This window comes from Triturus cristatus, chromosome 7, assembly GCF_964204655.1.
Source record: "Triturus cristatus chromosome 7, aTriCri1.1, whole genome shotgun sequence".
Classification (NCBI taxonomy): domain Eukaryota; kingdom Metazoa; phylum Chordata; class Amphibia; order Caudata; family Salamandridae; genus Triturus; species Triturus cristatus.
The window spans coordinates 283,504,368-283,576,456 of record NC_140590.1 but is presented as its reverse complement, the minus strand read 5'-3'; the positions used below and the strand labels follow the sequence as shown (position 1 = coordinate 283,576,456).

The 72,089-nt window shown below is 45.4% G+C and overlaps 1 protein-coding gene across 1 annotated transcript; it reads right to left on the bottom strand.

The window, feature by feature from the left end:
- Positions 1-14,269: 14,269 nt before the first annotated feature.
- SAXO3 (stabilizer of axonemal microtubules 3) lies at positions 14,270-69,922 on the bottom strand. The gene is made up of 5 exons (XM_085616277.1): positions 68,635-69,922; positions 53,797-53,997; positions 46,575-46,736; positions 29,666-29,793; positions 14,270-14,849 (listed from the first exon to the last, which is right to left on the bottom strand). Exons 1-5 carry the CDS (start codon positions 68,734-68,736, stop codon positions 14,441-14,443), a joined length of 1,002 nt encoding a protein of 333 aa, XP_085472403.1. The 5' UTR covers positions 68,737-69,922; the 3' UTR covers positions 14,270-14,440.
- Between the last annotated feature and the right edge of the window lie 2,167 nt (positions 69,923-72,089).

Below are 72,089 nucleotides of genomic sequence, written 5' to 3'. Positions count from 1 at the left end.
CACTCCTCATTATAAAATGAAAACCTTTTGTATCCTGGTCTCCTACTTGGGCTGTTCAGTGGCCAAGAGTATACTAGCATGGAGAATCTGCTCCCCAAGGTGCGGCCTGTGACTAAAATTTGCTCTCTGTTACTCTGACTGCTTAGCGGCCGGCCCCGGGGGTTGTAGGCCCATACTTGTCTTTGGTTGAAATGTCAATAAAGGTTTTTAAAAAAAAAAAAAAAAAAAAAAAGAAAGTTTTAAGGCTGCAGAATGCAGTTAGTCAGTTTCCTGCTGACTGCCTTTGTGGATGGGACGTTTCTGATGCTACTCTTCACTTAATAAACTATGCTGTTACTACATGTGTCTGCGGGGTGTTGTACTTTTTCAACTTGGCGACAATCGAAGGAAGGAAGCCATAGAACCCAGTCTTGTTGTACTATTTTGAGAGGAACTGCGTTGGCCTTTGGATGCCGGTGTAGTGCAGAAACATCTCAACGCTTCTGATTCAAGTTTTAGGGTACATTTTTGTTTGGGGTACTTAGCGTTGTGACCTCAGTTTGGAGTGAACGTTTTGCGTCACTTCATTTCGCGCCTGCGGCCTTGCACGAGCGCTGGCCACATACCTTTTAATTCCCTCGAGCTTTGTCTTGTGATGCCCTGGGGTGGAATACTGTGACATGGACATCTTTGTCACTCCCGGGGCCAGACTGGCTACCAGGATTTCCTTAATAAACAATGCAAAACAAATGTTTTAAAAAGTATGCTTTAAAGCTATTTGTTTTGCATTTTTCATTTAGAAGCGCCGGCAGCTCCCCAGCAACAAAATCAGCCCAGCAGCAGTGAACCTGGATCCCAGTCTGCCACCCCAGCAAAAAAACGCCCGGTAGCCAGTCTGGCCCTGGTCACTCCCTGCTGCAGCCGCTGACACCTCTTAATGCTGTGACGTGTACATCATTGTCAGCAGCTTCTTCCTCACTTGCTGCATGTCAGCGGCTGGGCTGTGGAACGCAGGACGACGCAGATCGACATTGACTCAGCGTTTTGCTGGCGTGCCGTATTTTGTTGGCATAGCAACCTACGTCACTCGGTGTTGCTGGTACGCTGCGCGGAGTAGCTAAAGGAACCACTATAATATTTGGAGTATAAAGGCTCTTGGCTACTATTGGCTACTGGGGAAAAAAAACATTGTAGCTGAAAGTTTTGGATTTTGGAGGACAGTGATGAGAGGAGCTGCAGCGCACGTCAAACTGGTTTTCTTGTTAGGTTAAAGCCTACAACGTTGGAAGACAATCACCTTTGTGAATTATAGAGATTTTTGAAGAAGACTATTTTGCTCACGTTCTGCTCTTAGAGTTGTGATTAATTTTTTATTTCAGGTGGAGTTCGGGTGTGAATCGCTCACCAGTGTTGGAGGTGGGGCTGTGGGTGTGCTGTTTTATAATTGTATAGCATAATTGATCTGCATGTGTTTAATTACAGAAATAATTTTGGTAGTGTCCAGTAAGTTCTATCATGCAAAACGTTATGCCACCGCCTTTTTTCATATCCCCTCCCCCTGGTGAGCCCACTATCATCTGGTCAAAGTAGAAGAAAGTTTTCTTACACTATGCTCACATTTGTGAAACCTCTCTCACTGCAGGAAGAACAACTTTGTTACTGTCGCATTGTTTGGGGTCTGAGGGCCAGGAGGCGTTTGAGCATTTGCCAAACCTAGGGGATGATGAATCTGATGGATTGAACAAATTTGAGATATGTTTAAGAAAACTAGAAGCGCTTTACCTGCTGAAGGTGAGCACAATTTTAGAATGTTATCACTTCGGCAGGAGGAAGCAAAAATCTCAAGAATCTGTACAGGCTTACATAACCGACCTGCATAAGCTGGCGGCAACCTGCTAGTTAGGGGGCAGTTTGAAGGAGTGCCTGCATGTAAAATTCATGTTGGGGTTCAATATCGAGAGGGTCAAGGATGAGTTGTGGTTTAAAGATGACCCGGAATTAGATGAAGTATTGGTGGTTGCCAGGTGAGTAGAACACTCTATTGCTTGTATAGAGGTAATAAAGCACAACAATACCTCTGGATCTACAGGGAATGTACTGTCTGTCACTAAGAAAATGACCAGACCTGCTGAGAGATTATCTGATGTGAAGAAACATTCAGATGGTAATAAGTCAACTAGTTCAAACCCCAGAAAGCCATTTAAGGGAAGGTGCTTCAGCTGTGACAATATTGGCCATTTGTCTAACTATAAATCGTGTCTAGCCATTTAAGTTTAGTGTTGCATCTGTGGGAAGCAGGGCCACCTTGCCAAGTGTTGTAATTCCCGGAAAGCTACCAAATGTGTGGAAGAAGTGAGGTATGAAGATGGGAGTGATGAGTAAGAGGATTTGTTACATTGTTGGGAAATCGTACTTCAGGTGGGACAGCGTAAAGGCAAAGGTCCCACCGACGAGGTTCTCGTAAATGGTCCGTGTGTAAGAATGTTGTTCAACACTGGTGCAAAAATCTCTTTAATTCCGAAGGAGTTTTATTTAAACAAAAGTGAAGGGTAGCATAAAACTTTTCAGACCTGACATAAGACCCTTAGCTTATGGGGGTCAGCCTATTAAGTTGCTGGGCCATTTTTGGGGTGACATAGATTATAAGCCATTTAGCAACTGGGAAGATTTATGTTTCATGCAGGGGGGACAGCATCATCAGTTGGATTCACCAGAAGGTTGTTAATGTGATCCTAGATTCTAATAGTGAGCCTTGTATCGTGTTGAAAGACATTTCGCCATACAGAGAGGTGGTGTCAATTGCTGAGTCTAATGCAGGCATCAATGTCTTGGGTGAGGCTGAACATGGTCTGGTGCAGAGGTTGCAGTGTGAGCTCAAGGAGGTTTTCAGTGATAAGTTGAGGTGCCTTACCAATTACATCACAAAACCCTCCTTAAGGAAGAGACGGAGCCTGTAGCTGGTAAGATGAGAGGTGTTCTTTTGGTGTTGAGAGAGTCCATCCTCTCTGAACTTAATAGGCTAAAGAGTAAAGGTATAGTTGTGAAGAATGAGGTGAATGAATGGCTTGCGCCGGTTGTGCTTGCAAGTAAACTGTCTGGTGAAGGTAGACTCTGTATGGATCTGAGAGGGCTCAACAGAAATGTGGTTACCAATAGCTACCCACTCCAAAATATCGCAGGGATGCTGGCTATTTTGGAGGGCGCAGCAGCGTTTTCAAGGTTAGATCTCAGAGCTGCTTACCATGAGATAAACCTTGATGGTGATTCATCCAAGTTGACCTAATTTATAACTTCGTTTGAAATATTCACATTTTTAAGGTTGCCTTTCTGGGTAAATTCTAAGGCCTCTGTATTTCAGAGGGCCATGGAGGATGTTTCAGCTTGAATTTCTGGCGTGAAGATTTATCAGGATGATGTCTTTGTCTATGGCTAATCTCAGGAGGAACATGATTCATCGTGTAAGACAGGTTTTAGCGAGGTTTAGAGAAAGGGGGCTTACCTTAAGAGAAAATAAATGTACATTTTGTCTCTCTGAGATTGATTGTTTGGGTTACAAGTTGACAAGCGATGGGGGTCAAACTCAAAGAACAATTGGTTAATACTATTGTCAGTCTTCCGGTTCCAAAAAATAGAGAAGATTTGGTCACCTTCTATGGAGTGGTCGAGTATTGCAACAAATTTGTGCCACATTTGTCTGCTCGCACCCATGCTATGAGGGCTATCTTGAAGAAAGGGGTGAGATTTTCTTGGACTCCTCAATATGATTCGGAGTTCCATGATATTAAAAAGGCTCTGTGCTGTGCTCCGTCTTTACAAAGCTTTGATACTAAGAGTTGTTCTATTCTTGTTACAGATGCTAGTGCAAACGGATTGGGGCCAGTTCTTAAGCAGGTGAAAGAGGGCAAAGAGGTGACTGTGTTGTTTCTTTCAAGGGCACTGGTTGGTCCAGAATATCAGTACTGGGTGTTCAAGAAAGAGGCCCTGTGGATGTATTGGGCCATGAAAAAATTGAAGAAGTTTCTGTGGGGAGTACCTTTGTTGTTAGGTCTGACCACAAGCCCCTAAAGGATGTATTTGCTAAAAATAATCTGGATGCAGTGTCTTCTAGGATTTGTAGATGGGTGGCTGTCTTGCAAGACTTTGATCTCAAAGTTGAAAACATTCTGGGGACAGTAAATAAGGTAACTGATTGCTTCTCAAGATTTGTGTCAGCTCCGTTAGAAACAGACGTGGAATTGGAGGCTGATCAGTGGGATTTGGAAAGTTTTAGTGTGTGTGAGATTAATGATGGGGTTGGTAATGAAGCTGAATGGAAGGCCATGTTCGCAACGGATGTGGTGGTGCAGGAGGTCATCAAATGTGTCTGTTGGCTGGCATGGGAAGCAAGTGATGGCTGAAGAAGTAAGGAAGTTCTGGAATGTAAGAGAAGAACTATCAGTCAAGGACCGCCTTCTCTGGAGGTGAAGCAGGTTGGTACCATCCACTGTGTTTAGAGGAAAACTGATTCGCTTTGAGCATCAAGGTCATCAGGGTGTCACCAAAACAAATGAGTGGATTAGAGTGTAGGAAGCTGGCTCTGTATATACTATACCAAAATGTGGTATAGTGTGCACAGAGTGCAGTGGAACCCCAAAGGTAGGCAGAGGTAAAAGTAGATAGCACCTTACTCTCTATTTGTGGTAGTGTGGGCGAGCAGTAAGGCTTTATCAGAGGGTAGTGTTAAGCATTTGTTGTTAACACTTAGGCAGAAAATGATGTCACACAGTCAAAGACTGAACTCAGACCAATTTGTTTGTATCAAGAATATTATTTAGTTATTTTATTTCTAAGAACCAAGCCAAGACAGGTGTAGGTAAGTGGAATAATACTTTGGAAAATTGTATGCAATAATTTACAGTTGGATGCAGGTTCAAATGCAGTTGGTTGAATTACAGGTAAGTCAACAGTTCGAAATTACTTTTCAGTTACTTTACAGATTACTATATATGTTACTTTTTAGATTACTTTTCAAATGACTTTTGCCAATCTGTGTGATACGCCTAGATATCATACTGAGACATCGCTTAGACAAAAGGTAAGTAATTCACTTTTAGTACATATGCAGTTTTTCAATGTTCCATACAAACCAACTACACACTTAAATCAATTTTCAAGGAAAAACAGTCAATGTATCCTATGGAGAAAAATGAAGTTAACGGTTTGCAGGTAAGTACTTATTTGTGGGAGTTGATATTCTGGGGATACAACCAGGGTTTCCCCGGGGTCGATGATGCACTTTCAAAGCACCCTCAGCGGCACTAGGGCGGCCGGGTGCAGAGTGCTGAGACCCAATGTTATCCAATGGGGGATAGTGGGCCTCCAATTGGTGGCTGCTCAAGAACAGGCCACAAGGTTGTGGGAGCAAAGCTCCTGGTGTTAGGCTCAGGGAAAAGGGCCATCCAAATTAGCACCCAAAGTACACCTACAGAGGAACAGGGATGGCTGGCTGCAGGATGCTGTTTTGGCACCGGGTGCCCTATTGTTTTCAATGGGCATTTTCCAGTTGCAACAAAGACTGCAGGCTCGGGGACGAAGATCTTCTGGAGGTGACCACCAGTTGGAGAAGTAGGTTGGGATGCCTGGGGATGCTGGGACACCGTCGGTTGGGCCACCCAAGGCCTTGGGACGTCGGGTGCAGGGGTGTCTTTAGGCGTCGGGTTTTCTTACCAGCTACGGTCGCAGTTGTGGGGGTCCTCCAGAAAGAGACTGCAGGCGTCGTTTGGAGAGTCGAGGCAGGTCAGAGATCACCGGGGAGACCTCCTCATGGTGTTGGGCCACTCTAACTCAGGCTGAAGGTGTCGAGTGCAGAGTGGTGCAGAGTCACGGTTTTGGCTGGGGCCAGAGTCTGTTGGTGAGCAAATCTGGTACTCACAGGAGACAAAGTCTTTGGTTTGGAAGGCAGGGCTGGTCCTTCGGTTCTTGAGGCTGCTGGTTACAGGACACACCGGGATTTTGCTGGAGCAGGTTTGAGGTGGGGACAGCCCGGTAGGGCTGGGGCCAAGTCAGTGGGTGTCCTCCTCTTCTCCGTTTCAGCACGGCTTCTTCGGTCCTTCTTCTTCTCTTCTTCTGGTCGGTTCTTGTTTGAGGAGGCAAGGTTCAGGGTTGCCCCTAAATACTAGATTTAGGGTGTTACAGGTAAGTAAAGGTCAGGACCAATAGGTCCCTTCCTTGTGGTGGGTACACCCCCTATTATGCCACCCTCCAGTGGGAGGAGGACATATGCCTCTCTCTGGTTGGCTGGGTCCCCCCCCATCTGCAAGATGGCGGGGACTGAGAGTTGTGCTTCACCTTGCCTCTCACACCTGGGGTTGGCAAAGGTGGGCACACCTCACTTGATTTTCCAGCCAATTCTCCCACCCAGATTGGTGGTCAGAACTGGTGGGGGCCAGTTGCTGGAAGCAGCAAATGGGTGGGGTAGCTCACAAAGGCAGCAAGCATTTGAAGCTTCCCCTTTGTGGACCCTGCCCATCCTGAGGGAGGAGGCTATGCACCTCGTCCCAGGATGTGCATTGTTTCAGACCCCTGAGAGCAGCAGGCTCTTGACCCAGGGGTCCAGAAACATGTCTGGTGGTGGCAGCTAGCAAGCAGCCACTCAGCCAGGGACACTAGTGTTAGGTCAATTTTTAGGGGGCATCTCTAAGATGCCCTCAGAGTGCACTTTTCATTAAATCCCACACTGGCATCAATGTGGGTTTAATGTGCTGAGAAGTTTGCTACCAAGCTTCCCAGTTTTCAGTAAAGTCATTATGGGGCTGTGGAGATCGTAATGGCAAACTCCCAGCTCCATATCCTCTTAATGGCATTATAGCACTTACAATGTCTAAGAATTGGCTTAGACACTGTAGGAGTACAGGGCTCATGCACCTGTACCCTCACCACTGGTATAGTGCACCCAGCTATAGGGGTGTCTGACCTATGCCAGGGCAGTGGGTTATAGGCATGGCACACAGGGATGTGTGCCATGTCGACTCTTCACTTTGTTCTGCACCACAACACGCAGCCTACAATGGCAGTTGCGTGTGTAAAGGTACAGGGCCTCTAAGGGTGGCACAATTAGTGCTGCAGCCCTTAGAGGCCTTCCCTGGCCACAGTGCCCTTGCTACCTATGGTACCATTTGCAAGGGACTGACCTGTGACCAAAGAGTGCCAATTGGGTTTTGTCTTAATGCAGTTTTAGGGTCAGAACATAGGCCCTGGGTACCGTTTTGGCAGGAACCCAGGGCACACTCAGTCAACGTACATCAGCAGCGTGGCAAAAAGTGGGGGCAACCATGCAAAAATAGGCCACTTTCTTACATAGAGTATATTTTTGGCGGCCTGGATTGGATTTACAAGTGGACCATGTGGAGAGAGACGGCATAGAATGTGGTGCCAGTGATAAGACCTGTAAGACATGGGTGCAACCCATGGTCATAAGAGAGTTTCCTGGAAGGATTTGGCAGGAAGTTGCCTTGGATATTCTGAGGCATATCACTGGCAAGTCTGGTCAGTACTATGTTCTGGTATTGTAGTCACGTTAGCCAGAAATTTGTATCACTCAACATATTAAAACTTGTAAAATTATTGAATTTCTTAACAAGATATTTGGTAGGGAAGGTATACCAGAATGCCTTTTAACTGATAATGGGATGCAACTGGTATCAAAAGAGACGGAGGAGTTCTTGATGTTAAGAGGAAACAAGCACAAATGTTGTTCCCTCTACCATTCCGAAACAAACAATATGGTAGAGAGGTTCAACAGAGTCCTTAAAGAAGCTATCCAAATTGCTAGGAAATCATGGAAAGGGTGCAGTTGTAAAGGTTCACAGCTCATTCCACTATAAACAGAATGCCGTTTGAGGTGTGTAGGAAGCTCGCACTGTATGTACTATACCAAAGTGAGGAATACTGTGCACAGAGTCCAGTGAAACCCCAAAGGTAGGCAGAGGTGAAAGTAGATAGCACCTTACTCTCTATTTGTGGTAGTGTGGTCGAGCAGTAAGGCTTTATCACAAGGTAGTGTTAAGCATTTGTTGTACCCACTCAATCAGCAAATGATATCACACACTCAAAGACTGAACTTCAGACCAAGTGGTTTTGTATAAAAATATTGTTTTAGTTATTTTTTTTTCTAGAACCAAAGAAGCCTGGCACAGGTAAGCAATAAGAACTTTACAGTAGTAATGTAGTTTATAAACAGTTTCAATTGCAATTGTATATGCACTTTGATTTGATCACAGTAGAGCTACTAGTAATGCAATGCTTTTTAAATACTGTACATATACTTTGTATTGGCTTTTTAGTAGAATGTTAAGTAGATTACTTTACAGATTACTTTTCTTACACAGTGCAGTATACCTGGATACTGCACTGGGACATTTCCTGTAAACAGGTAAGTAAAAGCGTTTTTGTTATTTAGTTATAGTTTTAAAGGGTTTCATAGATTTTCCAACTCCACACTTAGAAACTTTTCACAGAAAAACAGTCAATATTATCCTATGGAGGAAAATAGGGTTATCGGTTCAAAGGTAAGTATTCGGTTGAGGGCGTTGGTATTCTGGGGTTAGAGTCAGGGGTCACCCAGGGTCAAGGATGCACTCTTGTTATACCCTCAGCAGCACTAGGGCAGCCGGGTGCAGAGTGCTGAGGCCCAATGTTATCCAATGGGGGATAGGGGGCCTCCGGTTGGTGGCTGCTTACGAGCAGGCCACTGGGTTGTGGGAGCAAGGATCCTGGACTTAAGCTCCGGGCAAATGAGGATTCAAGTCCGCACAAAAGGTGCACCCTCAGCCACAATGGGGTGGCGGGTGCAGAGTGCTGTTTTGGCATCGGGCATCCTGTAGCTTTCAATAGGGTTTCTCCGGTTTGCAAACACACTGCAGGCTCAGGGACAAAGGTCTTCTGGGTGCAACTTGGAGAGGTAGGTTGGGATGCTGGGGGTTGGTTAGGCACTGTCAGTTGGACCATCCAAGGCCGTGGGGCATCGGGTGCAGATGTGCCTTTTAGGGTTGCATCTTCTTAACAGCTCCTCGTCGCAGTTGGGGGGACCTTCCAGATTCAGGCTGCAGGCGTCGGCTGGAAGCTTGAGGCAGGTCAGGGGTCACTGGATCTCAGGTCAGGATCGCTGGGGAGACCTCCTCTTGATGTTGGGCCACTCGAACTCGGGCCGTGGGCATCGGGTGCAGAGTGGTGCAGACTCGCGGATCATGCCAGAGCTGGATTCTGGTGGTGAACAAATCCGATGTTCACGGGAGACAGACTTTTCTTTTGAAGGCAGGGCAGGTCCTCGGGGTTCTTGAGGCTGCTGGCTGTAGGGCACATCCTGGTTTAGCTTCTGTAGGTTCGAGGTGGGGATAAGCCGGTAGGGCTGTGGCCACGTTAGTGGCGCCCTCCTCTTGTTAGCTTCAGCATGGCTGTTCGGTCCTTCTTCTTCTGGTTTCTTGTCTGAGGAAGCAAGGTTCAGGGGTGCCTCTAAATACTACATTTGTGGGCATTACAGGTAGGTAAAAGGTTGGGACCAATGGGTCCCTTCCCTTGGGTGGGTACACCCCCTATTATGCCACCCTTCTGTGGGAGGGGGGCATATGCCTCACCCTGGTTGGCTGGGTCCCCCCATCTGCAAGATAGCGGGGACTTAGAGTTGTGCTTCACCGCGCCTCTCCCTCCTGAGAGGTGGAGTTGCCAGAGGTGGGCACATCTCTCTTCCTCACTTGTTTTTCCCGCCCAAAGGCGGCAAGCCTTTGAAGCTTCCCCTTCATGGACCCTGCCCATCCTGGGGGAGGAGGTTTAGCACCTCGTCCCAGGATGTGCATAATTTCAGGTCCCCGAGAGCAGCAGGCTCTCGACCCAGGGGTCCAGAAACATGTCTGGTGGTGGCAGCATTTTTCATTAAATCTCACACCGACATCAGCGTGGGTTTATTGTTCTGGGAAGTTTGATACCAAACTTCTCAGTTTTCAGTGTAGCACCATATACTCTTAATGGCAGCACTGCACTTACAATGTCTAAGAATGGACTTAGAAACTGTAGGGGTACAGGGCTCATGCACCTGTACCCTCACCACTGGTATAGCGCACCCAGCTAGAGGGGTGACTGATCTATGCCAGGGCAGTGGGTTGTAGGCATGGCACACAGGGAGGTGTGCCATGTCGACTCTTCACTTTGTTCTGCTCCAAGACACTCAGCCTGCTTAGAGGTACATGACCTCTAAGCAGCCGCGGTTCGTGCCGGTAACAGAGGTGGGGCGGTGGGGCCGCGTGGGGGGTATTTCGAGGGACGATGCAGACTAAAAATTAATTATTTATTTAATTTTCCCTCTGCATCCTCCCTTGAAATACCCCCCACGCGGCCCCACTGCCCCACCGCTGTTACCTGCACGAACCGCGGCTGCCTCTAAGGGTGGCACAATAAGTGCTGCAGCCCTTAGGGGCCTTCCCTGGTCACAGTGCCCTGAGTACCTGTGGTACCATTTACCCGGGGTTGACCTGTGGCCAGAGATGCCAATTAGGTTTTGGTTTCAATGCAGTTTTAGGGAAAGAACATAGGCCTTGGGCACCTGATTAGTAGGAGCCCAGGGAACACTCAGTCAAAGCACATCAGCAGTTTATCAAAATGTGGGGGCAACCATGCAGAAAGAGGGCACTTTCTCACAAGGTGTTCAGAGAAAGAAGGCCCAATACAATACATTGATGTATCCCGTATAGATGAATTGTAAAATGGTGGGTCTTCTCTCTTAGGTAGGGAGGAGGATGGAGGTAGAGAGAGAGAAGATCAGGAAGAGGAAGAGTGTAATTTTGATATTAGACATGCCACTGCCACAACCAAAGTGGTGGTTGGTGACACTGTAAGAGTTAAGCATCCCGCGGCTGGGGGGGGGAGGGGGGGGGGGGGTGGGTCATCCAGATTTTCTCCTCCATCTAAGGTCATCAAAGTGTTCTTTAATACAGTCAAAGTGAGTGGTTATCACATATGGGGTTTAAGCAATGTAACTGTTGTTCCCTTTGATTAAGCTTGTCATGAAAACCGTATGTCTGGGGGAAGTCATGATAGATGGCAGTTCGCTTCCTCAGGATTCTGTGAGGAGGCGAAGCACAAGTGTTGTGGTTCGTCCAAAGCATTTGGAAGACTGAGTAAATGCTGGTCTCTCTTTTCTTATGGGTTTCTAAGGATATGGTCACCTTATTTTGACTGGTATCACATGTTATATAATTTATATATGTGTCTTTGCTCGAAAATGTAAAGTTATGTTTTATTGCATTTTGTTGGGTTATATTGGGTGGAAGGTGTGTGGTATCCTGGGTTAGTACATGTGGGTTGTGGAATGTAGAATACAGGCGTAGAATGTTGTAAGGCTGTACAATGCGGTTAGTCAGTTGCTTGCTGACTGCCTTTGTGGATGGGATGTTTCTGATGCTACTCTTCACTTAATAAACTATGCTGTTACTACATGTGACTGTGGGGTGTTGTACTTTTCCAAAGTTTGTGAGTTCTCAGATTTAAGACTTTATAGGTGAGGCAGGCAGTTCAGATGGAGCAACGTGATGAAATTGCTATTTTGGATATATGGTCAGGTTTCAAATTTTTGTCAATCACGCTGTTTAGTGTAGTAATATTTCCAGGGGCGTCAAGCGATTTCTTGGGAGCCCTGTAAATTGGGCATAGACATGTTATAGACAATAAATGACTACAGTTGTGTAAGACGTTTCAAGATCATGAATAAGCAGCAGGTGTTTAAGGTGTCTTATTTTCAGTAAATAAAATCTCTTTAATGTAGTAATTGCTTGGATGTTCCATCCAGGAGGAAGACAAGAGATTTAACCGAGGTGACAGTTTTAAGAGTCATCCCAGCATCCCGTATAGATTCACTCAGCGTTGCATCATTCGATTGCTAGAGTTTTGAACAAGAAATTAGGCAATCACATTTCAGATGTATTTATTTCATCTATTTTTGTATGCTATCCATGCATGATCTAAAGTGCTGATAGGCTCTGGTCAGTCAACCCTTAGATATACCTGGGGTTCTTCCATCTATAGATTCAGGGATACTCCGAGATCAGTGAGCAAGTCTCCGAGGGTTTCTACATAGAGACATAATGGGATGGGGGGCAAAGTGGAGCACTGCGGGATGCCAGAGGACATATGGATTGAGTCCAATAGAGACTTCCCAAACTTACTAGTGGTTTGCAATTAATAGGGCACAAATTAAACATTTCAGAACTTTGTCATCTATGCCTATTCTGGTGTAGAGGGCGTTTAGAAGTACTTAATGATCAATGGTGTCAAAGGTTGCAGTAATATAAGGAGCCAAGAAGGTAATATAAAATAGGATTTCATAAATCACCAGTAGGGTAGTTGAAAATGAATTGATGGGTGGTGTGGAGTTCTCTGTTGTATATGTGGTTCAAGTTTAAATACCATGCATGTTTTAATGTCTGGAGCCAAAAAAGGAAGGCCAGTTATAAGAAATAGATGTCAGTGTGGATGAGATACAAATGCTGCTTCTTTAGTTTGACATGGCCATCTTTAGGCCATAGGATATTTAATGGGCCAGCAGTGTGTATTGAAAGCTTGGTGTCAGAGACTACGGATGTGTTCCTCTTCAGAGATGGGGTTCGAATTAGTCCATGGGGTTAACTCTTTTGATGTTGTTATAGGTAAGGATTCTGAGGGGGAAGAAGTGGTAAGGTCATCTTTAATTGACTTTAGAATAGGAATAAGGAGGTAAATATGTTACATCTTGTGGCACTTAAACCGTGAGTGGGATTCTGGGTGCAAGATTGCTAGTGTAATGATTTATTACATCAAGAAGTGTTTTAAACTGTTTTAAACAAATTTATCTGTAAGTTCAGAAAGAAATATTTGAAGTAAGGATGATGTTTTTGAAAGTTTCCATTTTGATTTTTGAAGACAGGATAACATGGAGAATAGTGATTTTCTCCACTTTCTCTCCCTTTCCCTAAGGTTGCGTCATTGTTATGAAACAAATTAGTGGAGATGTTTAATAAAGTATTCCAAGAAAGTAACAAAGAGGGGGGACTTAACTGAAGTGATCAAACATGAACTAAAGACATGTAGGATAACGTCAAAGGAAAGTCACCCTTCATCTTCTTTAGAACGAGGATTCACATTCTAGATTGGAACCTAGTTCACAGAGACGCGCAAATTGAAGAGCCTGTCTAGTGGGAAAGTTACCGGGGATGTTTTATGTTGTTGTAAAACAAAACATGGTGTCTAAAGAATGCGTAGGAGTAGATAAGAGATTGGATCTAGAATGACGAACAAGTAGAAATAGCCAAAGAGCTGTTGAAATATGTTAAACCAAGAGAGGTCCATGAAATGTTGTAATGCTGTAAGGGTCAATCATGATACTGCACAGAATTTCAACTGGATGATGAAATCAATCACCCTGGACAAGGAAAATGACATATAGAAGGAGACATATAGATTGTGTAGAGAGCATAGATGAGGGAAGAGGCAAAGGTATTGTAAGATTGATGGAGATGTTAGGGATGTGAGAGTTGGGGGTCCCTCAGTCAACTAGCATAATGGACGCAAACCATTTAAAGGAGAACAGTGGAAGTGGTTAGTTTAAGTGGAAAAACTAGTATCAGAGTGATAACCAGGAATGAATGGTGACTGCATGATGTCATAATGTGCCAACAAAGTCAAAGGACTTCATAATCTGAAAAACCATAGTGGCCAACTAATGTTGGCCTTTGTTGTTTGACTGGGTCTGTGGATCGAGGGGTATATTGAAAGCAGGTAGATGTGTAGTATCTTGAGAGTTACATGAAAGGTGCTTTCCTTCCATCACGAAAGAACATTTTGTATTTTACTACAGTTTTTTTATGGAGCAACGGCAATCGGCTGCACAATTGATCAAGAGGCGACTTAAGTGAATACTTCTATAAGTGGTTGCTTGGCTTATGAGAACAGGTTGTGGTTGCAGCAACTCATCAATTAAACTTTTACCAAGATGTTTTTTTTTTATATCATTCTTCTCCAGGGTCTTTGTAAAACAGGCTATGGGCAACCTACAATCACTCACACAATCGTCCCACAGTAGCTCACTCACTGGTGCTGCCCCACATCCATCCGTTCATTATTTAAATGCTTTGAATCAGAGGCTTAGAAGAGGAGAGAATAGAATTAATTTACCAAAGCAATCCTCATTTTTGTGGTGCACCTCCATCTTCCGCCCAGGAAAATTATACGATTTTGAGTTGGTGCTGGTGTACATTACTCGCAGACCTGCCACCCTTCACAGTCACAGGAAACCTGTACTCGGTAAGTCGCTTCAAATTTCTCTTTATTATTTTAGATATATATATGTGAACACAACACATAAAGCGGTGCTCAGCATAACACCTCGCCTTCCTCTTTAAGGTGCTGTGTGGTGTCTCTTTTGTTCTGAGATATCTCTATCTACAACTCCATCACGTAATCAAATGGTGACGGGCTGTTCACTCCCGTAGGTCTCGTATTCTGTCTCATACATTTTTGGGATAGCCATGATGGCGGGCAACGGGCCCTCGTGTGGCAGGCTCCAAGGTGTCTCCAGACAGGAGGAGCGGTCCTGGGTCTGCTTCACATCTAGAGGTAGCTGGTAGGTCTCCTGGGCCAAGGTGCAGAGGCCGCGATGTGGGACATGCGCAGCCTGAGGTGGGATCCTAGGCAGCTTTGTGGCGATGGGAAACTGGATTGCGTCACGCATTGGCCCAGGGCGTCTGAGGGCTGGGTTTGATTCTTTGGACAGGGGGTTCTCCTTGAGGCCATGACCCCAGGCCTTAGGGTAATCTTCGCTCTCCCAATATGTAAGGATGTCTTTCTTGGGATAGCCCTCGAGCTCCTTCCTGCAGGAAGAAAGGACAAAAAGCACAATAATAAGCAGAGAATGAAAGACAGAGTTAGAGAGAGAAGGTGTGCCAAAAAGGTGACGGGAAGCAGGAGAGGTAAATAGAAAATAACATAAGTGAATGGTAAAAGATAGAGAGTAAAGGACAGAAAGACAGAACAGGAGAAGGAAAGAAGATGCAGTGAGGCAGGGAATGTGATAGGCAAAAGTGTAGAATGAGAGTAAAAGAGAAAGAGTAAAATAACATAGAGCTATGGAAAGTTTGAGTAAGAAAGAATTAAAACAAGTCTTCGCATTAAAATTAGGCCATGAAGGAAAAACAAGGAAGGAGCAAAAGAGAAAGGAACAGAAATAAAGAGAAAAGAGCATATAAAAACAAAAGAGTGTGTGAAGAAAGCAAGGAAACAAATGAATGCGAGAAACAGAGTGACTGAATGAAAAATTAGTAGAAAGGGCAAAAGAAAGGTAGCCGAAGAAAGCAGAGAAATATATACAAAGAGGGTCTGACAAACTATGTAAGAAGGAGTGACATGAATATTATGTATTTTCTCTCCATAGTATTCCTATTCTTGAGTTACATATGATAATCAGGCAATCAAGAGTTAATAAGCATGGTTAATAGAATACACATTCCGCTTCCACAAGGTGGTATAGTATTGCTTGAAAATGTTTGCATTATTTAATCTAAGTGCTGACTGTTCTGTTTTACATTACTTGTTGATTTCTGAAGAGTCTCTAGAAGGCTGATAATTACAACAGTGAAATAATGTTATAACATCTGAGCACCAAAGGAGTTAGAGGGGACCTTCACACCCGGGGACAATGGGACAGGCTGTGCAGAATAATATCACTGATTGCAACTGAAGGCTACAGGCAAGGGAGGCACTTAGCCATCGCTTGCTGAACATATCGGTGCAGCTGGCCTCCCATGACACGAATTGCAGGCTGAGCTATTATATTGAACATAAGCCCTATTGTTCAAATAGGTATGCAGGTGTAAACCAGCTCTGAAACTTGGAATAGGTTTTCATTTTCAGCTATGTTCAAATTAGCTTAGGTGCTTAGAAGTAGCAGGATGGACATATAATTGCTTTAAATGTAAATGGAGTTCTTCCTTTTATTAATGCTTTTGGTAAACGTTGCTGCTGCCATTGTATTTAACATTATTGTGGTTACACTTCATATAGAATTTTGATTTTAAAATACAGCTTTAAAATATAGTCCTCCTGTCCTAGTGCTCTTAGGTTTGTTATTCATTAATAAAAGAGGGGTTGGGTTCCACTAATTGTCCCTTGTCTTATGGGATTGATTATTACCAGAAGTACATCTCACTCAAATACTACTCAGTGGGTTGTGGGGGGTTTGTAATCAAACTGGTTTCCTGTCTTGGGTTAGCACATTGAGTGAGTCCATGGCACCAGGAGGTCTACAAAATATTGAAAAACCAAAACGGAGACAAAGTAGGGAAAGAGCAGTGAGATAAAGCAAAAGAGTGGACAAAAGTGGGAGAGCGAGATAAATAGATCTAGGCAAAGGTAGCTAAATCGATTACAGAGAGAAAAATGAAGCAGGAGAAAGAGAGGGGTTGACAGAGGGATGAATGAAGAAGATGATAGGAAATGCACAGGAGTAAAGAAAACAGATCAAGAAAGGCTAAGAGTGATATAGAGACAGACTGATGGATGGATGGATAGATAGATAGATTATTAAGATAGATAGATAGACAGACAGGCAGACAGATGGATGGATGGATAGAGGGATAGATAGATAGATAGATAGATAGATAGATAGATAGATAGATAGATAGATAGATAGATAGATAGATAGATAGATAGATATGTAAAGAGAATAAAGTAGAGATGATTGAGAAGGAAATAGAAAGGGAAGAAAAACAAAGTAGAAGAAAGGAATGAGAGACACGGAGAAAAGGAGCAATGGGACGGAAAGGAAAGAGATCATATAACACGGAAAATATAGTCCAAATAATGGAGACATACATAAACAGCAATATGAAGAGGGATGAAGGAGAAAAGAAGAGAACGGTAAGTGAGCTGTACAAGGGATAGGCAAACAGAGAGAAGACATTGCCTGATTTTTAGAGGCCACAAAACACAGAGTATGATGTGCCTACCAGCAGGTTATAATATATGGCAGCCTGTGGTTACCTTGAAAAAAAATCACCACTTGACAGTTGCGTCAGTCATGGTGATTGCTCATGGGCTTCAGCCTCAGGGTTTAAGGTGAGAGCAAACAGTGCTGTTGCTAACAATGACTGTAATTTCAACAGGACTGCCTTTAGCGCATACGGGCTGTCCCTTTGTTATAGATGTGACTGAAACAACATAAATTCATTGATTTGTGGAAATCGAAAATAATTGCTGTTAGCATGAGCTGAAGCCATCTTGTTTGCAGCATCGATTTTGTTAGCCTTGTGATTTTGCCACCTTCACTGTTGCCTGCTTTTCTATTCTGCTTGAGTCATCATTCTTAGTTAACTCCTTCTGTACTGAGCCAGAGCAATGTATGAGCTCAGAAAGGCCTGTAGCTGCTAGAATGCACCTGTTTGAGAATGTAACTGCCTATCATATGCTACTGTAAGCAGTTCTGTTTCCCCGCCCACACTGCTGATTAAGTGATATCCATCTGCCCATGTTAGTCGATAGCTATTCCTGTGCAGGGCTGTACCTTCTATTTGTAACTATATGCTTACTCTGCAACAATCTGTGTATAAAAGGCCCATGGTTTCAGTATTCCATGTACTACCTCCTACAGCGCCTGAGGGTGTTGTATTAATGTAATCCCACTCATGAGTGATTAATAAACTTGTTATTTTGAATTCCAGCATCAGTGCCAATCTCTTCTTTATTAGTCTAAGGACCCGTGGACAAACTTAAGAGTGAACTCTGCACTGGTGTGCCCCTGAAAAGACACATTTCCACAGTTTGGCTCCCGACTCGTGGGGCTCATCGGAGACGCGGCCGTCCGAAGGGGTGGTCTTGACGGAGGAATGGAATCTTACTGAGGAGACGTCCTGCACGAGGAGACTTTTTGTCTTTGCAGACCGAAGTGCTTTTCCGGTTTTACCAATTTGGCCCTCCAGGTGGTGGCCGATCCCGACTGAGATCTCCTTAGGCGCAGGTTTTGCAGTGACCATTAGGTCGACCAAAAGATTGGCAGTTGGAGGTTGGAGACTTTGTTTTGGTATGGTCGCTGAAGCGACACACTCTTAATTTTGGATTTGCTTGGCCAAGATTCTGGTTTTTTTTGTTTGTTTATTGCAATAAATAAAGGCAGGTAATGTGGAGATTTTTCTCTACTTTGATATATCTGGGATAAGTAATATTTTACTACAATTTGGTAGCATGCCTGCTCCTAGCACACTTCGTAGGTTGTGTTGCTGTCTTGGTGGTACGAACAAATGGATTTAGAAAGTAGTCAGCCGGCTCCCCTAGAGGGGACACCTAATAGGTACATGTATATTAAATACGGTATTTCTTCCATAATGTTTAGTACACTGTGGAACAAATATACAAAAAAGTATCCTGATCTACGATAGCCAATGCATGGGTCGTTTGATTTTAAAAAGATTCAGTATGTTGAGCACTGAACGAAAGAGTCAACAAGATATGTTTGATTGTGTACGAATGTGGGCGAAAGAAGTGCATGAGAGTGAGGAAAGAAGAAGTTATGGCAGACAAAGAACAGCGAAAAACAGTATATTAAAAAGCCTTGGAATTGAAAAATAAGGAGATGAAGGAAATAAAGGAAAAAGAAGATAGGGAGCGTCGTTTAGTGGTAACTGGCCAGTACCCTATTAGGCGCCCCATTTATCCCATACTTAATAGACCTTAAAATGATTCTATTTTGCTAGATCGACCTCCACCCCCGTATAAATTCCCTAGAGCCCCATGAGAATGAAGGTTCTGATGAAGAGCATTTGTCTTCAGAAGAAAAAGATGAAGATAAGCAGGACGGGCGGAAGACTTGCTCTACTTTGACTACTGAATGCAAGGCCACTCTTAGATCCGCTGCTCATAAAGCAGCTCGTGGGAGGGCCTCCGTCCCAGAACTCCTAGCAATGGTTGAACAGGGGATAGATTTAGAGCAGTTATATTTTGTACAGACGTTTACTTGGGAAGTAATACTCAGTTTTAGAAAGCATTCTGATGATTTAGAGACCTCTGATATAGATTCTAATTATAAACAATTAAGAGATGGCACCTTCTTCCTTCACAGGTGCCTGATCTAATTAGGTGAGTGGTTAAATTGCGCACTGAGATGTTCCCTCTGCGAGAGGAGAAAAAAGCAGCTGGTAAAACTACAACTGGACAAACAGTTCAGAACCCGGAGCGACAAGAGGGAGCTACGGGGACAGATAAAGATACTAATGATATTGAAGTTACTTTGAAACCCATGCCTGAAGCAGCACCTCTGTATGTTCCGGGAACGAATGATGATAATGATTCAGATGATGCAAAGGGATATTTTGTTTATAATTGGGTCTACACTCCTTGGAGTAGAGCAGACGTTATGGCTCTTAAAGCTGCTTTGCCCGACCCACGGAAAAACCCGGCCGCTTTTTATGAAGAAGTGGAAGTAACTATTAGCTCCTGTACTATGACTCTGCCAGATATTGACATGTTTTTTGGACTTATTTTGCCCCCTGATATGTGGAGATCAATTCGGAAGGTAGATGATAATGTAGTCTATAGTGATACTTGGGTGCATTTAGAGCAAATAGATGCGGCTAAAGAGCCTGCGCAGAAACCCCGACAGGAGATATTAGAGCTTCCTAAAGCTATTGTGATTAAATTGAAAACTCTTATACCCCCTAAGAAAATAGATTGGACTACATTAGCATTTTGTTAACAGAAAGCGGATGAGTCCGTTTCTGATTTCTTTACACGATTTGAAGAGACATTCCATGATTTTAGTGGGCAGTCATTGACAGATGACACGGGTGAGCATCTGTTAGTCGACAAATTTGTCGCTAACATGTTGCCAGAAATAGCTAGTCGCCTAAAGGCCAGCGAGAGTTCATGGACTACGTCTTCCCCAGTCATCCTTTTGACTATGGCTCAGTATTATGAGCGACAGGATATGGAAGCAAAAGGCAAGGAGGATAAAAAGGTTAAGGATCTAAAAATGAAGTTATGTTGGCTCAAGTCTATGGTCCCTCATTTAGAGGTGGTGGTAGAGGTGGACGTGCGATGTATCGCCCTGGTGTACCCCCTTTCCCTTGAGCTACTTTGTCTTTTGATCAGTGTGCTTATTGTAAAGAAATTGGAGACTGGAGTGCTGCCTGCCCCCTTTTGCAAGGTCAACAGTACCAGCGGGGTAGAGGAAGTATGAGAAGCCACCCAGGGAACACAGGAAATAGGGGAGGCATGGATAATCGTACCAGAATTGAGGCAGTTGAACACAATCCACATTCTTTTAATACCTTTGAAAGACGAAACCAACACCAAATGTCTGATTATTTGGCTTATGGTCCTAAGGATTCTGATTATGCATAGGAATGCCTAGGATGAGGTAAGGAACAGGTTGAGGTCCCAGTAGATCAGAGGGGTCCCTATGTCTATGCAAACGTCTTGGGTTCTACTGATCAGTTTCTGATTGATATAGGAGATACTTGTAGTGCTCTGTCTAAACAATTGGTTCCTAGGGCTCCCCTGTCTGGCACAATTATAACATCGATAGGGTCCGATGGGACACCTACACTTAGCCCACTGTCACAGCCACTTGCATTTAGTCTTGATAAATTCACTGCAGCATGTCCATTTCTGCTTTCCCCTAACACGCCGGATTACATTGTGGGTATCAATATGCTTAAACATTTTTGTGCTACAATACGTTGTTTCCCAGAGGGTGTGCGTGTTATTTTAAACGATAACTATCCAATGGTTGAGAGGTCTTGTCTTATTAAAGAGGATATTGCTTTGGCATCGTTACCTAGTACCTTGTGGGCTACAACAGAAACAGATGTGGGACAAATGGTTATCCCACCAGTACATATTCAAGTGAAAGAAGATGCTTCTTTGCCTCGACTGCAGGCGAGGCAATATCTTGGGAAGGCGAAGAAGCATTGAGACACATTGCTCAGGATTTGATTAAGGTGGGGGTTGTGGAAGAAGTCCCTTACAATACCTGTAATAGCCCTTTTCTTCCTATTTTGAAAAAAGACACTGATTCTAAAATGTATAGATTCATCATTGACTTGTGAGAGGTTAACAAGATCTTAGTGCCCCAATATCCGGTAGTCTCTGACATCACGAGTCACGACACTTCTTACTATGGTTCCTCCTACTGCAACTACATTCATTGTGATCAATTTGAAGAATGCATTCTTCTCGATACCTATTCATCCTGACAGCCGTTATTTGTTCGGCTTCACTTTGAATAATCAATCATTCAGATTTTGTAGAGCTCCACAAGGGTATACAGAGAGTCCTAGCATTTATAGCCAGGCATTGAAAAGGCAGCTTGATTCTTTCCCTATGCCAAAAGGGGTGACTCTTATTCAATATGTCAATGACATCTTGTTGGCTGCCGATACCCCTGAACAGTGTGAAGAAAGAACACTGTTATTGCTATCATTCCTTGCCTCTCATCATCACAAAGTCTCTCGGAAGAAATTGCAATATTGTAGACAGCAGGTTGCCTATTTAGGTCACCTCCTGTCTAAGGAGGGACGTGCACTTACACCAGATCGCATTCAAGCTATTTTAGACAAGCCTGTGCCCCGTACTCAGAAGGATGTTCGTGCACTGATTGGCCTTACTTCTTTCTGTAGGCAGTGGATCCCTAGCTTTTCTCACATTGTTAAACCCTTGTTAGCCCTTTTGACTAAAGACACTCCGATGCCCCTCCCATGGACTACTGAATGCCATCATGCTTTTCAACAGTTGCGTCAAACTCTTTGTTCTGCACCAGTATTAGGAACTCCAGACTACACTAAGGCCTTCACACTCTATGTACACGAGAGGGACGGTCGTGCTCTCTCAGTTTTAACACAGTCACACTGTGATAAGCAGCGTCCTGGTGCATATTTCTCAGCTGTCCTTGATCCAGTCGCCCGTGCGCTGCCTGGGTGTTTTCGAGCGGTGGCGGCGATAGCTGCATCCATACTTCAAAGTGAGGGAATAGTCTTGTCACACAGATTGCTTGTGCTAGTACCCCATTCAGTTGATGCTCTTTTAAATCAAACGAAAACACAACATTTGACTAGTGCCCACTTGACAGGATATGAATTGACACTTTTGGTTCCTCATATCACACTGAAAAGATGCTTGACTCTGAATCCTGCTACATTATTGCCATTTCCAGCCACTCAGTCACAAGAGTTGCATGATTGCATATCCCTTACTGAAGAACAAGCAAAGGGTCGTGTTGACCTACAACTGACTTTTTAGTTTTTATGGGAAACTGTGGGTTGATGGGTCCTGCTTGAAGTTGCCTGATGGCATGACATCCGCTGCCTATGCAATCACAAAACTTCAGGCAGTAGTTGAGACAGCTCGCATTCCACAGAAGTCAACTCAAGCAGCCAAGTTGATAGCACTGACAAGAGCATGTGAGCTTAGTACAGATCTTCTTGTTAATATCTACACCGATAGCCGATATGCTTATGGAGTGGCTCATGATTTTGGGCAACTCTGGAAGGAAAGAGGCTTTCTTACTTCACATGGGATGCAAATAGTGCATGGGGAATTAGTACACAATCTCCTTACTGCCTTGTCATATCCTAAGAAAGTGGCACTTGTGAAGTGTAGCGCACACAAGAAAGTGACTGATAAAATAGGTAAAGGCATGCCTTTGCGGATCACACAGCTCGTGAGACTGAAATGCAGCCAAGTACTACACCCATGTATGTAGTTAAGTCACAGGCTGAGCGTTGGCATGATGCCAGGCAAGAGGTACTGGATATGCAATGATCTCCTTCTGTTGAGGAATTAGACTAATGGTCTAAGGAGGGAACACTGGATGATGAGGGCTGTTGGAGGAATAAAGAAATGACAAAATGGAAGCTACCCACAGTCTATTTACATCCTATGATTCACATAGCACATGGGCCGGCACATGTTGGAGCGTCCTCAGTGGCAAAGCAACTTATGCAAGTTTGGGATCATCCAGATATTGCCGGCACAGCTAAAAAGATAGTCCAGTCTTGTCTGATCTGTCTCCAATGTAATCCTGGATAGGGAACACTAACTCCAGCAGGAGGGTTTGCCATACCTACTGCACCTTTTGAGGTCCTGCAAATGGATTACATCCAGCTTGAGCGCTGTAACAACCTGAAGTATGTCTTGGTAGTGGTTTGCGCCTTCAGTATATGGGTGGAGGCATACGCTACGAAAGATAATACAGCTCTTACTACAGCAAAGGTGCTCCTAAAGGAGTTTTTCCCTAGATTCGGCATTTGTAGAGTTTTGTGGAGTGACAACAGACCCCATTTCATTGGGCAAGTTGTTGATTTACCTCATGAAAGGGTAAGGAATTAAACAGAAGTTCCATGCTGCTTTTCACCCACAATCAGCAGGGCTAGTGGAACGTTACAATTCTACCCTCAAGCTAACATTGGCCAAAATACAGGCTTCCACATCTTTGAAATGGCCTGATGCACTGCCATTAGCGTTGCTATCTATTAGATCAATACCACATACACGATCTGGCCTCACACCGTATGAGTTGGTTTTTGGAAGGCCAATGAATATTTGGGAGATTCCTTAGCCACGCCCTATACATGATGTACCCTATGTATTGATGAACGACTATTTGTCTCAGTTGACTGACAGTTTGTCTTCTATTTATCAACAGGTTTGGGAGACTCTTCCAGACAGGTCGCAGGGTGAGGGCCATAATCTACGGCCTGGGGACATTGTCCTTACGAAGTCCTTTCAGCGAACCAGCTCCTTGGAGTCTCGTTGGGTGGCCCTGAGCAGGTGTTTTTGGCTACCAGGACTGCGGTTCTAGTGACCAACTGGAAGAACAGGGTCCACGCAACCTATTGTCGGAAGGTGTTGCAGGACCTAGTGAGCCCAGCTGTGTTGGCAGATCATCGCGACATCCTGGACACAGAGAAAGGACAAGCCACGTCACCTGAAGGACCTAAGGAAGTCTTCCCGGACCACACAATCCCTGGTGCATATCAATATCAGCTGCGACACCGGAAGAGAGACACTTTGTTGCTCAAAAAAGACTGTTTAAGCCACTGTCCTGGGTAGTGAAAGAATGAGTTAAATAGGGGGGTACTCTATTAGTGGCTACTCGTCTCAACCTCAACGAAGAAACCAACGTCTGCCCAGGACCTTAGGGCACCATCTGTTCCGTTGTTCAACGGCAAGATGAATATGGCTGCGGAGAAGATATCAACTGCTGCAAAAGTTTGTGATCGAAAGAGTATGTTCATTATTGGACTCACTTTGATTTTTGTCATCATTGCTAAAATAACATGGGTTGTAGCTCCTGCTCGAAAACTACTCCTGTTGCATCACACCCATAATGCTACGAACATTACCAACTGTTGGGTGTGTAGAATGATGCCAGCTCATAAGAAAAAGGGAGGAACGCCTTTCATTCCATTTCATTTCATTTGACATTTTCACACAATGGCTCCTGCAGAGCCTGGTTTGCACTATTGTGGGCTTCTTATATTGGTAATATTACCAACTTTGATGTAGGAAGACTTAACGCTCAGTTAAATAGAGTAATGTAATGTAATGTAATGAGGTGCTTATATAGCGCTCTATCACCCGACGGGTATCCTGGCGCTTAAAAAGGAGAGTCCCCACCAGAAGTTTATAGGGGCAGCCGAGGTGTGACACAGGAAGGGAGTAAAAGAGAGATAATATCAGAGGGAAAAATTACTCCAGCCTAGGGAATAAAAACGTTTTCAACTTTTTCCTGAAATCCATAAGACTTTGGACCTGACGTAGACCCAAAGGAAGAGTGTTCCATTGCCGAGAAGCAACGGCATAGAAGGATCTGCCACCTGTTCTGGACCACCTGAACCTGACTGCATTCATCAGAAATGCAGAAGCAGAACGAAGGTTTCTAGTTGGAGAATACCAGCTGAATTTCCTTTGCAGGTTCTTAGGGCCCATTCCATGAGCTGCCCTAAAGACAGTGCATAGAGCTTTGAATTCACTGGTGGATCGGCAGCCAATACAGATCTTGCAAGGCTAATGTGGTTGAGGTCCCTCGCTGCCTATTTAAAGCGAGTTTCACTGCAATGGCCTGTATTCTGTACAGCTTCCCGATAAGGGTGTTAGGCGCACCCAGATATAGAGAGTTGCAATAATCAAGTCTGCTGAGAATTACGCATCTCACAACCTGCGTTCTAGCAGAGTTAGGCAAGAAAGGGAGGATCTTTCTCAGCACTCGGATTAGCGAGAAGCAAGTGCCAACCGTTTTGTTAACCTGAGAATTCAGTTGGAGATCCTGATCCACCATCACCCCCAGATTGCGTACTGTGCTAGAAGGGGTAATAGGTGCGCCAGTAGGGGACAGCTGAAAGATGGGTAAAACAGGCTGATCAGATCTTCTGGAAGAACACAGGACCACTTCCGTTTTAGAGCTGTTAAATTGTAACCAGTTTTTTTTAAGCCACTTCGTGGTGCTAGTCATACACTCGTGAAATTTTTCCAAGGAAATGGAATCATTCCCTTCCAAGGAAAACACGAGCTGGGTATCATCCGCGTAATTCACCACCTCCACTCCAAAAGATCTAATAAGCGGAATGAGAGGCTGCAAATAGATGTTAAAGAGCACAGGACTAATCCCTGAGCCCTGCGGGACCCCCTGTCGTAAGGAAGACTTGTTAGCGGAGAATGGCTGAAGGCACACTGTCTGTGTCCTGTATGTTAGATAAGAACAAAGCCAGTCAAGGGCGCGACCGGTCACACCCTGATCTTTAAGTCTCTCTAACAGTATACCGTGGTTTACAGTGTCAAAAGCCGCTGACATGTCCAACAGCACCAAGACCACTGACTGGCCACTGTCTGCCCGCATCCTCATATCATCAAGCACGGTAACAAGTGCTGTTTCAGTACCGTGCTTGGGCCGAAAGCCAAATTGCATCTCGTCAAGGAGCGAATACTCCTCAACATACTGGGATAGAGACTTACTGACTATGCGTTCCAGAATTTTAACAGGATATGGCAATAAATAAATTGGCCGATAGTTGGCCACACACAACCGGGGTCAAGCGTGTTTTTTTTTTTTTTTAGAAGAGGGGTCACAACTGCTTCCTTCCAGTTTTTAGGGACCACCCCCAAACTCAAGGATAGACCACAGATCTGTCGTAAATAGGGAAAGAGCTTGGCCCCATATTCCTTCCAGATTCTGTGGGGAAGGAGGTCCAGGGGGGACCCAGAGGAGACACCCCTGGCTAAGGTATCAAATGTTTCCTCGTCCGGAATGCGAAAGCAATCCAGAGTATGCTGGCAGTGTTTTAAAATGGTAGGGTTGCTGGGCTTAGAGTCTGGTGATGGCAGAGAACACTGCTCAGCATTGGACAACTGAGTCTGTTACCCTGTTGAGGAAGGAGATCCACAAGCTAAAGGAACTGTATGGGAAATGGAGGAGTATCGCAGAGGAAATTCCTCCACGCACTATGTTTTCCCTAACACTCGAACTGTCAAGGGCCTCCTGTTGTAGCTGTTACTAGAGCTCGAGGAGACCTTTGTGTGAGCAGTATTGGCAGTATCCCTGTGAGAAAAAGTGACTGTACTACAGTGCTGAACATTACTGGAATGAACAATAGTAGTTTCTTGTCCTCACATAACACCCATTTCATTGGTGGAAGTTAAGGCTATTACCACCTTCCTATTGGGTGGTCAAGTAGCTGTTTTGTGTCCTTTTTGCGACCACCTATGTTTTTGTCACCTGCATCCTACCACAAAGACTATAAACTGTATAATGACATTTCTAAGAGCCAATTTAAGAGGACAATAAATCACGATGAGGTGGATCAAACTGATACTGCATTGCAGCAGTATATTGACTTTAATTTGGGACTATTCGTATTTGTTGGTGCGGCCTTAAATAGCAGAAAAATAAGGCACTTAACACGTGTTGTAGAGGCTGCAACCAATCAGTCAGCCATGGCACTTGGAAACATCACGGAAGAACTACAAATTGCGAGAATTGTGGTGCTCCAAAACAGGATGGTTTGGGATGTGATCCTGGCAGACCGTGTTGGAGCATGCCACATTATTGGGAGCAGCTGTTGTGTCTACATCCCTGACCACACCTCTTTCGTTTTTGAAGCAATTTCAAAGCTGCACAAGATAGCCACTGAAATCCAGCAGGATTCAGGAACATGGACTTTGACTGGATGGCTATGGACTATGTTTACTGTATGGGGCTGGAAGATATTGTCAGCCCTATGTATATTTGTTGCAATTCTTTTTATCTGATGCCTATGTATCCAATGTGGCCCGATGCTCTGTTCTCTTTGTGCTTCTACCTGTACCTCATGTATACCAGCTAAACAAAATGTCAAGAATGTAAATGCCCGACTAGTAACAGACCAAGAAATTAGTGAGTTAATGATGATTGATATCTTCCATGCTCCTTCTGAATCATAGAGATGTCTTCAGCTAATGCTAAAAGGGCCATCTGTGGAAATCGAAAATAAGTGCTGTTAGCATGAGCTGAAGCCATCTTGTTTGCAGCATCCTTTTTGTTAGCCTTGTGATTCTCCCATCTTCACTGTTGCCTGCTTTTCTATTCTGCTTGAGTCATCAACCTTAGTTAACTCCTTCTGTACTGAGCCAGAGCAATGTATGAGCTCAGAAAGGCTTGTAGCTGCTAGAATGCACCTGTTTGAGAATGTAACTGTCTATCATATCCTACTGATGTAAGCAGTTCTGTTCCCCTCCCACTTTGCTGACTAAGTGATATCTATCTGCCCATGTTAGTCAATAGCTATTTCTGTGTAGCCTGTACCTTCTATTTGTAACTTACATGCTTACTCTGCAACAAACTGTGTATAAAAGGCCCATGGTTTCTGTATTCCATGTACTACCTCCTACAGCGCCTGAGGGTGTTGTATTGATGTAGTCCCACTCATGAGTGATTAATAAACTTGCTATTTTGAATTCCAGCTTCAGTGCCAATCTCTTCTTTGTTAATCTAAGGACCCGTGGACAAACTTAAGGGTGAACCCTGCACCGGTGTGACCCTGAAAAGGCACATTTCCACAGATTCATATATTTTATTTTTAATTTCAGTCTTTTGTAATTATATTGCTCTAATCATAGACCATTTTTTTCCATTTGTATTTTTTTCATTTGTAATTTCTAAGATATAAAAACCTTAAATTTTCTGTGTTCTTATATACAGTGCAAATCATACATAATTCAACAAACAATTTCCTTAAAATATGCAAGTAAGGCATGATTATGCAATATTAAACATACAAATTGTCATGTTCAAGCTTATCCCCTTCTAACATCACAAATGAACTAAAGTCACATACAGTCATCACATCCCAATCGTACACATACACACATCACATTCATAATTTTCCAGTTTTGAAATGGCTTGCAAAATATAACTCATGGCGAGAATCCTTCTTTATTTTCCATGGTTGTGCCACCAACTGGAAAATGATCAGGCCGACGCACGTTTCAGTGGATAATTAAATTTGAATCCATCATCATCAGTACCGCTCAAAATTGTCTATGATTAGTGCAATATAATTACAAAAGACTGAAATCAAAAATAAAATATATGAATCAATGAATTTATGTTGTTCCAGTCACATCTATAACAAAGGGACAGCCCGTATGAGCTAATGTCAGCCACTAAGTAAATGTTCGTCGAGTGGGAGGCTTTGTATATATTTGTATTTCTTGTTTTCCCCTTTCTCCCAAACCACACAAATTATTTCCCAAGGGGTACCTCTTGCTATGCATGTACAGAACTGCCTTTGCCAGGTGTGCCAATGGTATTCTGAATTTGTTTCTTTACAGTTTTTGTCTGTTGAGTATGTGTCACTGTGTTTCAACCCATGGGAGCAGTGATAGTCTCAGCAATGGTAAGTTCTTTGTCTTTGAGACTGTCCTACCGCTAAATAGATCTGGATACCTCCCTCTGTGGTATTGAGTAGGTTCTTTCCTTACATGAATAAACTCTTCTTGATGCACTAAAAGATTATCATTTCGTGTTTGTGATACTTGTTCATCTTGTAGCTTCCAATGCGACAGATAAACATCATTGTACAGTATTAGAGAACCCGAGGTCAATGTACACTCACAAATGCCCAACGACCAGTGGAGACTACCAGATACCCAAACCCAATAAATAGGATGCACCACACTTAGACCAACTGGTAATGTCAGACACAACAAAGGTATCATGAGACACACAGAGACAGTGGAACACTATGAGACACCCATGGTCCATTGGACAATATTAGACAATCAGAGGATTCTAGAAATACCATATATATACATACTGAAGAGCAATGGACTCTATTACAACTAAAAAACACAATGGAGAACAAGGAAGAACAGAACTTCCTAATGCACCACTGATATTTTTAATCACTAAAGAATTAGAAAATAATTTTAGAAGCTATCTCAGAGTGCAGAGGAACAGAGCTCAAGAGAGGCAAGAAAAGAGAAAGAGATCAAAAAGCATCAAGCAAAGGTAGAAATGAAACATGCAAATAAGTAGAAATACATAAGATAGAATGAGAAAATGGTGTACACAAGAGACAAAGCGATATAGAATTAAAACGATGAAGCTCCAAACACACAGAAAGATCCATAGGGTTTACTGCTGAACCTCATATGAATTGCTCACTTTGTATAAGTACGAAAGTCTCGCTTTGTGGTTGTGGCGTAGATGTCTGTCTGGTTGAGGATCCCCTGGTCTCTGATGAAGTACGGTATTCCAGCCACAGCTTTATTCTCAGTGGTGGCAACCAGGGCCTGCATGTAAGAAGTAGGAGAAATTGAAAGAAGGAGGCATGAGACATTGTGTCAGGAGAAAAGGACTTTACCAAAAACACAAATTACACGAATGCAACATGAAGGAGGCATATCATTATGAATGAATGAATGAAGGAATGAGCTTGTAGAGCACACAAATGCCTGTGGCGTCTTGGCGGTGTAAGTGACAAGGATCAGAAGCCTTACTAATTCCCACATGTTAGTAAGGAATGGCAGATTTAATGTCCAAAGGGGGTTTACTCCAGTTCAAAGCAGTACAGATAACAAAGCTCCTGCCTACCCATGAAGAACGTTTAAAGGAGGGAACAACCCAATTACTGGCAGAGCTAGACTGCAGTGTTCTGCTGGGCAAGCACCATTTGAAGCTATTCTTCAGATAAACCAGGCCTTGTCCATGGAGTGCTTTGAATTCAATACAAAGTGCATTGAAGAATATATGCTGCTTTTAGGGGTAGCCAATGTAACCTGCTTATGGCCTGGGAAGCGGATTGAAATCTGGGAACATTCAGACGCATCCACACTGCAAAGTTTTGCAAAACCAGAAGTTTGTTCAGCGATCTCTTCTGCAGGTTTTGGTTCATGCCATTGCAATAGTCTAACCTGGATAGAACTGATACAGTGACAACTGGCTTCAAGAGGTTAAGGAAATGAATTGGGCAATTTTCTTTATTGAATGAAGCGGAAATAACCATGCTAACTTGATCTTTAAAGGTAGGTTCTCGTCAACTGTAACGCTTAGGTTTTGTTACCTTCTTAATGGGCATAAGGAGGGTCCCTAAATCATGAGGCCACCAAGAAGAGGACCAGAAGGAAACAGTGTTGTCAAACAAGATGACTTTGGTTTTAGAAGACTTCAATTTAAGACAGTTGTCATTAGTCCAATTGTTGACTGCGCTCATGCACTTTAGAAAAAACTCACACATATTAAGGTTACTGTTAGAGAGTGAGACCACAATCTGGGTGTCGTCGGTGTAGGATACCAACGAGAACCCAAAAGATTTATTCAACTGGCTAGGGGTGTAACCTAATGGTTAAACAGAGTCAGGCTCCACGCTGAGCCGTGAGGAACCCCGCAGACCAGGAAATGTGGCTCAGATGTAAACTTCTTAAGGGTAACCGATTGAACACGATCAGAAAGGAGCAAGGCGAGGTGCACATCTTTGATCCCCGATGCTGCGGACAAATCAAGTAAGATGAGGGCTGCACTGCCGCCCCCATCTAGTGTTGACCTAATTTCCTCGGTGGCCACGATCAGCGCCGTTTCGGTGCTGTGGTCACTTTTGAATCCAAACTGTGTGTCGCCTAATAGATGGTTGTTCTCTATGAAACAAGTCAATTGCAGGTTCATGGCCTTCTCCACCATCTTGGCCGGAAGAAGAAGCCGGGAGATGGGCTGATAGCTCCTTTGGGTTTAATGGATTTAAATTAGGCTTTTTTTATTAGTGGGAGAACTGAGGCACATTTCCACTGTTTAGGAAAGTGTCCTGAGCTGAACATGGCGTGAAAAGCCTCGATGTCCGGTTCTAGTTGGACAGTTGCTGGTGGACCTGGGTCCAAAGGTGATCCCGATTTAATGGCCAGGATAGCCTGTTTTACCTGTTCTACTGTGAGGTGATTACCTTCCCCAAATGTGTTTTTTCCTGAGATCTCAGGTGAGGTGGCGTTCTCCATAAGACGAATATGGTTGTTGTGGTAAACGTATTAAAAATTCCCTCCACTTTCCTCTGAGATAATTTAGCAAGAGAGTTGCAGAAAGCCTGACTGCATCCTGCAGAGCTACTAGTAGCCATCACAGTAGGTTTAGTAACGGTCTAAAAAAGTTATTTAGTAGAGTTTCTAGCCATTTCAATTTGTTTAATAAAATAATCGGATTTTTCATTCACGGACAAGTTGTTATATTCTGTAAGGCAGCATTTGCATCTCTCTTTTCCCATCATGTGATAGTTCTTCCTCCATTTGCGTTCCTGCCTATGACAGACCTTGTCTTGAGGCCCTCAGTTGATCATGAAACCAGGAAGCAGACGGTTTGCTTCTCTTGCGTGTGCTGCTTTTGGCAGGTGCACGAGTGTTATCTGCAGACTTCAGCCAGTCTGAATAGTTCATGGACAGTTGGACTAGGTCAGCTGTCCTTTCTGGTTGAGTCCCTGCTAGAAGAAGATTAAACTCAGAGGCCTGAATGTTGTCCAGGCTATGCGGAGGGTCATAAGAAGGTCCATTTTCCCAGCATGCGTTTCAGGAGCTGGAAGAAGGGCCACAACGATCATTAACGTAGCATGAGCACTTCACTGCACCCCAGCTATGACTATCTTTCACTATCCAGCTGGGATCTATAGGGGGTGGGGTCTATTTGCATTTGGGCGTCCATAGCAACCTTGTGACGTCAGTGGGCCTGGGGTGCTGCTCCTCTGCCCCTGCGCGCTGCCGGCTTTGGAAAGTATGGCTCATCACACCAGCTCCTTGGCCTCCAGGCCCTGGGCCCGCTGAGAGCCCGTGGGCGGCACAGATTACCGTGCATCCGTCCTCCCGGCACCTGCTTTTCGGCAGCAGGTAACTCAAGCCTGCCCAAGGGCACGGGCAGCTGTGTTTTGATCCAGGCCTTTATATAATAATCTCTTATGCTGCTAGGGAAGCTTTTCTTTTCCGACTCTGGATATTTTCGGAGCTGTGACATTTATTTTAATTCTGATATCAAGTGGGCGGGGCCTCAGGACAAGCCTCTGAACAAGACCAGCCTCAGCAGAGCTGCTGTTCTTCTTCCATGGTGGCGAGTGAGGAATGTTGGGTAAAGGGCATTCATTGCGAATGACTGTAGCGTTGCTCATGCACAAGCCTGGTTTTTAATTCAGCGCGGTTGCGGTCTGCCGATGCAGGGTGCTGTATAAAACCGCACAATAAATAAATAAATGCATGGCAAATTATTGCTGACCTTAGTTTAACCTTGTTTTCGACGCCATCCTTGAAGTAGTGTTAACCGCAGGTGTACCTTAAAAGAAGGTACAGCCAAGTGGGCAAACTACCTACAAGCATAAACACACTGGATAAAACCAAGAAGGCACTGCGGCCTGGACTCTGACACATAATGAATCCCCCAGAGGAACCCTACAACCCTTTAAGAAAGTCTTGGTGAAACAACCTTTCAAGGAGACTTCCGGCATCAGACCAACCACTGCTGGACCCGCCCTCATGAAAAGAGACCGGACCCCCACATAACAGGGCAGATGCGGGCAGAAGTCATGAAGGCCAATCCCGGAGGAGACTGACCAGAGAGGCGAGGACTTTTGCCTCTACTGCACTAAACTGAGTAGGGGCGAAGCTATCTATGATGCAGCAGCAGGTGCAGTGGCACCAGGGCCCGGGTATTAGAGGAGCCCACTGCACCTCAATTATAGCTGTGTTTTACTACCCAACCAGGGAATTGAGGATGGGGCCATTTTCCTTGATTGCATTAGGGTTCGTGGCACTGATGCTAGGCTACTAAACCTGAGGTAGCCTAAACCTTTCTACACGTCAGTGCAGAGAAGGCAACGTACTAAGGTAGTTCAAGTACTCTGTATTGGCAGATTGTTGGGTGCTGCGAGGGCAACATATCAGTGTGGTACACAAAAGCCCAAAGGAAACTAATGCCTATATTTACTAATACTTTGCATTGGTTTGGCATCACACAAGTGAATTGGGATTTACTTTCCAGCACAATACATATTTTGACCCAGAAAGTAACTTTCAAGTAATGCAAAAAGCGTTCTACTCTCCATCAAGAGCGGTGTTCCATGGGTGGTACATACGCATTTGAATCTAAGGAACCATTTAGAGAGGGCGGAGATATGGCATTTGCCATAAAATTGGCAGTCTCCCATGTCCTTCTCCCAAGCCATCCCCAGCGCAACTTAGAAGAAGGAGAACTGAAGTAGTCCCAGTGGCGTTGTCTCCGCCACCACAGCCCGTCAAGCTCTGAATGAGCCTTTTAGTCTAATTCTGAGGTTCAGTCAGAAGGTGGATGAGAGGTCTGGTTAACTGCTTTTATTCTCTGAGAAGTAACTCTCAGCTGTATGAGGTAACGCCCTGTCATTTCTTTTCTATGTTTAGTCTTCACTATGTAGCTGGGTTGTGTGGACTTTTGAATACTTCATTTTATGGTTTTAGAGTTTTGTATAAGTGAGTTCTGGCCACTGTTATGCCATTCTAATGGGCCTCTTTAATTCAGTCCATCCATCAATTTAGCACAAAGCACTATTGGTGCCACATACAGTTATAGAACCCCATCATGATGACACACTGGTAGAGACTGACAGACATCTCTTCACTGTCACACACTGAGGATACTCTTCTGGCTGATGCACTAAGAGTGAGGGAATCTCTCTCGCACACGGTCACAAACCGAGGAACTTCCACACCGGGACCATACGGGAACAGAGTGGGATCCTGTTGGATCTCGGCTCCGGCAGGTACTCTTGAGATGGATCTGAAATCCATGCCTGTCCTGACGTGTAGTTCCCACTAATCTGTAGGATCTGCAAGTTTGTTGGACAACATAAACTTTGGGTGAGGTGCCTAGACTGATTTCAAGCATCCCCGCAGGATACAACTAGTCATAATGTCTGTATCCTGGTGAAGTGTGCCGACTGAGGGACTAAGAAGCAGTGCCGATACACATTCATTGTTCGCTCAGGTGCTTGGGAGCACTGGACTGCAGGGTAATAGAAATGCTTCCTTGAACTTTTGTCTGAGTTTGGCCCTGGCTTGGAGGAAATGAAGCTCCCACCGAGCAAAGCTCGAGTCTTAAGCCTTGCCCATCAGCGGAAAGTAAGATATACTCAGCATGAGACTTCATTGGTTCCCCAGAGATAAACTGAGATCGAAAAATGTGTTTAAACTTTCACAAGCTGAAAATGTTTGTGAGATATGGAGTTCTATGTATGGACTCTGAGAACACCAGATGTATCTGTCAATATGTGTTCAGTGCATCCATAAAAAACATTTACATAGCACACAATATTAAATTAATCTTTAAGCACTTATAGTAGATGTTTAGTACTACCCAATGGTACTCATTTATCAACCTTAGTATAATGAAAGATGGAGTTAAAAAGCTGCAAGGTTTCAAATTATGCTTACAATTTACATGGAGCTCTTCACTGGCACTTTACTTGTGCAGCTAGTTTACCAGGATTGTAACTTCTAGCCTACAAGTAAAGCAAGGATCTCTACAATAAGATCATTAACCTACTGATCTAACTTCCATAAAACACACGTCCGTTACCTGCACGTTATACCCTATATTGTGAAGGTGAAGCAGGCACATTAACCCTCTGTGCTAATTCATGACCCTTCAAACCTGTGACCAGAAAGGCATTCAAACCTCAACATCAAGTGAGTTAACTTACCAATATTATACCCTGAAATTTGCTGTTTACGCATAGGTCATTTCAGAAGGTGCCTTAACCACAATACTAGGCGCAAGTCCTGCCAGTACTTTGCTCTGGCAAGGGAAGCAAAACAGGTTTTGAGAAAGACCCCAGTGGGCTTTCTTTTTGTCCTCTACACAATCCCTTGGCATACAAATTCAGAAGATGCTGAAAAAGAAAGTAAAACAAAAACCAGATGATGGGATTGGGGTGCCTGGGTGAGGGGGAGCAGGTGGAGGACCAGGAGAAACAAGAGGAAGAGAAACACCAGAAGGAAAGCATGGGGCTGGGAAGGGGCAGGAGAGCTACGATACAGAGGACGCGGAGAACAACAAGATCAGGGCCATAAGGACCAAGATTACATGGACCGGGACTAAGCCCAGGAGACCAGGTCAAGGACCTGGACAAGGACAGGTGGCACAGTTCTAGGAGGGATTATGAGTAACAGGACCAGGGTGACTAGTACCATGGGGAACAGCATCAGGAGTAGTAGGATCAGTATTTAATTTGAGCCAGTGGTTTCCGGTGCTCAGCACCAGCACTTAATCGTCAACACCGGCGCTTATAACACAAACTCAACCCAAAGGTTTTGGAGCACTTTTCATGAGCACCAGTTAGGGACACATTAATTTTTTGTAGGTACGGGGAGAATACATGATTTGCCCAGAATCACAGGATGTTGAGCCTATGCAGAGACTCGAACCTTGTTCCCCGGCTCCAAAGTCAGCAGGTCTTGCCATTAAGCCTCATCCTCTCCCCACTTGTAGGGTTTCTTGGTTAGTAGTTAGTTCTGTTATAGGTGGCGCTAATAGGAGCAATGGTCTGATACAAGCTGCCTCTTGATGAAAGCTCAGCACTTCTTTTTTCACAAATTAACCACTGAGTAGGATGAAAAGGACCACTATTAGCAAAAGTACCTGAGGCCAGACTCAGGAGGGCCATGCATTGGACCAGGACTTTGAGGAGAAATACACAGAAGGACTCAGATCAAGGGAAGCAGGGCCAATAAACTCAGTAAACTCAGGACCATGGGAACCAGGACCACGAGAAAGAGAAAGATCAGAATCAGTAGTGCAAGTAAGACTAGGCACAGGAAGAGCAAACCCAGAGAGGCCAAAATGAAAAGGACCAAGAGTACAAGGAGCAAGGCACCAGAACTAGAAGGCCCAAAACTATACGGACAAGGCCATGTGAACCATGACAAGGAAGACCAGGTGAACCAGGAAAGGAAGACCAGATGGACAGGGCCGGGAGCACAGCGACTAGCACCTGGAGGACCAGCATCAGGAGGTTTAGGTCTCAGAGAACTATGAGACAAAAGAGAAGGAGGACCAGGATGGGAGCTCGTAAGGCCAGAAACAGACGACGGGCTACAAGAATCCAGTCTGAGCTACAAAGGCCAGAAACAGACGAAGGGCTACCAGAATCCAGTCTGAGCTAGAAAGGCCAAAAACAGACAAAGGGCTACCAGAATCCAGTCTAAGTCCAGGATCTGCAGAAGCACATTACCAGGACGATCAAAACCAGGAGGAATCAGATAGGAGAAATCGAAGAAAGAGGTGAAGCAGGACCAAGATGACTAGGAAAACCAAGAGTAGGAGATCCATGGAAAATAGGACAAGAAAGAGCAGGAAACAAGGGCAAGGAGGACCCAAGTGGCCTGATCCAATGGGCGGGCAGGATCAGGATGGTTAGGAGTAAGACCAAAAACACAGGGCCAGACTTGAAAGAGTTCCATGATAGGAAGAACAAGACCAGGAGGATCAGGACACACAGAATCATGAAGAAAGGTCAGTTCAGTACCCGGAGGAGGATCTGGAGGTGGATGAGTAGGATCAGGACAGAGTTGGAGGACCAGGATGAGAAACAGAAGCAAGGGTAGAAAGATCTGTAAGGAGACAGGAAGCAGGAGGAGAGCAATCAGGAAAATGAGGCTGGCCAGGAATCAGGACCAGGACCAGAAGGCACAAGGCCAGGAGACGAGGATTGCATGCTCTCTAGCACCAAGAAACAATATGGTATATGTTGCTCATTAAAATAGATACAATCAGTCAATCAAGACCTGATCAAAGAGGGGCAGGGCCCAGATGAGAATCATGAGTAAGAGGGTGAGCCACAGGACCAAGACAGAGAGGTCCAGAATATGGCCAGTACCTAGAAGAGGAGCAGGACTAGAAGGGGTGCCAGAAAGAAAATTCAGAGGAGGAGGAAAATCATCCAGGGCAGGACCAGGAGGATGATTATGTTTAGGAGGAAGAGGAGACGGAAAAGGAGGCAGAGGAGGACCTGGAGGAGGATGATGAGGAGGACACTAAGGAGGAGGAGCCAGATAAATAGGAAGAGGAAGTAAAGGACCAGTAGGAAAGAAAGGCAGATGTGATTCTAGGCCACATGTGTAAGGACAAGACCCTCAATTGCACAGCCATACCGCTAATAAAAGATTGTGAAAGACTTAGTTACTTTTTTCAAACACAGCCACTTTTGAGAACTTCTACCTTGATCAACCTACTAAAAGCACACAGGGTTATGTTAAAATGTAGGCTGTTTGGTTACTCACAGCAATACAATTACTACATGCTAACACCTGGCTCGGTGTCTACACCACATCGGGTTTAAAGCAGGGATGAGTTCTTGCACCCTCGCTTTTTAACATGTACACCTCTAACTATTCAAAACATCTGGATAAGGTCAACGCTCATCTGTCGAAATTGGGAGGGCATGGGGGGTTAGTCTCACATTTACTTTATGTGAATGACCTTCTCCGACTCAGCCAAAGCGGAAAAAAATAATACAATCCGTATTTGTAAAGCGCAAACTACTCACCCTTGCGGGTCTCAAGGTACTGGGGGCCGTCGTGGAAATTAAGTGAGCTATTGCCCAGAGTCACATGGTGCTGAGCTGAGCTGCCGCAAGAACCAGGGATCGAACCATGTGCTCCGAAGTCAGCTGCCCTGCCGCTGCACCACACTGCTCTCCGGTCTTCAAAGACTCCCTAATAAGCTGCATGACTTTACAGAAGTCAATAAACTGGCCATTAATCTAAATACAACTAAAGTGCTCAAAATAGGAAAGAAGATTAAAAAAAAGTCTGCTTCCTGGAGCATGAATGGTTATAGTATTTCCATTGAAAATAAGTGCAAGTACTGAGGAGTCACTATTGACTCATGGGGCTCTTTCACCCTGCACAAGCAGCTAGTAATATCTAAATCCAGCACATTAATAACTGCTTTACTCACACTGTCATAATTAATAGCTGTGGTGTCTTACGCTAGACCCGCTACAAAAAATCATGAGTGCGAAACTGCTCCCTACGATAACCTATGGGAGTGAAATCACACGGGGCAAGCAGACCAAACGCTTAAATGTGCCAACTGTGTCAACACAGAACAATTTTTAGACTCCTCAAGTGTTCATCACAGGCACAGGTGCGCCAAGAGTTCGGCCTTATAAAGCAGAGTCTCTCATGGGTCATGGCTCCTTCCTGAAAACGCGCCACTGGTTTAGAGCTGCGCAGGCTGGTCCTCTGGACTACCTCATTTGGCTAGAATTTTGTACCTCTAGAGCAGAGTCTTCGGGCCGCATTTACTACAAAGTGACGCACCGGCAGCGCACTGGGCTTATAAATGAGGTCCTTCATTTCGTTGCTGCATTGAGGAATACTACATGCTATAGGCCTCTGGGCTGCCCAACTTTCCATGAATATATGAAAAAAAGCTTTAAACAAATCTATATGAAGGTTATTAATATTGGATAATAATGCAATGGCCAAATATGTGCACTTCTGGCAAGTAATAAATAATTACAGAGTCCTAAGAATCTACTTGGAGATAGGTGTGGCATATGTATATGAAAGTGGCGGAGCGCGGGTTAGCTCCAAAATTGCTAACGCTGCGATCCATCATTGTAGAAACGCAGGGATGCGCCGTATTTACAATAATACGGTGCACCCCTGCGTTTCCCCATGTGCTGACGCTAAATTCAGCTGCCTAGTACCAACGCGGGCACCCTTGCACCATAGTACTAGGGTGCCTGAGTTGAAGAAATGATTGTTTATGTACAGGAAGGTGGCCTTTCCTGCACATAAATAATCCAGAATGGCGATTTGTAACAGCTATGTGTGCTGCATTGTACAGCACACATAGAAGTTGCAAATCGGCATTATTTAAATGATTGTTTATGCCTGGAAGGGAGACTTTCCTGCACATAAACAATAATTCATTGCAATTTGCTGTTTCTAAGAGTGCTGCACAATGCAGCAAAAATAGAAACAGCAAAATTAAACATTTTTCAACCTTTCGCAGTGTTAAGTCCAGATTTTCCCTGGTCTTATTTTTGGCACTGCCTCCTATTTATGCCACCCTTGTAAATAGGGGTCAGTGTAAAAATCGATGGGTGTTGCAGCAGAACGCCCACCACAACACCCATTGCACGCCCCTTTTACGCTAAGTGTTGCGAGAAAGGGGGCCTTTTTTCAAGGCGGTGTTAGGCCGCGTTAAGTGGCTTAACGCTGCCTTGTAAATAGGGCAAAGGGTTTATCTCCACTGGAACCTGTGGCGATAGGGACTTGTATATATGCCCCTAAGTTGTTAAAATGTAAATTTTTGTGATACTGCTTCGGAGCCCTCCCTATGTTGGACAACCTACCATCATGGCTAAACGAGCAAATGGTTCAGTCTGCAGGTCGAGTGACAGCACAAAAGAAACAATATCTCATATAGCCTGTCCTTGCCCAGCACTTTTAAATGAGCAGAGATTATTATTGGGGCAATAATTTAACAAACTGTTGGTGCGAACTTGAGGCAAGCTGTCATTGAAGCATTGGTCCCAAAAGACAATATTGTGTACACTCGATTTGTCAAATTTATAGAATTGTTTGAAAAAAAGCTTGGAGACCTCTCCAGCTACCACTCCTGTAAGTAATGTGGCCCAGCAGTTGAACGAGTGAAGAAAGGAAGGGACGGACTTACAAGCCCCTTGCTACACTTTTGCGCTGCCTTTGCGTCACTTTTTGTGTCGTAGCGGCGGTGTAAACAATGTGCCACGTTGTGGCCCACTTACAACTTGATGCATCTAGGAAGATGCGTCACATTTTAAAGCCCTGCGCCACATTATACCTGCGTGAGGTCTAATGTATGCAGGGTGGGCGTTCCCACGCAAAAAGCCAAGTAGAACTGATGCCAGGAAATTTACAACATTTCACTGTGTCACTCTACGCTTTCACTGCATCAAAATCCCTACACCTGCTAAGACCAGGCGTAAGGGCTTTTTGAATGGGACTCACCTATCTGTTGTGGCGCAGTGCTGGATTTGCGTCACTTTCATGAGAAACTCCAGCAATGTGTCACTTTTGTGCCAACAGATACGTCAAATTTTCTGACGCATCTGTTAATCCTTGTGCCATGGAGAACTGTAGTGTAAATACAGCGCATCCATGGTGGCGTAAGGACATTTGGCGCCGGCGCAAGAAAACTGACGCAGATACGTCAGTTCCTTGTAAATGAGGCTGTTAGCGTTTTGCTTCTGGTAATGTAGTACAAAAACACACATTATGACCTTCTGCCATTTGCACAACGCAGCACAAAACAGCGCACAATGACTATTTGCAATTTGCACAAAATTTAATGTTTAAAACGTTTTATAGTGCATAAAAAAATATTTTTTTTTTAAAAGGGAATTGTAGTGAAAACAATTGGTAATAACTGTTTTTATTTTACTTTTTTAAGCATGTGATGGTTTTAATTAACTATTCATGTTTGATTAAAACTTTGAAACCTTGTAGCTCCAGTTGTGTTTAATCATCAGCCACGGTTACTAAGTGCACATAAACAATCAATAATGAAGGTTCTTTTCCTTTGGAATTAACGGTCTTTCAACCAGAATCCTTTGGTTCCCCGGCAACCCGTGGCATCCTTCCTGCGACCTTCATCCCCAATATCAATATTTCCATGCCAACATTCTGTGACCAAAAGTAGGATTTTCTGACTTTAAAATTACTAATAGTATACTGATGACATCACCAGTAGACGATGTGGGAGGAGATGTGATCAAGTGGCTAGAGTTGCCAACTTTAGAATCTGGGGGTCTAGGTTTCAATCCCACCCTCAGCATTTGATTAAAAAATGTGTCACTCTGGCAAGTCACTTATTCTCCCTGTGCCTTACAAAATGTGACATGTAAATATGTGAAAAATATAAATGTAACCTACAGCTGATGTACACAATCTTGTATCATTATGCAATATACCCCTCTATAGGTGCTCAGTTGCTTCCTAGCTAGGTTTATCCCCTTTCTTTGCTTCTCTCGCTCTCGTCTCCTTCTTTCCTTCCCCCTCGAGCTCTCCAGCACTCTCTCTAACACTATCTCCAAATCTATACTCTCCTCTCTCTTGCACCTGCTTCACATCCAAGAGCCTATCTGTCTGCCTTTTCAGTGTCGCCGTTCTCCTGCCTCATCTCTAATCTATACCTCTTCGCCATCAACACTATGGCTTAGATTTACTCAACACAAAGCAATGGTGCGCCCAAATGTGCTGTGCTGCTTTGTGCAAGGGAGAAAATTCAGCACCATATCTACAAAGATTGGCCTGCTGCTGGTGTCGTTCCCCTGCTTTGGATGCCAACGCTGCTCTACGTGACTCACATCGTTGCCCCGTGGTGTAGAAGTAAGTGTGCACTGTCTTGCATAGGATTTGTTCTGAAAGCATACCCTTCAACAGTGGTGGCTGCTATCAGGAAAAGGTGGTGGCCAGCGCGGATGACAATAATAAAAACAAGCATTTACAATGCAATGGTCTCGGCATTGGTAAAGTTAGAGCTATTGGCATTGCTCATGACATTATTTTTGTTTATGTTTTTGTTTTTAAAACATTTAAAGAAACGGCATTGTTATTTACAATGTCAATAGCTTAATCACTCTCCAATGCGAGACCTATTGCATTTGCACCCACACACAGATTAAGCTATTGACATTGTAAATAACAATGCCGTTTCTTTACATGTTTTAAAAACATAAACAAAAATAATGTCATGAGCAATTCCAATAGCTCTAACTTTACCAATGCCGAGACCGTTGCATTGTAAATGCTTGTTATAATGATCCCCACAATGCAGAGAAAAAAACTTGGGTTGGAACAGTTCATCATGCATGCATGGGAAGCTTGGCAGGGCAGAGGGAATTGACCCTGTTCTGTACCAGTGATTTGGGCAGTTTTTGTGTACACATAATCCCTGTATTTACAAAACTGTAACATGGTTTTTATGCGTGTCATGTCCTCTGCTATGAACTGTCATTAAGGGTGCAAGGCTGTTGTCCTGGGTTTGCATTTAAAAACTTTTGAATTGCATTCTGGGAGTTGTAGTCCTAGATCAGTTCACTGGATACAAGTGACTGCACAAACTTGGAAACGGTGATTTGTAAAAGAAAAGCCCTGGACTGCAGCAGCACGCCCTTGAATATACCCAGTCGCTCGGTATCCTTAATTTCCACATCTTTCCCGCTGGCCCCATGTCCGGTGTGTGACTTTCAGCCATCCCGCGCTTTTCACTTCAGGCATTACAAAGAAGCATGCATTGGTGCAGTTGTGTACCAGAACGGAAGTGGCTGATGGACACCATGTGAAGGGGGTGGCGGGGTGGGGACAGTGGTGCTGGAATAATCTTCAGAGTGCCTGTGCTGTCATCAATGTTATGTCAATCTGGGTAAATCATTTAATCTCCCCAAGCCCATTGACGGTGCATGGATACCCTCACGGGTGACAAGCCGCACTATATAAATCCACAAATGAATTATTTATTGAAATTACATGGTTTGTGGTAAAAACAAAATGCTGCATGAAGGAGAGGTGTAGTAAAAGAACCACGTTCATTCAGCAGGAGAACGGTAGGGTAATAATAGGCGTCCGGTGATGCTTCTCACACTGTCCCAATTTCGATTGAAATGCCCTCTTAATATGCACAATCAATGTGGTCAAGTATGCAGTTTTACTTCTCATCCTAGGGGCAGTTGGCGACTGCCAGCCCTACCCTCATATGCTGCCTCTGCCCTGTTCCAAGATGTGTTCTCCTTCCCCTGTGGCCCACCAAAGCCCTCCCTACCCTGCCACACCGCCCTCTCCATGCCACCCACAGGAAGAACCCTCGCCACACCGCCCTCCCCATGCCACCCACAGCAAGAACAGCCTCAGCCTACCCAGTCACTTTTAATGCTGTGCCTTCACAGTCTCAGCTGTTGGTTTCGTAACCAGTTCTGTGGGGTCTGTAAGAGAGCATCGCGGGCTCGCGGGCTCGCACCCTCCCTTCACCTGCTCCCCCGTGTGCGCCCCCCGCCCTCCCGTCTCAGACGTGTATTCTCAGAATGCCTCGGTGCTGCCATTTCTGAGAAGAGCCGTCCTGTGGCGTGTGTTAATATGCGGCTGTGCTTGTGTGGGAAATCTCGGCGCGCCTCGCGTCCTCTGTCTCTTGGTCTGCACACTTGTGCTCGTGGCAGCTAACTAACAACCATTGAGAAAGCCAATAGTCCTAACTTGTTCAAAATGAGGCCAGAAAAAAGGCTCTCCCCGTGTCTTCAGCTCCGACCTTATACCCGGGAACTAGAAAACGCAGCTTTTTCCAAGCACTTTTTGGAAGATTCATGAAGAGACAATCCTGTAGGGTCAAAGCGGTGAAATGTTTACTGTTCCCTCGAGGCAGAGCCATTTTTCCCCCAAAGTGTTGCAATTTCCAAGTTTTGGTTTTGATATTTATTTCATGTTAGAGGTGAAGGGCTGCCCTGGTACATCCCCGCCGGATGTTACCGCACACGGTGGAAGGCTGGAGTAAAATGTTGAGTAGTGAATTTCACCAGCTGCAAGATGTAGTCTCTCTCCTACTGATTTAAAAAAAGAGGAGGGTTATGTGTGTATTTTCCTATTGTATTATGTTTTAGGATCACAGAGCTGAAGGTACAAGCAGTTCTGTTCTTTTCATTACAAAGCTCACTGGCAAACAATCGGGTCGACATGTTGATGCCTGTTTGACTGGGGAGGAAGATGCAGCGTTGAAGCATGTTAGAAATATCAACCCATCTGGGAACCGTGTAAACTAATTTGTATATGCGTGTGGAGAGCAAAACAGTTTACCATAGATTCAAATCATTGAAGTGAGGATCCGAAACAAGCCGCGCACCGGAGCCAAGACCAGTGCGAGTCCTAAAAAAAACGAGGGCACCGGAAGACACCACCGCCTTTCTCCGAGGCAGAGCAGAAATGCCTCGGAGAAAGGCAGCGTCGTTTTCGGATTCGGGGCGTGTTTTGCTGTTGTCTCCTCCCTGAGACTTCTCGCAAAAAACACGCCCCCCAATCCAAAAAGGACGGGGCCTAATCTGAATGACTGACCTCTTCTCCAATGGCTGGCCAGCATTCAAGAGGCCAGCCAATGGAGAACAGGGGAGAAGAGGGGCGGGTTCAAGCCCCTCTTCTCCAAGTCATTAAATCTCGGAGCGAGACTGCGCAAGCGCAGCCTTCGCAGCCGAGACCTAAAAAGGAAAGAAAACTGACCTGCCGCCTCGCAGCCTCGGTGCTCTTACCAGTGCACAGGCTCTCAGACACACTTGCGGCAAGCCAGACGCTGCTCTCACGCTGGTATTAGCCAGCATGACAGAAGCCCCGGGATTGGGCGGAGCGGGCTGGTTTTACGTTCCAACAAGGACTGGGAGCCCGGACCTGCTGCTCTCCATGCAACAGCTTGGAGATAGCTAAGTGCGCATGTCGGTTTGGCCGTCCTAAGACAGTCGGCCAAACCGTCATTGGCACTGGGGGCAGTGCCCTGTGCTCACCACTCCTCCTGCTGCTGTCAGGGGATGGCCCAGCCCTCAAAACTCGGCTCCAGCTCTGTATTGTAAAAAATAAAATGATAATAAAGCAGTTTTATTAATTGCTTTACTATCTTTTTTTTACATGTTTTCACGTCATAACGGAGGAGCCGCCGCTACCCTTCAAGTACAAATTTCTATGTGTAGACAAACTCAGATGATTGCCACACGTCGTGGATGTTTGCTCTGCACTGCGCTCTGTGGCACATATTCAAAGTACTGTTTTGGGGGACAGTCACACATGTCCTTAGTGTCTGCTTCAAGCAGGACTAAGCTTTTGATGCAAAGTCTCGTCCATCTGTGTTATTAGATTGACCTTAGTTTCAAACCTACAGGTGTTTGTGCTCATCTGTAGTGGCGGCTGGCACGGATCGGGGGAGGCAGGGTGGTGAGGCGAGGAGGTAGTAAAGTAAAGTTAATAAAATAAAATAAAACTTACCTTACCTCCTCGTCGTTCCTTGTCGCCATCCCTCCGCTCTGAAGGAACCAGGAAGCACACCCAGGCTCCCCTGACCAATCACAACCCGGCAATGGGGGCCTGGGTATGTTCTCCGTGCACGCTGTAGTGCAGCCTGCATGACGAACATGCAAAGTGCGCATGACTGTTTGGCCGGCCCGAGAAAGCAGGCCAAACAGTCATTGCACATTTAGGAGGGTGCCTCTACTCCTCCCCTGCTCTGAGAGCAGAGCAGACCGCCCGCCCGCCAAGCTGCAGCAGGAACAAATGAAGTGATAATAACAACCAGTTATTATCATTTTATTTTTCCTTTATTTCCACTGCCGAGAGCAGTGGGGTGACGCTCCTCCGCCTTACCAGAGGAGCCGCTACTGCTTATCTGCCCAAGTACTGCCCCCTTGATGCAAAGCTGTGCAAAATGGTTTTTTCACTGTGAAAAGTGCACCTTTCTAAAGCAAAAGATTTTGCACCAGATAGTAAATTACATGTGCCACTTCCCATCGCGCTTGCATCGGTGCAAAGCCTTTTTTTTTATTTGGGTCTAAATGAATAATGTTGCACGTTTGTTAATTTCTGCTCGAGAAAATTCGGTAGCTTTCCCCAGTGTTTAACTGTTTTGCATTCCATTCTGGAAAGGGAGATAGAGAACCTGAGGCGCCCCTTCCAGGATGGGCACGCCCGGACAACCCCGCACAGTCGGCGTGAACCTGCGCACGTGCAAGCAGACACACATTTGCACACACACTCTCTCACTCACATAGTCCCACACTGAGGTAACGCCTATACGCGCGTGCCAGACAAATACCGACCGAGGGAGCCCCTTTTCATGTTTTGCACCCCCTAAGAGATGTGCCTCGCAAACCCCAGACCCTGACGGAGAGTTGGGCGGGACTGGGAATTCCTCTGGCTTCTAGAGGACGTGTTAAAGCTGGAAGGGATTACCTCTGGAGTAAACCTGAGATAAAAACGTGTTATGTTCTAGCACCCACCTCTAAGCCAAGCTCATGGTCCCTGCTGCCCCCAGGGATGCTATCTCTTCAACTCGAATACAGTACCTGCGAGGGCCCCTTGGCGTGGTGTGCTTCCAGGGTGAAGGGCTGGGGTCCGGCATGGAAGATGGTGTTCGCGGGGAGGCATGGCTGCCCGGTGAACTGGGCCTTCGTCTCGCTGTGCTGGTGTCCAGTGTGCAGCGGGGTCCTCCAGGCGCGGAGCTTCAGCTGCGGAGAGAAAGAGGTCAGATCAGGGACCGCTGCTCCCATGCCAGGGCTGAACATGATGCTCCAGAGAGGGCAGCCATGGTGGCACGAGCTAGGTGTGCACCCAGGAGTCTCTCTTCTGAGCTCAGGTTCTGATATCCATGAACTGGGTGTGGCACTGTTTTGGCTGCACCTTCACATGCTAGAGTCTGGACTGCTCACACCTTTGTACACTCATGGACATCTCCAGAGCTTCACTCTATGCAGTGCCAGACTCACCCTGCACAGCCCTGAGCTGGCGTGCTGTACAACACGGACCTCTCACACAGGACACCCATGAGCTTATACTGGGCAGCCTGAACTTTCACTCTCTACAGCCCTAACTCTCACACTGTATGCCCCCGAGCTCTCTGTGCAGCACAACAACCCTGAACTCTCACACTCTGCAGCCTGAACTCACACTCTGCAGCCTGAACGCTCACACTCTGCAGCCGGAACTCTGCACTGTCATTCATTTTCAAACTGTACAGCCCAGGCCAGAGCTCTTACACTGTACAAGCATTAACTCTCACAGTACACTGTATAATCCTGAACTCACACTGCACACTGTATAATCCTGAACTCACACTGCACACTGTATAATCCTGAACTCACACTGCACACTGTAGAATCCTGAACTCACACTGCACACGGTATAATCCTGAACTCACAATGCACAACCTTTAACTCGGAAAGTACAACGTGGAACGTTCACACTCTGCAGCCTGATCTCTCGCACCCTGCAGCCCATGCTGTTAAACTGCACTGTCCTGAAATCTCACAATGTACAGCCATTAATGTTGACACTGTCCTACCCTGAGCTCTCACATTGAACAACCTTTAACTCAGAAAGTACAACCTTGAGCTCTCACACTATGCAGCCTGAGCGCTCATATTGCACAGCAATGAGCTCTCACACTCCAAGTTATCTACTTTCCCCACAGTTGTACATCCCTGGACATTTCTAGCACTGGTTTCCCCGGGCCTCCTCCCCCCTCAGCCCAGAATGATGAAGAGGGCTGTGTAGAGCTGGTTGATGTACAGGCTTCACAGCCCTAGATTGTTTTTGTGCAGGAACGTGTCCCTTCCTGCACAAAAACAATCCTGCCTGTAATGCAGGCACTCTTGCCCCATGGTGTAAGGGTGCCTGAGTTGGTGCTAAGCAGCACTAAGTGTACAAGCGAGAGAGAGAGAGAGCAGAATGCGCCATTTCTTAGTAAATATGGAGCATTCCTTCTCTCTCCCTTTGACGCAGTGCAGCAAGATGTCTTGCTGCGTTGCGCTGCATTGCGTTGCGCTAAATGTTAGTAAATCTGGACCCTGGAGTCTCGAACTGTACATCCTTTGGACTCTGACCTGTGCATCCCATCGCACTCTCACACTGTAGAGTACCGAGTCTCACACTAACAGCTTTTGAAGTCTTACACTGCATAACCAGTGTGTCATAGGCCCTAGTGCCAGGAAGAACACGGGCCTCCTGGCTACGGTTGAATTATAAAAATATAGCAATGCTAAGGGGTCACTGGGCCCCTCAGGCCTCTGGGCCTTGGTGCCTCTGCACCTGTTGCCCCCTAGGAAGCTGCACTGTGCTTCCCTCACACTCTCACAACTTACAGCCCGGACCATCATAGAGCCCTGCATTATGAGACGAGACTGCTCCGGGTTTCACGTACTGTCCAGGCCCCTGGGTGTCTCGCTCTGTTCAGCCTTGAGACTCCGGCCCTCTACACCCCTGGAGCTGACACTTTTTAAGCTCTCTCAATCTCAGGCTGTCATTTTACTCGTACACTGCACAGCCAGCGACAAGCGTCGTCTCACTGTATAGCGCTTCTGATCTGACGCTGCGCGACGCTAGGACTGCCACCCTGTACAGCCCTGAGACTCGCACTTTGGACAACCCTGGATTTCACACTGCACAGCTCTTGTGCTTTCACACTGTGTCCGCCCATGGCATTTCCTACCGTGTAGCACTGGGTCTCTTCTCCAGTGCTGCCCAACATTCTCACACAGGGCGGGGCTGTACATAGTGTAGCAGATGCAGTGGCACCGGGGCCCAGGGGTGTGAGTAGCCCCTGCACCCCAAGTCTAGCTGTTTTCTTTTTTACCACAACTATAAGGACTGAGGGACTCAGTTTCTTTTCTTGCCTAAGTGCCAATGCCAACTTTGTTACACCGCTGTTCTCACACTGCACAGCCCTTTCCAACCAATAGCTTGCAGGAGCCCTGAATAGCCCTGGGAATTCGCAAGGTGCACCCATGAGTTTGCACCCATGGCTCTCTTGCATTGTGAAACATGAATGTCACTTTGTTTACCAATGTTTCACTCACATTGCGCATTGATAGCTCTCATATTGTGCACCCAGAGCTCTCTCAAATTGTGCAGTCTTGGCAGTCTTTCATTGACCTTGGCTTTCTCACATTGCGCGCTACCTCATATTCAGCACCCATTGCTCTCTCACATTGAGTAAGTATGGCTCTCTCACAGTGGGCACCACGGGCTCTCTCACATTGTTCACCCAATGGCTCTCTCAAAGTCTGTACCCATAGATCTCTCACATTGTGCACCCAATGGCTCTCTCCATTCTGTACCCATGGGTCTTTCACATTGTGCACCCAATGGCTGTCTCCAATCTGCACCCATAGATCTCTCACATTATGCACCTAGTGGCTCTCTCACAGTCTGCACCCATAAATTTCTCACATTGTGCACCCAATGGCTCTCTCACATTGTGCACCCAGAGATCTCTCACATTGTGCACGCATTGGCTCTCTCAGTCTGCACCCACAGATCTCTCACATCATGCACCAATGGTTCTCTCACATTCTGCACCCATAGATGTCTCATATTGTGCACCAATGGCTCTCTCAAACTGTAAAGACATGGCTCTGTGCAGGCACGGTTCTCTCACACCGTCCACCCTTTGCTCTCTCTCAGAGTGTGTTCCTAAGGATCTCTTTCCCCATGCATCCATCGCTCTCTCACATTGGGGACTCATAGATCTCTCACAGTCTACACCCATAGATCTCTCACATTGTGCACCCATAGATCTCTCACATTGTGCATCCATGGCTCTCACATTGTGCACCCATAGATCTCCCACATTGTGCATCCATGGCTCTCACATTCTGCACCCATAGATCTCTCACAATGTGCACCCAATGGCTCTCTCACAGTCTGCGCCCACGGATCTCTCACATCGTGCATCCAATGTTGCTCTCACAGTCTGCACCCATAAATCTCTCACATTGTGCACCCAATGGCTCTCTCACAGTCAGCACCCATAAATCTCTCACATTGTGCATCCATGGATCTCTCACATCGTGTACCCATAGATCTCTCACATTGTGCACCCATTGGCTCTCTCACATTCTGCACCCATAGATCTCTCACACTCCGCACCGATGGCTCTCTCAAACTGTAAAGCCATGGATCTGTGCAGGCATGGCTCTTTCACACTGTTCACCCTTTGCTTTCTCTCAGAGAGTGTTCTATAGATATCTTTCACTGTGCATCCACGGCTCTCTCAAATTGTGCACCCAATGGCTCTCTCACAGTCAGCCCCCATAGATCGCTCACATGGTGCACCCAATGGCTCTCTCACAGTCTGCAACCATAGATCTCTCACATCGTGCACCCAATGGCTCTCTCACAGTCTGCACCCATAGATCTCTCACATCGTGCACCCAATGGCTCTCTCACAGTCAGCACCCATAGATCGCTCACATGGTGCACCCAATGGCTCTCTCACAGTCTGCAACCATAGATCTCTCACATCGTGCACCCAATGGCTCTCTCACAGTCTGCACCCATAGATCTCTCACATCGTGCACCCAATGGCTCTCTCACAGTCTGCACCCATAGGTCTCTCACATCGTGCACCCAATGGCTCTCTCACAGTCTGCATCCATAGATCTCTCACATTGTGCACCAATGGCTCTCTCAAACTGTATAGCCACGGATCTGTGCAGGCATGGTTCTTTCACACCGTCCACCGTTTGCTCTCTCTCAGAGTGTGTTCCTAAGGATCTCTTTCCCTATGTATCCATAGTTCTCTCACATTGGGGATCATAGATCTCTCACATTGTGCACTCATTGGCTCTCTCACATTCTTCACCCATAGATCTCTCACAATGTGCACTTTTGGCTCTTTTACAATGTGCACCCACGCCTCTCTCGCATTTGGCACTGACCGCTCTCTCTTTCTTTTAAATTATACAGCCATAGTTCTCTCAAACTGTGCACCGGACCCATGTCTCTCTCTCTCTTTCTCACTCATAATATGCAACGTGGCTCTTTTACAGTGAGCACCGATGGCCCTCTCACAGTGTGTGCATTAGGCTCTATCATAGTGTATAGCATTGGCTTTCTCACTGTGCACCCATGACTCTCTTACACTATGTACCCATGGCTCTTTCATACTATGCACCCATGACTCTCTTACACTATACACCCAAGGCTCTCTTACACTATGCACCCATGGCTCTCTCACACTATGCACCCATGGCTCTCTCACACTTATGCATCCATTGCTCATTCATACCCTTGGTCCACTCTCACATTATCCACTGATGACTCTCTCTCTTACAATATGCACCCTTACCTCCCTCTCATTGTGCACACATGTCTCTCACTGTTACAATGTGATCCCATGACTCTGTCACATTCGTGCACCCTTGGCTCTCTCAGATTGTCACCGCTCTCCCACATTGCATCACCATGGCTGTCTCAAATTGTATAGACCTGACTTTCTTACACTGTGTAGCCATGGCTCTATCTGAGATTGTGCATCCATGACTGTCTCACAATGTGCACCCATGGCTGACTCACATATGGTTCTCTCTCACACTGTGCACCTATGACTCTCACACATTGTTTAGCAATGGCTCACTCACTCTGTGTACCCCTTGCTCTCTCGCACTTAGGGCCTCTTTACGATGTCGGTCGGAAAGCATTCCGACCAACTCGGTCTCAGAATCATTTCCAACCGAATTGGATTCGGGGAGTCCGACCGTCCGATTACGAGGTTTCCGAACTCCGTTCGGACTCCCATTTACTTCAAATGCAGCCTGTGTTCCAGCCGACAACACAGGCTCCCATTGAAAAACGTGGTAGTTGCAGAAAACCTTTCACCCTGTGGTGGGCACCCCGTGGTGCCTGCCACACCGTGCATGGTTTGAAGGAGGGGACCCATGGGTTCCCCCACGGGCCCCAACAGGAGGTCTCCGGGTGAAGGGGGGCCTGCTACGAGCCTCCAAAGTCAGATTCCAACAGCCGTTCCATGTCGGACAAACCGATTCGGAAATGCTGTCTGAATCTGACATCTTAATGCATCGGTCGGAAACGCGGCCTGTATACCTGTACAATTTGGCTCCGACCGACTTAGTTTCTCTGAATGCCGATCGGAACCGAGTCAGAACGACCAAATGGATTTCAACTATCATAATCGGTCGGTCGAATGTGTTTTCAAGTTGGTCGGAAACGCGGGTTCTGAATCGGATTAGGGCAAACCGAATGCTGTTCGGAGCCTTTCCGACCGACCTTGTAATCGGCCCCTTAGTACCCATGACTATCTCAGTATGGTGCTCCATTTCATATTATGCACCAATTAGCCTCTCTCACTCACACAATGTGCTGGCTTGGCTCTCACATTATCCACCCATTGCCCACTCATATTCTGCAGCCATGGCTCTCTCCGTCTCCCTCACATTGTGCCCCCATGGTTCGCTCTGTTACAGTGTAGATATTTGGCTCTCTAACATTGTGCACAGGTGTTGCTTTCTCCCACATTATGCACCCGTGGCTCTCTAACATTGTGCACCCATATCTCTCTCTATTGTTCTTTCACATTGTACACCCATGTCTCTCTCACATCGTACAAACGGGGCTCTCTCACACTGTGCTCCTATGGCTCTCTTACACCACGTGCCCATGGTTCTCTCCGATTGAGCACCGCGGAGCTCTCACATTGTGCACATGTGGCTCTGTTACATTATAAGGCTATCTCACACTGTGCACACTTCACTCTCTCAAACTGTCCCTTAGTGGTTGCTCACACATTATGCACCAATCCCTCCATCGCATATACAATGTATACTCTTGACTCCCGCTTTGTTCACCCAATGCTCTCTCACACTATGCACCCATTGCTCACACACATTGGACTCTCAGGGCTCTCTCACCCTGTCTCACATTGGGTAGCCATAGGTCTCTCACACCATGCATCAATGTCTCTCTCACACTGTGCACCTATGGCTCTCTCACACTGAGCACCATTGGCTTTATTTCTCTCACATTGTCACCCATGGAGATCTTTCTGTCACAATGTGCATGCACTCTTGTCTCTGTCACATTGTGCACACATGGCTCTCTCGTATTGTGCATGCAAGGCTCTCCCCCATTGTGTATCCATAAATTCCATATCTTCTCACAGTGAGCACCAGGCCCATGTCTCTTTCTCTCTTAATGTGCTCTGTAGGCTCTCTTATCGTGTACACTTACAAGCTCTCTCACCTTGTACGCCCAAGGGTCTTTCTCTCTCTCTCTCTCTCTCTCTCTCTCACACACATTGTAAACTTATGCTCTCTCACATCGTGCATACATTGCTCTCTTATGTTGTGCCCTCACAGCGGTGTAGCTAGGCTTTATGCTGCCCGTGGCGGCCCCTGCGTTTGCCGCCCGCAGCAGCCGACTGAATCTAAGAGAGGGGTGCCGCCCCCAAAACTCGTGCCACCTGAGGCGGACCGCCCCCCCCCCCCTTGTTACGCCACTATGCCCTCATGTTTAAATCTTTCACATTTTAAAGCCATTGATCTTTCATAGTCTCCATTCCCGCCTCTCTCGCCTTGTGCAGAGTCCGCTCTCAGTCTCTACAGCAATATCCCTCTTACCACTGCTGGGCCCTCGGCTATGGACTCCCACTTGCGCTCCACAGTGAGTCTTTCTCGCCTCATGTGTTTCCGGTGTGCTCCCTTGTGCGATGCCCTGCCCTTTTCTGTCCGCCTTTACCCCCCTCTCTCGACCTTACACTTGCTAACACCTTACCTTCTCCCATAAATCCTTGTTGTAGTGCACCTTCCAGTGCGGTGGGGCGATGGGGTGGCTGGGCTGGGACAGGACCCCTCCGCCGTACTTCCGGTTGTGCGTTGAGCCTGTGGTGGTTTCGTAGGCGTTGACCAGCTCGTCGTACGCAGACACTTGCTCTCGTCCCTGGAGAAATCTGGGCAGTGGGTCCGAGACGGTAGACTGTGGGTACAGAGGAGAAAGTAACAAGGATGTGTTAGATGTCAGGCAGTGCCAATCCCCCCTTTCAGTGTGATGCAAACCCTGTGTAGGCCTGGGCGGAGTTCGCAAAGTTTTAGCTGGAACCTAGCAAGTGACAAAAAAGGCTGCTGCACTACGCAAGCAGCGGAGTGCGTTACCTTGCGCCGATTATGTTGATTTTTAGCGCCAGGTGTTTGTCCCACGCTGTAAAATCAGCGTGAACGGCATCACGTGCAGTGCAAGAGGGCGCTGCTTTTTTCAGCCGCTCGAGTACAAGTTCTACTTGAGCGGCAACTTCCTCAAAGCGAACGGAAGGTTTCTCAACGCGAGCAGTAGCAATCATCTGCGACCGCCCGCGTTGAGAAATCTCGCTAGGAAGTGGTCTACAGTTGGATTTTTCTCAATCACGCTGCCAACTTAACGTTGGCGAGTGCGAGCGAGAAAAAAACTCGGAGCGGAGTTTTCTGGAACTCAGCAAGCTCCGCAGAGTACGGAGTGTGAAAAACTCCACGAATGGAGAGGTGTTCACCACCCAGACCTAACAATGTGCTCATCCCATGTCGGTCCTGCACCCTCAATGGAAGGAGTACAAGAAGCCTGGGAGGGGAAAGCAAGCGGGTAAAGCTAAGAGAGCGACGATGGTGACCCAGAAATATTCGGTGTTGATTCAACAGCTAGAACTCCTGCCCTGGGTGGCTTGGATGCCGCGCAAGATGGCCGGCTAGGTACGGAGCTCCGCCACATCGAACACCTCACGGCGTTTTTTCCCGATGTAAACGGGACCGCTACTGAGCACCGTTACCGGATTTGGTTGACGGAACACCAGCGGAATCGGCGGAGCAGCTTTTCATCGCTGGGGGAGCCGTTTTCGCCCCTCTCCGTGATGAATTCCCTGCCCCTCACGGAGCCGCCATTTTGAAGTTCTTTCGAGCATCTGAGCCTCTGCTGATACGAGCTGTCACTACACGATGGGCCACTGGACACCAATGAACTTTCAGACACCGACTTCACCTCAGGGGTGAGATTTATATATATTGTACAAGACACCTTTACTCCGTTTTTTCTCTCCTCCTCCACATTAGAGGAAACATCCAAATACGCAGTTTTACGGCGCTTCACCCCTGACAACTGGATGTTTCCCGCTCTAACATGCTCGCTGTTCTGAAATACTTTTTATCCTAAATTTCCTCCTCATGGTGCTATGATAACAACGTTCTCTGAGACTTTTTGCCCGTTTCTCCTGCGCCTCAGCTACTTCAGGATGCTCCTTCCTGTGCTTCCATTTTAGCCATTCTCCCCTTTTTGTACTCGTTATTTTAGCATACTCTAATTCTCTGTCGCCTTTCCCACTGAGTTACGTCTGGGTGCTTCTCCCTTTCTTTGGAGATATTTCTGGAACATTTCACATGCACCTTTAGTCTTCTCACAGGGAATTGAGCCTATATTGTTGCACGTTCATTCCTTTCTATGGTCAACTTACGCAAACCTAAATTTGTCTTCATACCATCGAGGAGTGCTTCAGGTGCATCTTCATCTGGTACAAATAGAGCCACTGTATCTGCGAAAATGACGACTCCAAAATCATCATTGGCTCATACTAACACCAGTAAGTCTTCCCCACCCGCTCCGGCGGGCAAGCGCCTCAAGCAAAATTCTCCTACACCAGAAGACAATCCTTCTCATTCTTCTATTGACCAAATTCTAGAGGAATTGCGTGCGCTGCGCCCATTTATTGAAAAGACGAGTACAGATATGCAGCTTTTAAAAGATAAATGGGAAAATATGGATGCCCGTCTCTCTACTGTTGAACAGCACCTTCCTGAAGTTCAGTCCAACACACAACGTATAGACTCTTTAGAGAAAACGGTCCTCTCACTCCAAAAGCATACAGAGGATTTGGAAAATCGAAATAGGAGGAATAACCTCCGTATTTACAATTTGCCGGAAAATCTTGAGGGGGATAATCCAGTAACTTTCTTCACCACTTTCTTGTCGAAACTTCTGGACCTACCACCTTCCACCTCCATTAGTATACAAAGAGCCCATAGACTAGGTGCCAGAACGGGCTCCTCTTCAAAACCTCGTGGAGTCATTATTTTATTTCTGAAATACACAGATCTTTTATTGATTCTCTCAGCCGCGAGGAGTAAAAAACAAGTGTCTTGGCAAGGTCAACGAGTATATTTTTCTCAAGACGTCTCTAATGTCACCGCCTCCAGACGTAAAGAATTTCTGGCTATGCGTCCCTCTCTGCGCGCCTTGGGAGCAAGATATGGCTTGTTTCATCCTTGTACTTTCAGAGTCACCTATCGAGAAAAGACTTGGTCATTTCAGGAACCTGGAGAATTAAGGAACTTTCTTCTTCTACACAGTGGAGAAGGGATGGACGCCTCCTCCTCTGCTTCGACCAGTGGCTGAAATTGGACTTTTATTGTTTAACTTGTTTGTCTTCCTGATGGCTTGTCTTTGACTTCGTGTATTCTCCTTACTTTTCATCTCAGTTCTTACACTCTCTTTTCGTATCTCTTCTCTCCTTTATCTGTTTCTGGCATCTCCTATATATCCCTCTATTTTCTTTTTCTACTCTCTAGACTTCTATTTTTACGTCTACGTGTTATGTTTGTTAACATTTTTCCCTTTTTTCCTCCCCAGACGGATATGTATCGGATACTCTTCTCAACACCTTGTCCCATTCCATGTTCCTTTTGTGCGGTCTCGATGTGGTTCTCCTCCTGATCCTGGTCCGTACGTCTTGTAAAGCATCATCACCTCCCCACCTTCCCTATGTGTATTTTTTCTCTTTCAGGTATGTTTAATACAGTCATCCTTCTGGATTTGTACTGTCTTCTATGCATTCTCTCTTTTCTTCCTTCTTCCTTCCCCACTGATCTCCCTTCCCTTTTCCCATCCCTCTCCTCCTCCCTTTTCCTTTTTCTTCTTCCTTTTCTACCTGTTCTTCCTTCTTCCTTTTTGAAGAGGTTTATGGTTAATACTTCTATACAGTTTGAATTATTATTACATGTACAGTATGCTTTTGCAATTCTTGATTTAGATCAGTTTAGTAAGCTTTCACCTTCAAAGTTGTTTCATGGAATGTGAAAGGATTTAATCACCCTATCAAAAGGCAAAGAGTACTCTCCCACCTTTCCTCTTACAATCCAGACATCGTCCTTATTCAAGAAACTCACCTATCTGACATCGAATCTTTAAAGCTAAAGCGACTATGGGTTGGAAATGTTTTATTTTCTCCTGCTTCTCAAAAAAAGAATGGAGTAGCCATTTTGATTCATAAGCGACTCCAGTGTAAAGTAGTTCTAGAAGAAAAGGATGACGAGGGACGCTGGGTCTTAGCTAAACTACTAATTAACAATATCCCACTTACGATATTCAATGTTTACGGTCCCACATGTTTTGACTCCTCTTTTTGGCCCTCCATTACAGCAAAATGTATTCAACATAAAGATGATGCTTTTCTATTGGGTGGAGATTGTAATCAGATCATTGACCCATTTTTAGACCGAAGATCCTCTGTTCGTTTCTCCCCTCATAAACCACATAAACAATTCCTTGACACTATTACCCAAACTCATCTTGTAGACTCATGGAGACTCACTCACCCAGACGTTATGGATTTCTCCTTCTTCTCTCCTCCTCATGCTTCCTTCTCCCGCTTAGACTATATCTTTCTCTCTTCATCTCTTTCTCAACACCTTATTTCTTCTTCTATTGAACCAATTGTTATCTCTGACCATGCTCCTATTATTACTGTTTTTGACCTTCTTCCTCCTACTCCTAAATCTTCTCGCTGGCGCTTCAACCCTTCTCTTCTTACTGATCCTCTTTTTTCCTCCTCTTTTCGTGCTTTTGCTTCTGAATTTTTTCATCTTAACTCTACGCCTGATACCCTACCTCATATTCTCTGGGATTCCTTCAAGGCCACTGCCCGAGGTTTTATTATTGATTTTGTCTCTAAAAAGAAGAAAAAATTCCTTCAAAAACGTAAAGTCACCCTTGCTCATATCAAATCTCTGGAACATCAATTCTATACTTCCTCTGATAAGATTATGTCTCCTGAATTGCTTAAGGCTAAGATTGCCTTTAACAAACTTACCACAGACTCTGCCTCCTCTTTTCTTCTCCGGAGCAGCGCGCGATTTTATGGAGGTAGAAATAAATCAGGTAAACTGTTAGCTAATTATTTAAAATCTCGTAAAGAACGTACTAATATTGATTCTATTTATTCCCCCTCTAATGTACTTCTTCATACCAATGCAGAAATTTTGGAACAATTCCACTCTTTTTATAAAACTCTATATACTCCGGAAAACCCTCCCACCCCAGAGCTTATTCAATCCTACTTTGACAACATACCTCAACCAGATACTTCCCACCTTAATATTTCGGCTGTTGATTCTGACCTCACGATTTCGGAACTGTCCTCTGCTCTATCCTCTCTCACTAAGGGGAAAACCCCAGGACCGGACGGCTTCCCAGTTGAATTCTACCTACATTTCTCAGACCTTCTTTTACCCCACCTTCTATCTTTATTTCAGTCTTTTTGTTCTACTGGATTAGCCCAAGGCTCTTTTCAGGACGCTACCATATGCCTTATCCCTAAAGATGGTAGAGACCCTAAGTTCTGTAAAAATTATCGACCTATATCTCTAGTTAATGTTGACTATAACATTTTTGCGAAACTATTAGCTCTTCGCCTTGACCCGCTCCTACCACATCTTATAGGGAAAGAACAATGCGGCTTTGTCAGGGGCCGCTTGACCTCGGACAATTCTAGACTCTTTCTTAATGTTTTAAGCAAAGCCCCTTCACTATCGATTCCCCTTGCAGCCATTTCAGTAGATGCTGAGAAAGCCTTCGACTGGGTTGACTGGTCTTTTCTTCTGGCTTCCTTAAAATGGCACGGCTTTAACCCTAAATTCATATCTTATATTTCTTTGATATATTCTATGCCCAAAGCGTCTGTTCTCGTTAATGGTCAACTCACTTCCCCATTCACACTTCAACGGGGTGTTCGTCAGGGCTGTCCCTTATCACCTCTTTTATTTATTTTAGCGCTTGAACCTTTCCTTACCTCCATACGCAGTAATCCATCCATCTCTGGCTTCCCGTACGGTAAACGCCATCTCAAATTGTCTGCATATGCTGACGATATTCTTTTATTTATTTCTGACCCGCCTACCTCAGTCCCCGCATTACTAACCGAATTTCAGCAATTCTCCTTGGTCTCCGGTTACAAAATAAACTCGGATAAAACAGAGATTCTTCCTTTAACCACACTTTGTCTCCCCCACTTTTTCACGGCTACTGGCTTCGCTTGGAATTCTACAAAAATTAAATATCTCGGCGTTCTTTTTTCTAGCTCTATATCCTCCTCCATTCAACTCAACATGAATGCAGTCATATCTAGGATAGACTCATTACTCACCTCTTGGAATCCACTATTTCTTTCCTGGTGGGGCCGTCTTGACTCCATCAGGATGATGATTGCCCCCATTTTGATCTATTTATTATCCATGCTCCCACTTCGTATCCCAAACTCCTATTTCCGCCGCATTGACTCTACGTTGTCCAAATTTCTTTGGAAGCAGAAAAAAGCCCGCATATCGCTTTCCAACTTACGTACATCTAAACTTAATGGTGGTACCAACTTTCCAGACTTTCGCCTCTATCATAAGTCCTTTTCCCTTCGACAGGCTTCCCGCTGGTTATCTCAGGAACCCTCCCCTTTTTCTCCCCTCTGGCTTTCTGTTGAACAGGAACTACTGCTCCCGTACTCTTTCCAAGAAGTGATTCGTTTTACCTCTAAAGCCCCATGCCTTAATCCCCTTTTATTCAAGCATACTTCTTCTCTTCTGCGCCCTTTAGTTTCACCTTCCTCAGTAACGCAGGAATCCTTCCTACTATTGCCTATATGGTACAATTCACTTTTATTAATTAACAATCGACCTATTGCATGGCCCTCATGGAGAGCGAAAGGTATCATTTGGATACGTCATCTTTTTGATGGGTCATCCCCTTGCTCATTTCCTGCATTTCGGTCTCAATTCCACTGCCCTCCTTCTTTTGCAAAGAAATTCCCCATCCTTATGGAAACCATTTTAGATCGTTATTACTCTCTCCCCTCTGAAGACCTACCTGCCTCATCTTCCTCTCTACTCACTGTCCTTTCTACAACTCCTAAAGCTTCCATCATTTACCGGTACTTTTCAGCCCCCAATCCAGATCGTCTCAAATCAAAATTAGAACTGTCCTGGGAGACAGACTTACTTTCTTCATGGCCGACTTCTCTCTGGGACAAAATATGGGCTCGGTCCTTGAAGATTTCCCGTACTGCTTCTCTCACTCAATCCTTATTTTTCTTTTACCACAGACTATACCTTTCTCCTTTTTCTATCTCCCGCTTTCAACCTGATGCTGTATCTAACTGTTGGACCTGTAATGCCCCTTCTGCGGATCTTTTCCACCTCTTCTTCTTCTGCCCTTCAACTCGTATTTTCTGGTCTCAGATATTCTCTCGCCTTTCTCGCATTTTCAACCTCTCTATTCAATTTTCTCCTCCTTTAGTATTTCTTGGTAGCCTTTCAGAGGATTTAGACCTCCCCCCACATTCTCGCGGTCTTTTGACCTTATGCTGGCCCTGGCATTACAACATATTGTCTCTAATTGGAAATCTCTGAACAAGTTGTCTCTCAACTGTTGGTGGAATCTTGTATGTCACTCACACAGACTTGATGTCGCTTTTGCCTCCTCCTGTAAACCCTCCCGAAATGTTGAATTTTACTGGCTACCTCTCACTCTATACCTTGATCAATCCGCCAAAAAGTGTTACTCGCCACTATCTTCAGATAATTTCAAGCCCCCCTGAACTCATGTACTCTTGCCTGCAGTTTTTCATGATATTTTTCAGTCTCAATATTGTTATTATTTAGCTTTATATTGACCTTCTTCATACTTATTTTTCATTCATGCAATTATTCATATGATGGCCTTTTACTGTACTTTTTGATTGCCATTGACTGTATCTCCTATTATTGCTTACCCATCCTCTAAGATCAATACCATGTTTTTGTTTTCTTCTCTCCTCCCTTCCCCCCCCTCCTTCCCTCCCCACCATTTAAAATGCTTTGTCTTTCATTGTGATATTGGCTGCTTCTACTTTCTTTGTCCCATCTCATACCTTTGTTCTCATATTGGCTGATGTCACCTTATTGTATTACTTATTTTTCTCTAATAAAGCTTTCAAACATAAAAAAAAAAGAACTCCTGCCCTGGTTCTCCCTTCCCCCACACCCAGCCTTCTTGGCATGAATGAGATTGCTTCTCTTGCGGGACACAAAAGCAACTTCTCTTTTTTAGGTCTGGCTTGACAGCTTACTTTCTCGCTGAGCTCATGTCGACACAACAACATGCAGCATCTATCAATCAATAAATAGAAAGTGGGTTAGGAACAGCCCCCTTTATATATTTGTTGTGTAACTTGCCCTTCACATTTTTGATCAGCCCATGGCATTTCGCGGATATTTACATTTTCCCTTCGACATTTTGCTTTGATGGCATAGACAGGAGAGTAGTCTCCAGCATCTCTTGCTGTTTCTTCAAGTGCTCTCATGAAATTCTGTGCACCAGGCTCCACCCAGGGTACCGGCAACTGCTATCATTGTACCTTTCACCAATTCTTAAAGACAAGTTGACAATTTCTTGGACCAAAAGGAGTTAATTCGTTGTAAGGGAAGTAGCTCAGTGGCAGAGCTCGTGTTTTCCATAGGTGACGGCTATTAGGGGGGGCTGTAATTGGTGTAATTTGATTTTGAGAAATTATGCTTAATTATGCATAATTATGTTAAATGCAAACCCATCATTTAGCACTATATTTGAGAGTGGCATGCGTCCTCTTACATTTTTTTGGGTCGCACTGGAATGTTGTTCGAAGGGGCACGGTAGGATGCCAGTGGGATCTCTACCTTGACGAAAGTTTGACAACAGGAGAGACCCACCCCGAACAGACCATGCAGCAATTAGATAAGCAGTATTGGGTTTTTCCACCTAATGATACCATTGGTGAGGTAGTTCCTCTCTATATTTGTTATATCTATGCACACTCTGCACTTACTACGTGCATACATAGATACGGCCCTGATGAATGCCTTAGACCCATGGCTAGTAAGAGGAAGAAACATGTTGGCATGAACTTTATTCATATATAGTGATTCATATAGGTCATTACACCAAGTTTTGCCTCCTGTATTTACCTGTTGGTAATTTTTTATCTAACCTAGGATACCACCAGTATAAATGACACTTTAGAGGTTTATCCCAAGGCTTTTTAACTAACAAACTGGACCATAGCATTGTCCAGAGAAGAAAAGAAATGTCTAAGAACTCCCTCAGGTCAGCCCCAATCTGAGGTTGAGTCCACCTTGGTAGTACCAGCTTACTAGGGTGGGACGAGGTGGCAAATGATGAAGCATGCCACATTACGAGAGTGAGCCATCCTCGTCCAATTCTTGGAATGGCCTATAGATTGGGTATATGGTAGATAGCAGGTGACAGGGACCGCTCTAGATCCCTCATAACAACTCGCTAAATAGCCAAGCAGTCAGATAGCGGAGCACAGAGGGTATCACGACAATTTGTGTGTGTTTACATAAATAAGGGCAGGCATGAGCCCTATAACGTCCTACAAACTCTCCCTTGATGTGATATAGTCTACTCAATTTTTGACATGATGATGCATTTCACGCTAAAAAAAAACCGCTAAAAACACTAGTGCCGCAAACAACAAAGCTTGTGTTCTGGTTGTTGTTCACATCATTCCCAAGCACTTACACATTATTAGTGTGAACGGAAATGTAATTACGCAACTGGTGTAATCGCATAATCTTGGAAATTTTGCGTAACAAGTGTCATCTGAAGTTCCCAAATGCATGTGAATTACGCCAGCTTAGTTATTATTATCTCCACTACATTTTAACTTTTCACCTTGTAATGTTAATGACGCTTTCCACTAACCCACATAGAATAAATCCCCATATCCCCGCTCTCTTGTGACTAGTTATGCCTGTTTTAATTAGGGCTAATTCAATATGTGTAACTAAAGATATGCCCTTTCATACCATGCCATGTTTGTCTACCCTAGAGGTTGACCCTGCAGTTCTACACATGGTGGATGGGCTAACCTATGCACCGATGCACGCTCACGCGGCTCCTTCAGCAGTAGGTGGTCCATACGCTAGCTTTAAAAGTTGTTACCTTAGTGAGGGATCCTGCTTAAACCACATCACAAGTCAAAGGACAGGACTTGTTGCGAATGATTTTTCATAATTTTGGATTCTGCCTACCAGTCAGTTTGTGTCTAGTCTGATTTTTGTCTTAGTTGGTGTTTATCCTGACTTCAGTTGCTCCTAGTTTTGACAGGTAATTAGACGTAGCAAAGGGATTTGACCAGAATCTTACAACTGTTGGTTTGTTGAAAAACCTTATTTTTACACTTTGGAAATTAGTTATCACCACATTTGAATTAGTCATTAAGTCTTGATTTCTCAAGGACAGAGTTACTTCCTAGGTAGGATACCCAAGGATACCCAAGTGTAACTGCAACAAGAACTTCCTCTCTGCAGCATAATAATGAAAACCCAAGGGCAAGAAAAGGGGCTTGCATTCCCTTAGATTTTGGTTCAGCTAAGTGTGGGCCTTACCTCAGTTCTTGACGTCATATTTCAGTAGGTTGAAAATTGTAATGTTAATGTGTCTTATTGTTACCACATTATTTATGTTACTTGCAGTGGCGTGACCAAACTTGAGGGGGCCCTCCTGCAAAGTACATGGAGGGGCCCCCCACGCTCCGGACACAGTCAGGAGCTCTCAGGGCAGCGACCCGCCACCCGTGCACCGTGCCCTGTGCCGGAGGGTGCCTGCCCGCACCGCGAGGGCTGCAGGGGCTAATGTTACTTGGGACAAATTGAAATGTGCTGGTTTATCCCAGCTGCGAATTATTTGATCCAGGGTTTCTTATTACAGCCATGGCCGGGTAATCACATTATCTTTTTCTAGCGCTTGTTAAAAACCCCAAAACCTCAGTGTAACTGATAGGTAACTTTTTGTGAAAAGCACTTGCAATTTACAACTTACTGAGCCACACACAACTGATTTCAGAAGGTTGAGACATGTAACTTGTGAATAGCATGAAAGAGTGCATTTAGACTTAAGTGTAATAGTAATTTACACATGAGTAACTCTAAATGTGTAAATTTACCTTTGTCAATAGGGCCCTGTGTCTTAGCCTTTGATCCGCTACAGAGCTCAGCTGCCTTTTGTCTAGGTTTACTCTTTGCCAATACCACATCCATACATACATACATATATACCTCCACACTGCCTCCCACAATGGCCGCCCTTCAAACCACTGTCTTTTGCAGATCTTGCAGACATCTTCAGCTCCCTCAAATCCACCTGCCATAGAAAGGATGTCTTGTCCTGATTTTTCTTCAAAGCTTGCTGTGGAGAAGCTCTCTCATACCGATTCACCTAGGTAAGTACCCCCTCATTCACAACATCTTCCCAGAAGCTCTTAAGGAGTGGCAGATCCTTCCACTTCGGAGGTGATCCACACTGGAACCGTAATAACTGACAGCACAAGCCTACCCACCTAAAGAAAGCGGAAATACAAACCATAGACAATATCCTCCTGACCACAGACAAAGTTACCCTGCCACCTGATTTTGCAGGAACTCACCGGAGCCTTCTACAGCATTGATCATCCGACTCTCATCAAGATCCTTAAGTCTCAAATGGGAATCACTGGCAATGTTCTCTACTGGTTTTCTTCCAACCTATCCAACCAACACCACTTCATTTACATGGGCACATCCAGGTACTTGAAGATCCCTATGACCTATGGAGTGCCCCAAGGTTCAATCATGTCTGCTATCATCTTCATGGAGCCTTATCAAACTCAACTCATTGATGACAGCATCACAATTCACCAATATGCCAATTACACAAAATTCAATTTGAAAGTCTCCTATGCTCCAGACATCAACATCTCAGCCAATGTCTGCACCGCATACAGCCCTGAACGTCCAGCACACCACCTGAAACTCAAACCCACCAAAACAGAATACCTTCAGTGTGCTAAGAACCACAGGCAAAACATAGTCCAAACATGACAAAACAGCATTGAACATGGATGGATTTCATATTCAACGTTCACCCAAAGCCAAGTCACTCAGACACAATCTGGACACTGAACTTATTTTTGAGGAACACATTGGCAAGAAAACAAAGACGGCCTGATGCCAACTATATGTACTTAAGAATGTGAAACTGTTCCTCCCAGAAAGTGATTTCGGAATTGCATCTCACATCTGGATGGTGTTAATGTTCTCCTCCATGGCCCACCAGGCTCCTTATTGGCCATATTAGGGCCATCCTCCATGTCACAGTACGTCTCATCAGGTTCCTGAGGAAATATGAAAAGATTACCCTCATTCTGATGGAACTCCAGTGTCTACCATTGCCAAGCGGCACCATCTTCAAAACCAGCTGCATTATCTGCAATGCCTTCATGAATGGCGCCCCTGTGTATCTGGCTGACAAGCACACCACATGCTGTGGCTCTCTGCACACCCAAAGCCAGGGCTCAATCAGAAAGGAGACAAAAAGTGGAAAAAGAAAAAAAAAACAGGACACCACGCCATCTCTATTTACGCATCCAGTGTCTGGAAAAACATCACTGTATGCGTTAGGACTGTCCCGCCCCTTCTCTAATTTATGAAAAGGTGGAAGGCATATCTCTTTGAAGAATACTAAATCACAAGAAAGTAAGTCACCCTCCACTCTCAGAACCCCAATGCGACTCCAATCACTGACTGTCCATATTTTAGCATTTGACCCTGAATAGCTCTCTGCTGCCTTTTGGCTAAGTTTGCACTATACATATACAACAATCTTCAAAATCTGGAGTCATATCTTGTCTTGCATTATAACCCTGGCAATGAGGATAGGATCCTGAAGTAATCTTGGAGTGTAGAAATTGTACACAAGAACTGTGTGTGAAAGCAGATTTCAATCCATGAAGGACCATGTAAACCATACCCTAGACACATCCTATGGCATCATGTGAACGCTACGAAACATCTTCCAATGGATACCTCTGGAAGCCAGGAAAACGTTGGTTCAAGGTCTAATAATTAGCCGGTTAGACTATGGTAATGCACTCATGGCGTCCATAAATGAAGATTTATATACTGGACTCCAGGTGTTGCAGAACACCGCTGCCAGACTAGTGCTAAATCTTCCATCTCGGTCCTCATCTGTACCCATCTTGAGATAGCTGTACAGGCTCCCAGTTAGGAAGTGTACTTGCGTATTGCACGCAAGTCTCTTTACGGTGTTGGGCGAAGTTACCTAGCCAAGAAATACAAGTTGTATCTACCAACAAAAAAAACTCAGGTTTGGAGGAAAACACCTTCTGAGTTCTGACCCCTCTTAGAGTTCAAACCGTCAGAAATGGAGGTAGATCTTTCTCCCACCTAGCTCCTCAACAATGGAATAAGCTTCCACCACATATCCGAACCACTACAGATCACAAATTGTTTAAAAAGCAGCTCAAAACATGGTTATTTTAACCCTTTTCCATTGTCTGGGACTCTTTCTTATTCTGCCCCGCTATAGCTCCATGAAACCCCCCGGGGTGATGTATGCGCTTAACTCCTTCGCCGCGGTGCTAATTCCACCGCAGCGCTGTGGGGGTGCGGGGTGAGCACGGCGCCGCCATGCTCATGACGGAACCACACCGTCATGAGTCATGGGCGAGCTGTGCTCATGACGGCGTGGTTCCTTCATGACTCCGCCCACTCGTTATTTCGCCCGCACAGGCGGGGAATCAGTGCCGCGTGGGCGGAGCGGCGACAGCATGACGGAACCACGCCGTCATGAGCACACGCCGCCCGTGGTTCATGACGGCGTGCTTCCGTCATGCACATGGAAGGGGTTAATAAATGGTCATAACATAACATTAAAAAAATGTGTGGACAACATGTACAATTTTGCACAAAAACACTACACATTGCAAAACTGTATTTTCCTAGGCTTGGCACAACTAGGCTCACACGAGTCCTTGACTCCATCTTGTTTCCAGTTGCAACCATAATGTTTGTTTTAATTTCTTATTTTGTTCACCACACATAACCTAAATGAGCACTTTTAATGCTTGCATTGACATGCTTTTGTTAAAAAATCACAGCAAAAATCTTTACAAAATTCAAGGCTTTTCCTGCCTTTAGCTATTGTGTGACTACCTTGTTTTGTAACTAGTTTGTGCTGCCACATCTGATGACATGAGGTTAGAATAGGGCACATTAATATTCAGTTAGGGGCTAGAATCATGGCATTATGTGATATTGTATAAACCTGGGTTGCGATTTGTCAATTCATTGCTACATTTGCTCACCCTATGCTTACTGTGCGATTTCCATTTGCATCCACTGTAAAATAGCCTTTAAAAAGATGCATTTCTGGAGGTGAGCCTGTCTTCTGACTCCCTGACTTTAGAGGCAGAACTCTTGTCGATTTGGCTTATGAGTTAGACTTGGAAGATTTTTAAGTTGACTTGATGTCAATTTCTACTGCATTTGATTGAGCCTTATTCAAATTCCCTATATCGATTTACCAGCATTTTGATTATTTTCAATGTTTGCCTTCTGTATTGCACCCAAATTATTTTAATACACCTTCATGGTTTTCATTTTACTTCTAACTCCTGAAAATGTATTTCCTTGAAAAGCTATAATTGTGTTTGGCTGCTACCTAGGAACACACCCCCTCATACATGCTTGAGGGTTAACGAGCCTGCACAGGCACTTTATCTGGCAGTATAGCGTTAACATGTATGATGACGTTACAAGGCGCTACTGAATGAAGGTGATGACATCAGAAGCAGAATGTCGGGCATCATGTTATGCGCCGGTGCTTATATTGTTGCTGTTACTTTGTGTCTGTCACCTTGATCTGCCATCTTGTGGGGCTGAAAGTGAGATTTGTGCGCACAGACTTATGTCTGTGTTTGCTTGTTGGACGGAGTTATGGTGGCATGGTGTTCATGGCCTGTTATGTGGTTCTATTGTTCCTAGGAATGCGTTTCCCAGGGGAACAGAGTACTATCTTCGTTTGGTGTATTGGTAATAGTGCAAAACAATCACAAGCAAGAATATGGTGGTAATTGGAACAAAGAGAGTAGAGAGCTGTACACCAGAATTATGGTCTAGTACAAAAACTAGATTATGGATATGATTGAAATATTGTCTCCTGTCTAGGAAAAGTCCATACCTGTGTGTCGCCCGCTCTGAACTGTGTGGCGTTCCTTTTGAAAAATGTGTGGCTACAAAGGACACCACCACCTCTATGACCAGGATGGCGGTATCCCCTAAAATGTAGGGAATCAAGTTTACCCTCGTCCAGTTCCAGGTACGATTCACCTGGGCAGTTCTGCCTCCTGACTGCAAAGGAAGGTGCATTGAAACAGCTGACCTCTGGCGTCAACACGCCCTTTGCCCCTCCCACTCCAGGCCACTGCTGACCCAGTGCCCCACACTGCCCACTTACCCTGATCTGCGGGGGAGGAAAGGCCTGGTGCTTGCTGTAGTCCAGTCCAACCCCGGTGCTGGTCAGGTGCCAGTCCTGCCTCCTCTGGACGGCCATGGTCATCCCGTCAGAGCGAGATGAGATGGGAGTAAAACAGAGGGAATCGGCGGCAGCGGGCAGGGGCCTGCACAGCTACTGAAGGCCTCTGATATCCTGAATGGGTCAACACCGGGTCCTGGGAGTTCCCAGGAGCTGGGTATCACTGAAGAGGCTCCCGAATGCCCAATTTGTCTTTACAAGGCTTCCCTGAGCCCTGAATTTCCTTGCAGGGCCTCGTGTTGAACCCTGGTGCTCCAGCAGGAGGTGGTGGAGGCCCTGTCTGTCCCGCAGGAGCTGGTGGAGGCCCTGTCTGTCCCAGCTGGAACGGCCCCCCGGGTGATTATCCCTGGAGGTGATGGGGCATTGGATATGCCGTTACCAGCTCGCGGGGCGTGCGATGCCTCTACAGGAAAGGGAGGGGAAGCCTGCAGGAGTTAGTGGGGGTTAGACCCCAGGATGGGCCGATAGAGCCCTGTGCGCCCCTGCAGAAGCTGGCGGCGTGGCAGTGCCCTCTCTGTCCATGCGGGAGATGACGGGTGCCAGGTGTTGCTGTTGGAGTTGGCTGGCTCCGGGTGTTCCTGCAGGGACTGGAGGGCCACGGGTTGTCGCTCGCAGTGGATTCGATGCCTCTGCGGGAGCTGGTGGTTGTCTTTTAGGCGTTCCTTTCAGAGCCGATGGAGTGTCTGTCTGTTTGTCTGTCCCGTCGGATGAAGGAGGGAGGGAGTGGCGGTGGGGGTGAAGAGGGGTTCTTTGGCGTTCTAGCAGTAGGTTCTCGGGGTTCTTGGCCGTCCCTGGGTGTCTTTACTGCAGGATTTGGTACAATCTCTGTCCGTTCAGAAATCAGTAGTGTCTCTGGCAATCCCTGCAAGGGTCGGTACAGTTGCTAGTGGTTCCTGCAGGGCTCGGTACAGTCTCCAGTTGTTCCTGCTGGGGTCGCTACAGACTCTGGTTGTTCCTGCCGGGGTCGCTACGGTTGTTCCTGCAGGGTGGTACAGACTCTGGTTGTTCCTGCAGGGGTCGGAACAGTCTCTGGTTGTTCCTGCAGGGATCGGTACAGTCTGTTGTCGTTCCTGCAGGGGTCGGTACAGACTCTGGTCGTTCCTGCAGGGGTCGGCAGACTCTGCCTGTACCTGCAGGAGCCGGCGCTGGTCACGTCTCTCCTCGAAGACTGCCGCGCTCCCGCAGTTCCTCGTGTCCCTGCCTGGCTGTGGCAGCGCACAGGCTCTGGAATGTTTGTTTACATGTTGCCATGGCAATGGAGCTCTCCCCCAGGGCGGTGTGAGGATGGGAAGGACGAGAGCCTGTCCCTCACAGTCAGGAGGAACGAAAGCAGTTTCCTGCACCTGCAGGGGTAGCTTGATAAATGGGGTTATGTCAGGAGGAGCTCAGAGCCCACATTCAGTGTATGCTCCAGTTTCAAAATTGTTTAATATTAGTTTTATATAGTATCTCGCTAGGATGACTAGATTAAAAAACAAAAACTTGGACAGGCCTTAGACATAGAAGAAGGACTCTACCTAACGTGAACGCAGAAAGACTACAGTGACTGGAGCAAGAAACACAGAAGAATGACCACACTGGCATTTTACGCAGAACTATGAGACCGACCAGCTATAAGGCACAATACAACAAAAATAAGCGCTATGGAGAAAGTGCAATATATTTATTTTCCAGAAAGTGCTGACTAGCTCAAGGAAGAGGTTACAAAGATCACAAGTTGTCCTATGTCACATAAATAGCTCATTCAGGCTAGTTTAGTTTGCATTCTGGGACTTGCAGTCTGATGTAAAGATAAAGTGTAGAATCCAAGGAAGACCAAAGGTAGCCGTGAGGTAAACCAAAGTAGAAGTTTATTAACTTAGTTTCAGGTTAGTCACAGGAAGTAATTTAAAACAAGCATTTGCAATGCAATAGGTCTCGCATGTACGCGAGTTTGAGCTATGGGTGGCCGCCATGAACAAGCTGTGGTTGTTTGTAGCTACACTAATCGTGGGGCAGGCGCTGTGCGTCTGAAGTGAGGCGGAAACAAATTGTGAAAACAAGCCCGGCGGAGCGTGGCGCGCGCGCGCTTGGGGGCGGGGGAGCGGACCCTTTGAAGTGTTACATCCTGCTCTGAGACCATTCCTGTATGCCCGTTGTCTTTGTAAATAATGGAAAGAAGGTATTGGAACACGCGCTTAGGATCACATGTCATGGTAAGTGGGGGAGCTGGGATTCTCTGTGTTTGTAAGTAATTAAAAGTGAAACATACCAATGTCACTGGAAGGCGTACAGAAGTAGAGCAGCTGCAACCCTTACATGCCGTGCATTTATTAATATGTGCTGGAAGGCTAAAGTGGGTGGCCGCCATGAACAAGCTGTGGTTGTTTGTAGCTACACTAATCGTGGGGCAGGCGCTGTGCGTCTGAAGTGAGGCGGAAACAAATTGTGAAAACAAGCCCGGTGGAGCGTGGCGCACGCGCGCTTGGGGCGGGGGAGCGGACCCTTTGAAGTGCTCCCAAAAGGCGGATTGCATGGCGGCACGATGCGCGTGATTGTGCGCGTGCTAGCCATGCAATCCGCTTTTTGGGAGCACTTTTCAAACCCGCTTTCTATAGTCTCGCTTTGCGATCGCTTACGCAATAGCAAGGTGGAGACCTAAAAAAAAAAACATGTCTCACCTGACTTCGCCTAGTACCGGAACCAAGCACAACACAGCTAGCCACAGCCAGAGAAACACACAGTGGTTGACGTGGGGAAAAAAAAGTAGGGGAACTGTGGGTGGAGAATCAGAGGGCGGGATTAACCTGAGGATTGGATTAGTGGGCGGAGTTAGAGGTGTGGCCAGGATTGGCAAAACATCCCAATCTTTAGTATTTGTTTGGCATTTCACTGACCAGTTACAGCTTATTATGTTATGTAATTCAACCAATGGATACACATGATTATTTAACGATTAATATGAGTTATTGACTTTAAAATAAATTCACAAAGTGGGATATGTTTCTAATCACAGAATGTCCCAAATATGCTTAAAAGTGGAAGCACAAGCCATTTGTTTCCGAGCCATGAATTTTCTGTCGTCAGCAATATACACAGACACAATCAATTTTACGTCTGTAAATCACTGTATGGGAAATGTTACATAAGACAAAGGACTACAAGGTGTAGGAGTCACATGACAACCATATTAGTAGGCAGTGTAGTTTAATAGTGATTGATCTGGAGAAACACAAACTCATAATTTAAAACTTAATACCATGTTTGGGGGTTCACTTTAATAATCATTATTGATTTCTATCCAAATGAACACTTTTTGCAACATTAGGATAATCAAAGGCTTAGGGAAAAAACCCATAGAGCTCTAGTTTATACCTTGCAGTTTGTATGCAGCTCTA

Excerpts from the sequence above, each read along its gene's own strand:
- SAXO3 (XM_085616277.1), bottom strand. The coding sequence starts at position 68,736 with ATGACCATGGCCGTCCAGAGGAGGCAGGACTGGCACCTGACCAGCACC. Across the intron at positions 46,737-53,796 it reads ACAAGGATTTATGGGAGAAG|CTGAAGCTCCGCGCCTGGAG; the intron begins GTAAGGTGTTAG and ends TTCTCTCCGCAG. Across the intron at positions 29,794-46,574 it reads ACGCCAAGGGGCCCTCGCAG|GCCCTGGTTGCCACCACTGA; the intron begins GTACTGTATTCG and ends TCTTACATGCAG.